The sequence below is a fragment of the Myxocyprinus asiaticus genome, chromosome 40 (genome assembly GCF_019703515.2).
Source record: "Myxocyprinus asiaticus isolate MX2 ecotype Aquarium Trade chromosome 40, UBuf_Myxa_2, whole genome shotgun sequence".
Lineage (NCBI taxonomy): Eukaryota > Metazoa > Chordata > Actinopteri > Cypriniformes > Catostomidae > Myxocyprinus > Myxocyprinus asiaticus.
This window is the reverse complement of record NC_059383.1, coordinates 30,705,241-30,777,329: the sequence shown is the minus strand read 5'-3', so window position 1 is coordinate 30,777,329 and position 72,089 is coordinate 30,705,241. Positions and strand designations below refer to the sequence as shown.

General features: G+C 38.3%; 2 protein-coding genes and 1 long non-coding RNA gene across 14 annotated transcripts in view; all 3 read right to left on the bottom strand.

Annotated features, from left to right (window-relative positions):
• Positions 1-35,039, bottom strand: part of LOC127430599 (arrestin domain-containing protein 1-like) — a 51,476-nt gene extending 16,437 nt beyond the window's left edge. The window contains exons 1-2 of one of the 3 annotated variants that reach the window (XM_051680480.1): positions 34,758-34,880; positions 34,319-34,361 (exon numbers count right to left, since the gene is read on the bottom strand). Coding sequence is in view for 2 of the 3 variants with exons in the window: in XM_051680479.1 (XP_051536439.1) it covers positions 34,758-34,875 (118 nt within the window). In the remaining variant the exon portion in view is untranslated. Of the gene's footprint in view, positions 1-34,318; positions 34,362-34,757 lie in introns of all 3 variants that reach the window. The other 2 variants (XM_051680479.1, XM_051680478.1) reach the window with 2 other exon arrangements.
• Positions 35,040-44,633: 9,594 nt separating this feature from the next.
• Positions 44,634-61,408, bottom strand: LOC127430602 (glutamine synthetase-like). Of its 9 annotated transcripts, XM_051680486.1 has the most exons (11): positions 61,269-61,408; positions 61,074-61,152; positions 54,998-55,071; positions 54,157-54,205; positions 51,585-53,955; positions 50,483-50,680; positions 50,224-50,385; positions 48,917-49,063; positions 48,084-48,211; positions 47,802-48,001; positions 44,634-46,764 (listed from the first exon to the last, which is right to left on the bottom strand). In XM_051680486.1, the coding sequence occupies exons 6-11, from the start codon at positions 50,649-50,651 to the stop codon at positions 46,455-46,457; spliced, it is 1,116 nt and encodes a 371-aa protein (XP_051536446.1). In that variant the 5' UTR covers positions 50,652-50,680; positions 51,585-53,955; positions 54,157-54,205; positions 54,998-55,071; positions 61,074-61,152; positions 61,269-61,408; the 3' UTR covers positions 44,634-46,454. The 9 variants fall into 9 exon arrangements, with proteins under 9 accessions (XP_051536446.1, XP_051536448.1, XP_051536444.1 ...); XM_051680488.1 differs by having other exon boundaries at positions 51,585-53,960; positions 61,074-61,380; XM_051680484.1 differs by having other exon boundaries at positions 61,074-61,380.
• A 496-nt stretch (positions 61,409-61,904) lies between these two features.
• Positions 61,905-67,680, bottom strand: LOC127430617 (uncharacterized). Of its 2 annotated transcripts, XR_007895462.1 has the most exons (9): positions 67,277-67,680; positions 66,755-66,974; positions 66,561-66,652; positions 65,015-65,164; positions 64,742-64,861; positions 63,956-64,079; positions 63,756-63,852; positions 63,012-63,205; positions 61,905-62,803 (listed from the first exon to the last, which is right to left on the bottom strand). It is a non-coding gene; the product is annotated as an uncharacterized LOC127430617 (long non-coding RNA). The 2 variants fall into 2 exon arrangements; XR_007895461.1 differs by having other exon boundaries at positions 66,755-67,679.
• Between the last annotated feature and the right edge of the window lie 4,409 nt (positions 67,681-72,089).

Below are 72,089 nucleotides of genomic sequence, written 5' to 3'. Positions count from 1 at the left end.
GTTAAGCTCAATCAACAGCATTTGTGGCATAATGTTGATTACCACAAAAATTTATTTTGACTTGCAGTCACATTTCTGCCTTTAAAACCTCAAAAAATTGGCTCCATTAACTTTCATTGTAACTACCTCACTGTAACCTCGATTTTTGCTTTTTTTAAGAAAAGGAGGGATGGGCTGAAATTAATTTTTTGTGGTAAACAACATTATTTCCACAAATGCTGTTGACTGAGCTTAACTTGTTTTGAACCCAGAACATTCCTTTAATATGTGAGCAGGCTTTTGAGCAGCCTCAAGTCAAGATTAAAGCTCAGAGTCAGACAAACACGAATAACTTGTGTGACAATTTACATGACCATTTCAAGCTGTTTGCTTAAATCTGAATTTGAGTGAAAAGAGAAAAAAAAACTAACTCAGCCATGTGACCACATGCTGATCTGCTTATGTAATGGACCAGTGGTGGGTAAAGCCCAAAGAACCTCAATTGGATTGACCCAAAACAGCAGGGCAAAGCAAACTCCATCATTACGGTTTCACTCTCTGGATGACATAAAATTCAGTGCTCTCACACAAACATTTAAACAACCTGTACAAAACTATGGCTGGGTGGTATAGCTAAAAAATATTAGCTAGATATTTTAATCCGATATTGATGTATTGACAATATTCAATGTATGTTTTTATATTTATGCATTTGTTCTAAAACCGCTTAAAAGGGTGATCACAAAATTAGTCTTATTAGTCTAGGGATAGCAAAAATTAGTCTATGGTCTTCCTGGAGAACTAAAAACTGTATTAAAATCATTGCAATATTCAAGATGTCACTTAAATTTTATATTGTACTTGTATGATTGTAAACCTGTGGTATATTACCTACACCTACACTCAAAAACACAGGGCCATGACATGCTTTTGCAGTACACCTGCAGTCTATGTGCATCAAATTTCCTTTTTGCATTTAAAAAGCAATAGAATTACACTGGTGAGAGAGACCGAGAGAGAGAGAAGGCAGAACGTGATGCAGGAAATTAAAAAAAAAAAATCAACAGATGTCAGTGACACTTTTTAGTATGCAAGACAAAGAGCTCAGCAACCCAGAATGATAAACTGCTTAGGGGCGAGAAAGGCCCCGGTACACCCATCATGGAAATGGAGGGCCATTTTTGGACATGTTATAAGAATCCTGTCTGTATGAAAACCTTTTAGATGAAAAGCAGAGAGTACAGGGCATCACTTTCACTGAAAAAGACAAGTCAGTTTCAATTTTCAGTTTTTTTGAGCAGGTGTATCACACAAGCAGGGATTTTCAAGCTTGTTATGTGGCCATACACAAAGCTTTGGTGGCAGATGGCAGCATATCGCTGTATCAGGCAAGTGCCCTCCTTGGCACACTGGCATGAGAGCCCTTCCATCTCAAGCACAAGAAAAACAATGAAATCCAAAGTAGGTACATTTCTTAAGGTTTGAGACTATTCACAAACAAATAAATAGGCATTAAACTACTGGTGCCATCTGCTCTGTGTCATGTGCAGGAAATTTATGCTGACCATATTACACCACTATATCTATACTAAAAATGTAGTGGTACCTAAAACTGTTGGTCTGATTCTGATTGGACAATCTCACATTTTGTTGTCAGATATTTGTGTATAATGACCACTAAACTGTACATTTGACTGTACCAATTTCCTACATGTATGTGTGCTAGTTTCATATCTTTTGTACCACTCCACGTTCTCTTTCTTCTCAAATAATAAAATGATGTCAACTCAAATCAATATTTCATGTCCATTTATTTATTTTATAAGTAGCTGTGCAATAATTAAGGGATAATGTACAGTCAGCCGGTTGTTAACGCAAAATAAACCCTGACAGGGTGATCAGGACCACAATGCGAAGCGGAGAGGTCTTGTATCACCCTGCATGGGTTTATTTTGCAAAAGCAATCGGATGACTGTACATTATACCACTTATTACACAGCTACTAACCAAATAAATAAATACATAAACATAAAATATTAATTTGAAATTCATTTGAAATTATTTTATTAGCTTACTTGTAGAGATCGCACAGTGATCTGAGAAGCAGGAAAGATGACTCGTAATACCAGGATGACCGGTCTGATATGTCTAAATCCCCAGATGTGCGGTTGTTACTCGGACATATCAGTCCGCTAGATGGTGCCATTGGTCAATCAGAATCCAGTATTCCAGAGACTAATCACATAATCACATAATTATCCACTTCAGAGTAAAACAAAACCCTGATCCGCGGTTTATTTTGCAATATACTGTAACAGGCTTACTGCACATTATATTGTACATTATTAAAGTGTTAATATATAATGCCTTAGAATAGAGATCTGTCTAGTGAGAATATTTAAGTCTATCTTTACAGTTCATAATGTTTTGCTGTTTTTGTTGTTGTTGTAACAAATGGGATTTTAAGCTCACAGGGACCAAATAAATGGGTCACTAGCCTTAAAAAAACTTGGGGAGGGAGTTATTGACGGTATAGAGCAAGGATTTGCTTGCTTACACAATATGACATGAGATACCATATTAGCCATGATTGAAACACTCAGCTACTGAGGGAAAAAAAAAAAAAAAAATCAAAGAGAGGATGTAGAGACTGGTTGTTGTAGCACTACAGGTAAAAGTCATCACTTCTCTTTCGAAGTGTACGGTAAACAGTCACACTGACAGTAAAATAAAAACAAAGCTTGTGCAATATGGTGAAGCTTGCTGGCTCCATTGTGGGCCTCGCCACTCAATACAGACAAAAGAGCAAAATGGAAATGAAGCTTTCATGAAATTGATTTAAGCCACACAGATAGTGAGTGATTATAAAGTGAAATTGCAGTATGTGTGTGCTGTTAACATCCCTGCTGTATATTTTGTCTTCCATGTCAGGCAGTGATTCTGGACATTCTGGATAGAACTGAGCAGCCCTGTGGTTCAATTGACATTTCACAAGCACTCTGTCAGCGACATAATGCTAATTTTACCATCAGGGAGGACAGTTCTCCACCCTCTCCCAAAGCATCAGTGGTGTGAAAGTTTGTCAAAGAATTGTTGTGGAGAATCTAAGTCAATATGTCTTCCCAAACTTAAGAACTGCTAAGACTAACTGAGTTTTGTTAAAACCGCTTAAAATTACAGTTTTTGTAGTCGTTAGTCCATGTCTATTAGTTTTGAAGCATCTAAATGCTAGTGTATTCCTAGAAATTAAAAAAAATGTACTTTTAGCAGACATACACATTTAAAATTTACTAGAGATTGACCGGTTTTACAGACTTTATTTTGATCTCACTTTACCAATAAATGATCTAGCTGTATTGGTTGTAAAATAGAATCAATATTGGTTGGCTATTATTGGTTTGAAAAAATTAATGAACTCTGATATGTCCCAACTAAACTTCCTGTTGCAATAGAAAACATGTCAACACAGGAAAGAAAACTGCACTTTTCAGGTCTTTAGAGTGCAGGACTGCGAGTGTATGTTTTAAAGCTCTATACTGTGCGCTGGGATCTGATTCCACAGAGGGGACACTGGAATTGGTCCAGGCCTCTTGGCTGCCTACATGGTACATCACATGTGTCAGAGAAACACCGCAGTGGGCGTCCAGAGCGTCTTCTGTGATTATCACAACCCTTCCACATGGGAAGACTGCGTGGGCTGGACCTGCTTCCTAACACATACAGCGTAAGCAACACTGTTGCCAGATAACTGTGAGAAACTGCACTCCCATCTATTATCAATGAGTTGACATCTAAGATTGCATTTACACCTTGCATTTAAATGTGTCTGATCAGGTAGAGATCCAATGACAGTTACCTGTGCAAAATGAAAAATGCTACTTACATATTACATCAGAGACTGCAGTAACTGAAAATTCACAATCTCTCAGCAAATTTCAAAAACATTCATGGATAATGAATTCACTTCGACAGTTCAGGGTTTTTCCTGCATTGAAAAAAATTTGGTGGTCGCCAAGGCGAAGTTTCGGGCCACCGAAGCAAATTTAATGATATTCATCTCACGTTCTGCGATATGTGAGCAGTAAATATGCTTCTCATCTGAAATGGCAATGTAAATGGAAAGTGCTTTTTCAATCGGATAGCAATACAATCAAGAAAAACACTTGAAGTGACCAAGTATAGATACCACCTTCCACCTTCTTTGAATGTGGTCAGAATCCTTCCCTGACAAACTTTGAATGTGGTTTCAGTAATCCAATCACAACGATTCTTGGATGCATTTACACCTGGCATTTAATGTGTTCTAATGCTATCTGATTGCAATCCGATCACCAAAACTGCATTTTTATGCCAGGTGTAAATGGGGCCCAAGAGTACAACATAATAGACTGATTTGTAAATAAAACCAACAGTGGTCCATTACATCCTGTTCTAAACACAAACCTGATACTGTTAAGATTCTATTAAATCTTTAACAAAAGGATTTCTCTTAAAATTCTTAGGTCTAACAGAAAGGTTTATTATCTACTGTATTTGCAATTACAATAGAGGTCTAATAGAGTTTTTAACTGCCCCATCTTTAACAATGCTCATTCAATAACAGTTCCTTTAAAGCTAAAATCATGTATTGACTGGTTCACAAGCAATCCATGCTGATATTAGTCGAAAACACATGCAATCCACACTGAAATGTTCTGAAAATGCAAACGTAATACAATCCATGGTGATGTTGGGTGCTTCAACAGGCCAAAGCAGAGACGTCGGTCTTCACATCTCACATCTTCCGTGTTACACACAGAACAACATGTGTTTCTCCCAGTCAGTGGCAGCAGCAAAATGAGACGTGTTTTAAAAGTTGTGTTTGTACCGCTCTTAAAACATGCCGCACAACGCCGGAAACGCATCAAAACAATTAAAGACTTCCATCTAGTGCATGTTTACAAAAGACTAACAAATAAAAGTACAGATGGGTGCAAAAATGGTCCAGGATGCCTTCAAAACAGCAAGAAACAGTTCAGCTGTTCTAACATGATAAAGAAGTCTTTTAAAAGCTGCACGAGAAGCATGATAACGGTCAAAGCCGTTCTTCTAGTGCATATTTATGTAGAAAAACATTTAAATCCAGATAGGTACATGAAGGTGTCCTTTATAAGTCCCCTTAAAAGTGTAGATTAATCTCCCATGACAGGCCCTCTCTCCTCTTCACCTGTGACTGACTGAGCGCCAGTGGGCGGGGCCAAGGGTGCAATGATGAAAAATAGGCATTGCTGTCTTGCTGAAGAGGCAGTCATTTATTTGGTCCTTGTGACGTCACAAGTTCCACAACTTCAAAACAAGCCGTTTCAACAGCCTGGTTTAAATAAATGCTCTTTTTCTATTAAGGAGGAAGTTTTCAGTTCTGAAACTTCCAGTATGTTTTTATACTACAATAACCTCTTATATGTCAAAAGATCAGGGAAAGTTTGATTCCTCATGTCATGACCCCTTTAAAGAACACCTAAAAGCTGTTGCTACAAGGCAACCTTAGGGGATTCTTTGTTGAACGGTTGCTATGTTTTCCTATTTTAACATAAAACACTGATTAACCATACATTAAAACTGAAAATGTAATCAGAATGCATAAGAAGTTCTGAAGAAAATGTGAGTGGCAATTGCCAATGCAAAACCATGCCAAACACAAAGGTGTCCCCCCCTGGTTTCAATGATATTCTGGGCCCTATGGTTTTGGTAGCTCCATCAACACAAGTCTATGAGGCAAAATTCTAAATGTATATTTAGACAGATGATAATTTCCTAGGAACCCCAAAAATCTTCTCAGTAACTGTCAGCCTTGCAATTAATCAGCTCTGAACTCTGAACCATGGTGATGCAACGAGTCAGCACACATTAAGGGCTGACTGCACTGGCATAGAAATGGACAGCTGAGTTTGGGGAGAGACTGATATTTCCTTGTTTACTGGTATGCTGGATACAGTTCAGCTGGTATGGAGATATACAAAAGAGCTATAGTGTTTGTCAGGTTTTTCTCTTTACAATGCAAACAGAAGACATTCTTGATCCCTAGGTCAAACACATAAAGGAGGACTGTGGTAAAGCTGAGACTGCGGTAAATTTTCCACTTGTGAAGAGTAGCCTATTATTAATGAGATAAAGTAAATTAAAGAATTGGTAGAGAGATGAATATTCCTTTAAAAGACACCATGAAACCACTTGAGGAGTTTTCTGTCCTGTGTTGATACATTAGAAGAATACGTTTGGGCGAGAAATATTGAAGGGATTTTCCCTTTGTTTTAAAATAGCCAATTTACTTTAGTTACATCACAGCCATGAACCATGATTTGCTACTTGCTAGTCGGTCGCAGGTGGTTTTAGGAGGAGGGATATTGTCATTCTAGAGCGCATTGGATTGGACAAAATCTTTGTAGTGCAAGGTGAGTCATCAATATTTTTTGGTCCATTTTCCCTGAAGAGAAGACTGTAAATTTGTAAAAAAAATATATAATATATATATATATATATATATATATATATATATATATATATATATATATATATATATTATTTAAATTTTTTTTTTATTTCACAGGATTGTAGGGGCATATAAGAGAATGACATTTTTTGTCACACAGGACCACTGTTTTACATACTACAAAAACATACAAATAGACAACAGTTTGTATATTTATATATGCAAAACAGTGCAAGAGGTAACAATAAAGTGCAAATATAACATTTAAAATGTGCAAAAAGGATGGATACTCATGAGCATTGAAACTTGTAAATCCAAGTGAACCTGGGTAGCAGCTGCATGATCAATTCTAATTTCAATTTAATGGGGTCTTTAAAGTGCTTTCATTAGCAGAGAGACAGCACAATGTTTCTATGACTTAGATACAATGCAACCTTTCAAAAGACTGTTTGAGTTCAGACTTGGTTATTATTTTGTTTCAACCCAAGTTTAGCAGCAAAGTGTAAACAATGACCTACTTTTTCTCACTCGAGAAATTGTGCCATAGACACTGACTACAACAACTGCATGCCAACACTGTCACGGTCCTGTCACTCTGTCAGTCTGGGTTTTTGCCTGACAGGGCCATGGCATTATCGTCCAATGTCTGTCTTGTGTTTTTCGGTCGGTCTTGTTTCATGTCGGGAGCACGGTGTCTAGATCCTGACTTCCTGTCTGGTTTGGTTTCGGTCTGTATCAGGATCCGGACACTCGTGCTCCATGTCTGTCTGTTATTGACCTGGGTGCATTTCGCTTATGTCATCTTGGCAGCATGCACTCGCATCAATAGTTTGTTTGGCCCGCATCACGAGCTGTCTTCGTGTTGTGCTGAGGTTCTGTCACTTCGGTCTAAGGCGTCGAGTGCGTGTTTTTGGCCGAACTCTCGCACAGTTGTCCTGTCTTGTATTTGTCGCCTGTTGCATGCATCACACAGGGTTGGGGAGTAACGGGATTACGTATTTAAAATACAAAATATGAGTAACTTTATTCCACTACAGTTACAATTTAAATTGTTGGTAATCAGAATAGTTACATTCAAAAAATATTTTGATTATTGAAGAGAATATTTTGCATTTTATTGTCATTTGTTTCATTTAATATTAAGACTATTCAGTTGTAAAACAATTATACATATACATTATGCAATCTAAGGTGCACTTGAACAGCAGTGAAACACTTATGATTTGTTTCATTCATACGTTCAAACTGTTGTGAGTGAAACATGACGTCATTGAGGAACTTTCCCTTGATAGTTTAAAAGAGGAGCTACCTAATGTTTCTACAGCTTAAAAAAAAAAAAAAAACGTTAGAAACGCTTTGACAGATGAAACATAAATCCAGTAAATACACAATTACATGCCTTGTCCACATTTTTTATGCAGATAGGGTATTTTTACAGGAAATGCCAACTAATGTAGCCTTTAACATCACATAGAAAGCAACAAATAATATACTGTATTTTCTGCCTCATTCTAGGAACAGAATCCACATACGATCTGAAAAAGAATCTCGTTGTGTACACTCTGTGAGGTTTTGAAGTTTGAAGCAGCAAAAATAGTTAATCTTGTGTAAATTGTCATGTGAACATTTAACTTTATGCTTAGATAAAATGCTATTTCTTGCCTTTACATGCATCTCTTACCAGACTCGATTATATTTTATAATGTATTCTATGAGACGTAAATTCATGTTGGAGCAAAACGTTTTTTTTTTCTCAAGTAAGAATTTTGATATTATCAGAATCAGAATCAGCTTTACTGCCAAGTATGCTTACACATACAAGGAATTTATCTTGGTGATAGAAGCTTCCAGTGCACAACAATATAAAACAGCAACAAGACAAAGATAATAATAAAAATTAATTAAAAATTGAATTAAAAAAAATAAAATAATTTAATAGAAAATAAAGTATACATAGAATACACAATAAGACAATATATATATTAGAGCAAATATGTACTGCAAAAATTGTATTCTTAATGAGAATTTAAATATTCTTTGGCTGTAAAAATAAACCTAAAAATCCTTAAAACATTATATATTTACTTGAGTAGCAAAACTGCTTAAGATATTTAGGCTTTTTTTTTTTTTTTTTTTTTTTTCAGAGAATGTATTTTCATAGTGAAGTAAATTTTCTTTATTTACTAGTTTAAGTAAAAAATTAAATAAAAAATAAAAAAGTGAAAAAAATAGTAATCCAAAGTATTTAGATTACGTTACTGATTGTAGATCGAGTAATCTAATGGAATATGTTACAAATTATATTTTACAGCATGTATTCTGTAATCTGTAGTGGAATGCTTTTTAAAAGTAACCCTCCCAACCCTGGCATTGCGTGGCGTTTGCCTCACGATGTACTCTCAGGTTTCGTTTAATGTGAGAATGCATGGCATCGCTTTGTTTGGCATTGCTATGCATTCTCTCGTCTTGTTTGTTGGTTGGCTTGAGCACATATTGCCTTATTGTCTTGGTGATATGCACTCATGCCATTCTGGTGTATTGTTGTCTTGTGAGAGCACGTTTGTTTGTGCCAGTGCCAGTTTGTCTTGTGTTTCCAGTCGGTCTGTTTGTTGGTCGGTTCATGTTGGTCCTGTCTTTGATTCTCTCCACTCGGTCCGGTCGGTCCTGTTTCTCTCATCCCTACCTCTGCCCCAGCCTGGATTACCTTTTTCCTCTATGGGGTAGTTTATGTTTGTGTTGGTTTTTGCCTTTGTTTTTTGTATTAATAAATTCCTTTATTTTTAAACTCTGCGCTTGGGTCCTGAGCCTCATCATTCTCTGCATTCCTGACAAACACAATGGACAACTTTGTGAAACTCTGTGTCAATTGAAATGACAAAGTGTCAACACAGATGTGGGTGTTTAATTATTTGGACATAATAATACTATTATCATGATACTATCATGATTTTAAAACCATCATGATTTTAATTACAGAATTTGACATGAAAATCTTCATGGACTTCCACATCCAAGCAACTAAAATCATGACAGTACCTCTTTAAGACATAGTTCACCCAGTTCACTTTCATCTTCAATAAAAAAATTTTCCATGCACTAATTTTCTCCATACTTTCTTCCGTGGAACACAAAAGGAAATGATATCCAAAATGTTAGCCAAACAACAAAAAAGCACTTTAACAAATATGAAATTTAAAATGGCTTGTGTTCCACCGAGGGAAAATCGTATGGTTAGCATGAGGGTTAATAAATAATATTAATGACAGAACTTTCATTTTTGGGTGAACTACACCTTTAAAAGGAACAATCCCTTCAAGTATAACTTTAATAATACTACACAGTTTACCTTTGCAAAAATCAATTCAACATACTGAATATTGAAGCGTCTCTCTAAAGTAAAAAAGTCAACATAAGAGACTCCTCATCCTTGATGTTCCAGACTCTGAAGTAACTCAACTCCCATGTCCTCATTAAAACTTCAAGACCAGTTAGAACCACTTGCTCTCACTCTTCACTCTCACCTCACTCCTGGCTCTATCACGACTTCTTATATGAGCTTATTACACCATGTAGTATAATGGCACCATAGATCAACAGAGCTCATTTCGTGGCCCACGAGCCTATAATACTGCCATTCACAGTACTGATCAATAAAGGTCAGACATACAGCTGCAATGTGAAGAAATAAGACTGAAAGCAGTATTGTTTACCCACAGTTTTCCCGACCAACCACTGGGCAGCGCTATTATGATTATGATTGCCCCAGGACTTTTTTCTGACTCCGGTCTCCATAAGAGCCAATGTAAAAACTACTGAAACAAGCAATCCAGACAGTCAGCACCAAGCATTTAAAATTAGTTTAGTCTCAACTTGTGCAGTTGTTGGCTATCAACTTGAAGTTAATGATATCAACATAACTAAACTTGGGCCATCGCTTCATGACATTTTTTTTCCTTAAACATCTCCGTATTCAGGAAAAAGGTGGATAGCACGAGTTCTCAACCCTGCTCCTGAAAGGCCACTTTTCTGCAGAGTTTTCCTCTCCTAGCTAAAAAATATTAAACGTTCAAGTGTGTAATTTCAGTGCCACTAATGGAACTAAGCAGAATCCCAGAAATAATTTTAGTTCTTCTGAACAGGTTTATATATATATATATATATATATATATATATATATATATATATATATATATATATATATATATATATATCACACACACACACACACACACACACACACACACACACATATACAGGTACATATATACTATGTGTATATAACAAAGATTTACATTCCAAACAATTAATTTAAATTATATTTGAATGTACATCATAAAAAAATAGATAAAAGACTGGATTGAAATTATTTATCTATCTATCCAGTGTGTTTATGTATAAGGAGCTTATCCAAGCCACATTACGCAACATGCTGTGGACATTCAGCCCATGTTATGCTCACACACTACCTCATCTCACTGTCCCCAAACGTTCCCACCAATTACTGCACAGGATCAGTCTGTCCCATGATCCTCTGCTCAATCATGTGCCGTACATCTCAGTGAGCTTTACTTACCTTACCAAAACAAAAGCCAACTGTCAGCCAGTGTAAAAATTCACTTTGAGTTGGTTCTCTCAGAATCAGACAAAAAAAGTCTTCATTAGTTTCTTAGTTTACTCTCAATGAAGCATCACCACACATTCAGTGAGAGGTTCCATCTCTGTTAGGATGTTGCCTTAGAAGGAAGTTGCCTGTGTAGGCAGTAGGCAGCTCACTAGGGATGGGACGATATGGTTATCTCACGATTCGGTTTGATATACGATATGAGGTTCACGATTCGATATTATCTTGATTCAATATGATAACACTTAAATGACAAAGTGTGGCAGAAATACTTTTATTTTTTTTTAAATACTTGCGCAAAATACACATTATATTTTCTCATCAAAATAAAGTTCTTTATACACAATTTAAATGCTCAAAGTTTAAATAATATTTTCTCATATACCTTTCACTATAAGAAAAATTCACAAACTAATAAGCCTTCAAAAATAGTGGACTGCACTGTTTTTAATCAAAATACCCCTCTTTAGGCTATATTAACGTAAACACAGCTGTTAATGAATTAAGAGAGTGTAAACAGACGGGATTAAATCTGAGCTGTCTTGACGAGATATTAAAGCAAACACAGCCATTAATGTATAAGCAGATGGGCACGTGGTGAGTTGTGCGTGGATTAGGGATGTGCGCTACAACTAATTTGACTGTCGTTTAAACTGAAGTTTTGTAACTGACTAGTCTAAAGAGAAACCAACCTTCAGAAAACAGTCAAAAAAATAATTTATGCGACCCATTTAAAATAATCTATTCCAAATACGAAGCTAAATTCCACTGAAAAGGGGCATTTATATGCGACATGCTCGCCTTGAATTATGATCATTGTACATTAAATATAGAACATGACACACATTCACTGAATCAACATTAGCGAATATTTAACAGACATATTTATTAAACAATTGAATGAATAATGCAGGATCAATGGAACACACCTAAAAGCCTGTTCTAAACGGAAATCACCAAGTAAAAGTTGCTTAACATATTAAAATATTTTTTTTATTATTATCTATGTCTTGTTGCTGTTATTGTATTGTTGTACACTGGAAGCTCCTGTCACCAAGACAAATTCCTTGTATGTGTAAGCATACTTGGCAATAAAGCTCATTCTGATTCTTAAAACAGTCAGGACATTGTTGAAAATAATTAACAGGCAAGCCAAATCTACAAGAGAAAAAAAATGCGCTGAAAAGTCACAGGTATTTCACACCGTGCAGTCGTGCATTAACCACTGATCTAATATGACAGCTGTTTGGTAAAGAACGTCAACCAATAACAGTTACGATTAAAAAAAGAAAAAAAAAAAAAAAAAAAGTAGCTATAGGATAGAAGGCCTGTGATGTAGCCTACAATAAAATAACCCTAATGTACTCTAAACATGACGTGCACACAGAATCAAAGATAGTTTAACCCGCTAAGCAGTCGGCGCCTCGTTGAAAATAGCCTTCTTTATCAGCAGATGAAAAAAAAAATGTGCATACCTAGTCTAAAACAGTTATTTTCTAGGCTACTTACTCAAAAGCATAAAAAAAAATTTTATGAGTAAAATTAACATTTCGACATGGTCTGGTGAAAGACGGGACTTGACTCACCTGAGGCGTCTATCCAGCACTTGAAAAAGCCTGCACAGCGGAAAAATAACATACACGCATGCAAAGATGTAAAGAAGACTCAAATGTGAAAACATCCATAGGGACTTTCAAACATTTGGAAAGCCGATTCCCGCACCACCAAATTGATTTCATTACTACTTGGCTGAGTTTGCTTGTGTAGCGAGAGGACATTTTCCTGCGCGCGCCGCGAGTGCTTGAGGTGAAATTAAACTTTTTTTAAATAATATTTGCATTATTAATTCTATTTAAAATATGTAACATTAATATGACAGTAATTTAAGTGCAGCCTCTGTAAAAATATAAAGCCAAACATAAATGTGTAAAAATTATTATCAGTTTAATGGGGGGAAATATTAACCGACTAGTAATTCCAGTGTCGACTAGCAGCATCAGAGCCGTTTAGTCAACTAGTCGACTAGTCTCGCACATCCCTAGCGTGGATGCCGCGGAGAACAGCATGAAGCCTCAACACGTGCTACTTCTCTGTAGTAATGCGCTCAACAAGTAATGTGATGAGCGGAATGATGGTCTCAGACACGGAGGCAACTGAGATTCGTTCTCCGCCACCCCGATTGAAGCGAGTCACTAGGCCACCATGAGGACTTAGAGCGCATTGGGAATTGGGCATTCCAAATTGGGGAGAAAAAAGGAGAACTTTTTTTTTTTTTTAAATCTGTGAGATGTCTAAATATATATAAGCTGCATGCTGTCTGTTATAGGCATTTAGGCATTCTTAATCAAATCAGTATTAATGTATATCTAATAATCACACATTCAATGCATTCAATTATTTTTTATGTTTTTATATTATATATTTTTAAATGTTTAATTGTTACTGTTGCTGAAAAACTTAAAGCAATGTTTACTCTGTTCGCTGTTTAATTACTGGCTCTTGAATAATTCATTTAAAAGCTTGAAGCAATTTTTTTTTTTTTACAAGAGACACTGAAGGCCTCATTGTTTTAATTTGTAAAATAACAGTGTTTTATTGCGATTTTGCCTACCAGTGTAAAACTAAGTTAACACAGAACTGTTAATGAAGCTTTTTCTGCTCGTTTTGCTTTTACTTAGTATGTAAGAAGCAGGTTAAATAGTTTCATTTATTTTTTTATGCACTTTAACGGAATTATTATTTAATTAATTATTTTAAATATATATATATATATATATATATATATATATATATTTCTCAATAATAATTATGTGCTGTTTGTTTTATAATGTATTCATTGCTCCCTCTTGTGAACTTATGACATTTTAAATGTACATATTTGATTTAAAACTTTATTGCAATTTTGCATAGACTGAAGCAGAGAATTTTTTTTCAGAACCTCTAGTAAGTTACATGTTACTTTGTTTAGTAACCCTTTAGGGCTGTCAAATTAAAATTCGAATTTCGAATATTCATAGAATTTAAGAAATAAATGCACATTCGAATGCTAAAACTGTGTATTAGAATTTTGGATTTGTGCCAAGCACTGACGATGACTTCAGATCGATCAAATTCTTGCGCTAAAAAAGCCTAGACACAGCACAAAAAATACAGTTTAACAGAAACCAGGTGTCTCAAGATGCTTTTTACATTTCTTTTTATATAGACACAGCATCTAAAAAAACAGCGCTCCTGCACGAGACACTGAATAAACAAAAACAAAAGACGTTCGTCTAGTGCGTGTTTACATAGAAAAACAATTGGATGGTTGCAAAAATGTTTGGTGTGAACAGCCCCTTACAGTTGGTGGAGGTACTTGGCCGTTGCGTCTTGCTCTCTTAATAAGCATTTCTCAGATTAAGCAATTCGTTTTTTTAAACGCTTTGTCAGGAAAGGAGTTCAACTTGGAAACATGTGTCTGTCTCGAGTTCCTCGCGTTCTGTTCCATTCTGTTGTGTTCCGTCTGTTTGAACAGCCCCTTACCTGGGCTCATATTCTGAGCCGCTTCACCACCGAGTTCAGCCAAATACCCCTGCTATCTGGGAATATTGCTAACCTACATACACTGTAATGAATAAAAAACAATGTGGTATTTAGCTGTTATTATGAAGTTTGAGTTGAGGGTAGTATACTGTGGTATCAGTAAGTGTAACTCCATGTGAACTGTCTATTGACAGTTTTTCATTTTTCTTTTGACTTAACATTTGAAAATATGGACCGGCTGAAATTTTTTATTTAAATTTTTTTTTAATGCACATTAGTTGAAAATTTGACAGCCCTAGTACCCTTATTTCCAGGTTTTGTAAATCACTAAATAAGCATCTTTTTTTTTCAGAATCATGAGAGAATCATGATTTGAAAAATCTTGATTTTCAATATATCCAGAATCGTGCAGCTCTAATATATAATAATGATATGAGCTGTCAATGTTTGAAAAAATTTGTACAATTTACAAGTAATAACATTAAAGGTGCACTCAGTAACTTTTGTGTCTGTGTCGTCTTGGACTTACACTGATACTTAGTGGCTTGGATGTAATCAGTAGTTTTCAGATTCAGATGCCATTGTAGAAATTTAATATTTACAGTCAGCCATGATAACTTTAATAAGTTAAATAGTCCAATAACAGGACGGTTACTGAGATTAAGCGAGTAGTATTTGGCTGGTCATGTGATTCTAACATGGCAGCCCCCATGTGCGGACCCTCTCCATGTAGAATAAAACAGCTTTTATAAGGTTACTGATAGGACTGGAGTCTTCATTGTAATGTGAGTGGTCATGATTTCCAACATATATTGCAAAATTACAATTCATGTCCTTTGGAGTTAAACTTTTTTTAATGAGGAAAAAATTACCGAGTGCACTTTTAAGTTTACATTAATTTGTATAACCAGCATGGTACTGTCACTTTAAGAGATTAATGCGCATCTCACAAACTCGCACAGGTGTTGCAGTTCATTAACAAGAGAGAAGCCTCTAGTTTTTTAAGTGCATCCATGCTATTTGTTGTTAAAATTAATATTTCTTTTTACTTTTTTATCTGACAGTAAAGAACAGAAAGGATACTGTAATACACATTATTCAATGAAAGTGGAGTGCGGGATCTCATCTTTGATGGATGCATATTACATCGAAGAAATGGTCCGTTTTATTCTCAAGCACTTTTCAACAAAAGGCGATTCCAGTACATACATTTTTAAAAGCTAAATTCAGGCACTTTAAGCACTTCAAGAACCTTGTGTGAACTGTGAACTCAATAAACAGTGTAGAAAAACAGTGCAGTGGGGTAAAATCAAGCGATGAGAGATTATGATGTTTGACGGGTCATTTCATTTAAGATCACATGGACAGAAAAACAATGTTTCAAATCGAGAAATATTGAGTTTTGCCTCGATATGGTTCGTCATTTTTTTGGTTCGCGATATATCGAATTTCGATATATTGTCCAATCCCTACAGCTCACTAGGTTTCGGAACAAAGAGCTACTGAACAAAAGAGGGAGGGACAGATAAATGGCAAAGCAATCAGTAATCCAGATTTTTATTACTTGGCATGAAGCATAACGTGAAGTTCAGGACACGTGAATCAGTATCTGCTAGCTGTGTTTCTGTGAAAATGAAACTATGCAGAGAAGGGAGGCATTTTCAAACATAGCCTCCCTTTTCTGCAATGTTTCTTTTTAACAGAAATACACCTATCAATGTATTTCTGCCAGTTTAAGCGAACCCAAGGCTTTGAGTCCTCTAGGCCAAAGACATCATCAGCCACTCATTCAATGACAGAGATGTTTAGTTCAGTGATATGATTCCACCTAATTTTATGCATCATTTCCCATAATTTAGGCTGTCAAAAAAGAAAAGTGTTATATATAAAAATGAAATTTCAATATTTTTGAAATATTCAACAATTATAAAGCAAGAACAAAAATGTAAGGCAACAGCAATATACCTATCCATTACAAAACAGTACTGTGGCTGTAGGATGGCATCATATGGTAATACCATGGTGCTTTGATATACACCATAGTATTGAATGATTACTCTATACTGTCTGTTTTGATAGAAATAAATAGGCTTATCAATTTTTAAAAGGGAGGAGAAAACACTTCTCATATCTTTCGTAGTAAAAGACAAGGCATACAATCAAATTCTACAGTATTTTGGTGTCACTAGGTATAAGTTAGCAAACTGAGGCAGATGCCAACATGGATAGTTTGCATGACACACTTTCATTCTCCAAAAGCATAATATTAATACATTTCAATATCTGACCAAGGACATTTTTGTTGATGATTTTTGGTTGGTATCCAATATAAAATCTGCATCCTGACACACAACTGATTTAAAGGAATAGATCACCCAAAAATGAAAATTCTTATCATTTACTCACCCTCATGCCATCTCAGATGTGTATTACTTTCTTCTGCAAAACACAAAGATTTTTAAAAGAACATTTCAGCTCTGTTGATCTCACAATGCAATTGAATGGTGACCAGAACTTTGAAGGCCCAAAAGGCAGTATAAAAGCAAATCCAGAAGATCCAGTGGTTAAATCCATATCCTCTGAACTGATATGATAGTTGTGGGTGAGAAACAGATCAGTATTTAAGTCCTTTTTTAACTGTAAATCTATAGTTTCAATTTCACATCCACAATCTGGTGTGGAAGTTACTTTAACATTCAGCCACCTACTGGTTGGGGCTGGTCAAAGGTGGACATTGATAATAAAAAAGGATTTAAATATTGATTTATTTCTTGCCCACACCTATCATATTGCTTCAGAAGATATGGATTTAACCACTGGAGTCATATGGATTACTTTTAAGCCTCCTTAATGTCATTTTTGGACCTTCTGAGCTCTGGTCACCATTCACTTGCATTGTATGGACCAACAGAGCTGAGATATACTTCTAAAATCTTCATTTGTGTTCTGCAGAAGAAAGTAAGTCATACACATCTGGGATGAAATGAGGGTGAGTAAATGATGAGAGAATTTTAATTTTTGAGTGAACTAACCCTTTAAAGGGTCAATTCTGCCTAGGAGCCAGTCTTGCGTGATAACTGAATCATCTCACCCACGCTTGTTCCAAGTAGACATACAGTACAAAGAGAGGAAGTACACCTCTTCCTTTGAGGTTTTAATGAACTGGAGCTACAATGACTAATAGGTATTGTGTCAGCAACCTGCCTGACAATGTCTGTAACATGCATTAAACATCTGTCAATTATATTTGTGGTATATTATACAGTCACTGGAACCTTGTTTTGTCTAAGGAACACATGATTTCATCAGGAAAGGGCATTTCAGTATTCTCCAGTATTTGGCCATGGAGTGCTCTTCAATTTTTCTCACAGATAACTGAAAAACTTGTGTTCTGTGTTTGCAGAAAGAGGAGACAATGGGCAGCATGATGGAATATCTGTAATTAAATTCTCACTGACAATGACAAATAACTTCAAGGCTGGGAGGACAGGTAACATTCCTTAATAATACCTGTTTGCACATGGTGAGTTGAGATGTTCAAGATAGGCTGGAACTATAGCAGGTGTTCAGAGCTACTACAAGGTTGTGCATATAAATGAGGAGAGTTAGTAGTAACTGTAGCTCTAGACTATTATTATTGATATCCATCTCCCAGCAGCAGACAATCAGATTTTAGAAGCTTTATCCTCACTTTAATTTCAATAATCTTTTCACCTTATAAAAGTGTCCTATGACTACTTAACATGAAATCAAATAAACAGACAATTTTGCAGTGTGACAAAACGACTTGGGGCCAAAGAGATTAGCACACAGTTCTGGTAGTTTTCACAGAGACAGCATGTCTCAGCATGTTAAAATAAAGTAAAGCAGATGTTTCGAATACGGATGTATTACTGAAATGACATCAGACAAACCACAGTTCTCTAACTTCAGTGTCATCTCAACTAAAATTTCCTTGTCCTTGACAAAAAACTTTCACTAGTTATCAATCATTCATTACAAACCCGTAAGACAGAAAAACAATGGAAAAATCCTCAAAGAAATATTCTGGGTAAATTATAAATTAAGCTCTATTGACAGCACACAGACAATTATCACAAAAAATATTTTTACTCGTTCATCTTAGTTTAAAAAAATAAAAAAATAAAAAAAGGGTGGACTGAAATGTACTTACAATGGAAGTCTATGGAGCAAGTGTTTTATGGTTGTCCCATAGATACTGTAAATGCATTTTTTTTGTCTGTAATTAACTTTAATATTGTCAGAATATTTAACCTGAAATATTCCTTTACTTAAAACCTGAATGTTATTTTTATTTTTTTTACAAAGTGATTGAACTGTATTATATTTACTCTGGGTTATGTGAAAAGGATTTAATTAACTGATCACTTAAAACCCACAAACACATGATAAACTTCACAGTTTACTTTTTGCACTTTTTTCATTTGCTCTCACCTGATTCAGACATACTGCTCTATGTATTCACAGAAATAATTAAACTGCGTCCATGCACCGCCCTCTCAAGACTATCTCAAGCTCCTGCAAAATCAATCTAGCTGGCTCTGGTTCGGAGGGTAAAAGCGTCTTTGTCCTCTGAGGGAGTGTGAATGGGAGAGGGCACCAACACACAAAGGACATTGGGGTAAGGAAACCCAATACTTCTCCTGGGACCAGAACTTCTGAATGCAGGTGGCATAGCAACCGCATTCCGACCAGATAGTCTTGTAACAGCCATAAACCTGCTGCCAGGGAAATGCTAACCTCTCCTCCTCTAAATTTAGCACACTTATTACAATACACACTCAAATGACAATAAACAAATCAATGACGAAATTCCAAAATTCCAAAGCCCACCACATAGGTATTTGATTACCATGTAGACGAGGGCTCTGGAGGTCACGCCTGATTGGACCGCTGGATCCAGATCAAGAATATTTGAGGACACTCTTAACACTGTCTGTGAGGAATGAGTTACATTGCAGCCTCAAAGCCCTCTTTCAACCAAGGCCATTAATCAGGCCCTCATCCGACACGCACAGTGAATCATGATCTGGTCTCTCTTTTACAGTCATCTGAGTCAAGGACTTTAAGATGAACAGAGCAGAACAAAGAAAGGCCATCCAGGTTAAGCATGACATTTCCGCAAGGCTTTACTGTAAAAGGATCGGACAACATTGTTTTCACTGTCCTGGGGGCAGGGGCGTAGGTTTGGATTTAACATGCATATGGATGTTTTATAGTCAAAGCAACACTAAAAACATATTGTAGAAGCACACCTTTTTTTCACCTACAGCGTGAGATTGATTCCTCAAGGCCAAAAACTGATCAGTTGTTCTTGTTTAGAAAGACGGTTTAATTATTTAAAAAGATTCCCAGGACCAGATTCACAAACATCTTTACAAAAATTACAAGAGTTCAATAAATTGTAAGAAGTTCATGAGAAGGTACCTAGCTACAAACTTAAAGTTTTTTTTTTTTTTGGGGAATACATAATATTTATAACTTTTTTTCTTAAGTTAGCTAATAAAAAGATAATATTAGTAGGAAGAATTTTATTTTTAAGAACATTTTGTGAATCTGGCTCCAAGTTCTTTTAAGGTGCACGAGTCATTTGCGGTGGTTTGTGCCAGAGTGAAAGCATCAAACATGAAGACATAACTCACGCAGCACAGTCGAATATTAAACAGTAATTGTTAATTTACTTTATATTTAGGGAAATAAAATGCTTTCATTTTTACAAACGAATACATGACATGGAAACATACAATACTTATATAACATTCAGCCTCAACTGCAATCGCTAGAAATATTGAATCATTCAGTAGTCTCTTAACTTTGGTAGGGACTTTACCTTCCATACCCAAACCTACGACATGCTCATCTCTGGGACCTCTTCTGAGCTTTGATATCCATTATATGAAGAGGAACACGGAAAATTTAACTGTGAGATACGAAATCTGAGATGGTGAAATATAAACAGTAGGAACTTGGACAAAAAAGGGGACGTTGACATATCTGTAGCTTTTGTTCTCACATGTGATCATTTACTCAAAATATTCCCGTTATGGAAAATGAGGATTCGTCGGTTCCCTTTGAGACTAATAAGACAATGCAGACGCTCTAAAATTTCAGATTTATTCAGCGACTTTGAGGCCAGATGTACTGCATGCCCTACATTAGTCATTACTGCTTCCGAGTGATCTGAAAGAGTACACTTAAAAACAATCATTAGAGGAGTTGAGAGTGTCATTAGCTGCAAACATAAAAGAGTGTACATTTTTTCCAACATCTTCTGTCCTTAGCTGTGCTTCAAACACTACAGCTGCATTCCTCATTCAGCGAGACAGTGTGGACAAATGTGTCTTATCTCAAGCCAGAAATAGGCATCTTCACTCTTCCTTGCCCTGGAAGCCTTTAGAGAGAGAGAAAGAGACGGGAAGAGATAAAGATGGATATAAAGAGGAGAGAGAGCATTTCTTTGTGCCTGGGGAGCTGTGATAAAATGCCCCACCAAGTGTAGCTGGCATGGTAGGACTGCAGGGAGGCATCAAGAAGTCAAAGCAAGGTTAAAGGTACCAACATGGGTGCCGTTGGCATCAGTGGGACAACAATCCAGACATCTTACTATAACAAACACTGAAAGGTCTTTATTAGAAGCATATCTCTAGGGTCCAGTTTACAGACAATAGACAAGCTTTGACTCATATACCCATTTTCCATCCAAATGTTCTGGTGTAAAGTAATTTAATTCAGCATCTTTGTCTTTAAAAAAAATTTACCAAACAACGTTCAGGGGACTTTCTTTATGAAGGCCAAAACAAGATACTTTCAAAAAGACACCACATTCCTGTCCATGATTACATCAAGATTGCAGTGTACAAAGTGTTAATCAAAAGGTAGTTCTATTTTAAAAACCATGCCCCAACTCTAGACACATTAGGGGTTGGAAGCCCTACAAGGAACTAGTTTCACTGTGACTCAGTGCATTTGCTATTTACAGCTGGAAGAAGCGGGTGTGGAGCTCTAGGCAGCTTGTTAACTGCAAGGGTTCTCTATATCTGCAGGGACATGCTGTAACGTCAGTTTATGGCCTTGACTGAACACAGTTTCCGATCACTAAAGTGCAAACAAGTGGGATTCAAAGGATCAAAATCTAAATGAGTCAACAAAGGGCTTGGTTGAACAACAGTCAAAAAACAAATTTTGAAAGTTAAATTGAAGCTGGCTGTATAGCCAGGATGAATTACAAGATTGTATATTCAATCAAATATTCATAAATATTGTGACTTTGGCAAGCATGGCATGTTCCTGTGTCAGCATATTTTGATAGGTCTGGAAGAACATTCTTGTTAAAGAACCATTGTCATTACCTTACCCCTAACACTTACCTTTACCCTAACCATGAGCTACCCCTAAAAAAAAAAAAATTTTTTTATTTTTTTTAATTAATGGTTTACAAGTCCAAACTCCAACCCTAACCTTAAACTGAATAACGACTATTTCATACAAAAAGCTATCGAATAGCTCAGGGGCTGTTCTCGGGTCAGAGGATATTCAGGGCTTAGCCCAGACCTCTGTGGATGCGTATGGGACCATCCTTTGATGAAATATCGGAATATATTACACTTTATAATAAAAGTTTTAATGTTACATCTGTATGGTGTCATATATATAGCAAATCTTTAAATATTACTGAAACTAAAACTAAAAGGTCTAAACTATCATTGTACATGTACTTTAAAACGTGATTTAAACTAACCCTATTTTGTCCCCTTCAACTTTCCGTAGTTCAACGCACAGTGTGTACAATCAGACTGATCTTACAGTGAATTCAGAAACATTAGGTTGAATTTTCTTTGGATAAAAATCAGTCCGTGCATACCGAAATTCGAAACTCTGCCCCCAGTGTTCAAAGCAGTAAGTGTTGTTGTGCATATGGGCACATGCGAGTAATGACTAACTCTAACCCCTTGCACCACCCATTCTTATGCACTACATTCATGGTGCTTTTTTGTCCTTTTTGGACCTTGACAGCCTTTATACAAATTTTCCTTTAACTTTAGCTGAACTTCAGGCAAAATTTGTGCACTTGCCCATCAACATAATTTCATGTGGGGCTAAATAGGCCACAGGTTATACAAGATACTGGTGTGGAGCTTTCTAGCATTTGTTACTTTTGTTTGTTTGTCATGTTTTTTTGTCACTCTTTCCCAATCAATTTCACCAGGGATGAACTGCTGAATATTCGGCAGAGCATACCTGATCATTTTTTGCCGGTGTTTGATTATTTGGACGTTTTTATTAGACATCTTAGTTGGAGGTGCAGCGGTGCTCTATAAGCGATCCAAAAGATGCACGTGAGGGAAATGAGCCAGCGCGCTTGTGAAGCTTTATCAACACGGTTTTAGGACTCCGCTGCTGAGTATTCATCTGCTGAATGTCTGCAGATGCCTAAAAAGCAACACCATGTACAAGACACCTCCCCCTCGCTCTGTAGAGAGTTAACTAATGGCTGATGAACTGAATGTTTTACTACAGGTTTGAAAAGCCCAGTCTCACACCCCTCCCCTGATCTGATCTGATCTTCACTTCACACGCACACCAACACCTCCTGGAACCTCCCTCCTGCTACTCAATCTGCACTTATGATCTGTGAGGAGGATGTGTGCCGGATCTTTTGGAAACAAAAGACTTAGAAAGCTTCAGGCCCAGATGTTGTTTCACCTGCCTGTCAGAAAGTCTGCGCTGACCAACTGGCCCCCATCTTCACACAGATCTTCAATAGATCACTGGAGCAGTGTGAAGTTCCCTTCTGCTTCAAAAACTCCACCTTCATTCTGGTTCCCAAAAAACCCAAAATCACAGGACTTAATGACTACAGACCTGTTGCTCTCATGTCTGTGGTCTTGAAGTCATTTGAGATACTGGTTTTGGCCTAACTGAAGGACATCACTGGACCCCTGCTGGACCCACTTCAGTTTGCTTACCGAGCAAACAGGTCTGTGGATGATGCTGTCAATATGGGACTGCATTATTTCCTGCAACACCTCGACAGACCTCAGACTTTTGCAAGGATCTGGACATCACTTCAGCCTTCAATACCATCATGCCTGATCTTCTCTCAACCAAACTGACCCAGTTCTCCGTGTCCATCCCAATCTGTCGATGGATCACCAGCTTTCTGACAGATAGGCAGCAGCTAGTGAGACTGGGGAAACTCACATCCGTGACCCTCACTATTAGCACTGGTGCTCCTCAGGGATGTGTTCTCTCCCCACTGCTCTTCTCCCTGTACACAAATGACTGCACTGCAAAAGACCCCACTGTCAAGCTCCTGAAGTTCGCAGATGACACCACGGTCATCTGTTTCATCTGCGACAGTGATGAGTCTGCATACAGACGTGAAATTGATCAGCTGGCTGTCTAGTGCGGTCACGACAACCTTGAGATGAACACGCCCAAAACAGTGGGGATGATAGTGGACTTCAGGAGAAATCCCCCCACCATCCTGAACAGCACTGTAGCAGCAGTGGAGTCATTCAGGTTTCTGGGCTCTACCATCTCTCAGAAACTGAAGTGGGACACCCACATAGACTCCATTGTGAAGAAGGCTCAGCAGAGGTTGTACTTCCTTCGCCAGCTGAGGAAGTTCAACCTGCCACAGGAGCTGCTGACACAGTTCTACTCGGCAGTCATTGAGTCTGTCCTGTGTACATCTATAACTGTCTGGTTTGGTTCAGCCACCAAATCAGACAGAAGGAAACTACAATGGACAGTCAGGACTGCTGAGAGGATTACTGGTGCCCCCCTGCCCACCCTCCAAAGACCTGTACGTCTCCAGAGTGAGGAAATGTGCAGGTAGAATCACTCCAGACCCCACACACCCTGCCCACTCCCTCTTTGAACTGTTGCCCTCTGGCCGGCACTACAGAGCACTGAGCGCCAGGACATCCAAGCACAAGAACAGTTTTTACCCTCAGGCCATCTTCCTCAACAACTAAACTGCCTCAGGACAACCCTATAGTATAATAATGTAAATATTTCATGTACATATGTAAATTCACATATTTAATTCAATAATTGTACACACCCCTACCTTGCACATACGCCATTCTGTTATATGTCCTATTATTTGTACGTCTATTTATACTCTTATCTTGTTTTATATTCTTTCTCTCACTGTAATGTTCTGTGTGCACTTGTTTCTCCTATCACCAAAAAAAAATTCCTTGTGTACGTGAGAACACTTGGCAATAAAGCTCATTCTGATTCTGATTATGCCGTTTGTCTGTGGAAGGTTCTATGGTGCTTTTATGCTCAATAACTGACCTGTGAATGCTCTAAACTCATCCTTGAAACTGTGGAACACTATTAAGGTGTTATATTGACTGAATACTCATCTACCTTCCTCCAAAATAAACTCTGCTCCATTAATATTTCATTACATTTGAGGTCTGCGATTCCTGTTATGAGAGGGACAAACAGCCTCAGGTTAACCTTATGTTAGTCTTTATTGGTGTGCCAGATATTTTTACACAAACAAGGGCGTAGATGCCACATTGCAAGTAAAAGTGGTGGATGTATCTTTATGATGAGGGGATAAAGAGCGAGTCTATTCCAAAAGAGTAAGCCAGTGTGGCACTTTGAATGGCATCATGTTGATATCGGCTTCAGTAACAGTGGTGTTGCCTTACACAACCCATGTCCAGTGCTAATGAATAGAGGGGCTTGACAATGTGAGTGTCTCTTGAGATGCAGACAGTCGAAATGCCACAGAGCATTACAAACAAGCTTATCACAGTCAAATTCATTTGATACAGAGCTGGATGTATCAAAGCACATGAAATGAACATGCTATCATACTCCTATAACAATATTTGTGTTATTCTTACAAGGAAACATTTCTTTGCAGGTTTAGGAATACATTATTAAATAGATTATGAATTTCATCTGGAGAGGTTGTTCAAGATCCCAGGAAATAGTTTGACAAACAATTATTATTTTTTTTTTTGGATTGATGCATTTCCTACTGAAACAGGAAGTTGGGGCAGGACATATTTAAGGGCTTACAACCAACAGCTTTGAGTTTACGTCACCATGATATGCTACTTGTCACTGCAAGTCAGTGGCTTTTGATAACAGAAGTAAAGGACATTCTAATTCTAGAGAGCATTTTATTAGATAATTTATACGCACCTGTGGGCAATAAACTAATCACATTGGAATAAGTGTGCAAATGTAGGTGTAATACAAGCGTTACAATGCGTTTTTCAATGATGCATTAGAGTAAAAGTTTCAATATCATAACATTGAAGTGTGTGAGTAACAGTGCGAAAAAAACATGTTTATAAAGTCATATTCAGCTATTGTACTCATGATTTGTGTGCAAGTGAATAAAATGCACAGTAGTTGTAGTCAATTTCAACAGGAAACTGTGGCAAAACATAGAACGTGGCACGTAAAAGTCAGTTTGCAAAAATGTTGTAATAGTAACATTCATTCTATGAGACTAGGTTGAGTTTTTTTGTGTGTGTCCAGTTTGAAGTGTGCAAGTGAACTATTATATCTGAAACACAACACAAGATTTTCTTTCCAAAATGCTCCATGGTGCAAAATGATCTACAGATATTAATATACACTGCAACACTAGACTGTTTAGTTTTACACTACACTATTACTGTAGAGAGTTTCTAACCATTTGAGATAAAAGTAATCATGTCTTCTTTGGAATTTCTGTAACTGACTGATTAAAAACAAACTAAAGCCCCTTTTTAAAGTTAAGAGGGATTAAACATGTCTTCTGCCAAAGCTGAGACTGTCTGGACATCTTCATTCAGTAGACCGACATAGCTGGGTAACTCTACACTGAATAACGGGTGTGATGTAAATAAGAGACTTTCTTTCAACAAAACCGTGTCACTGCACTGAAAGGGACAATGACTGTGGAGAAACACACACTTTAATATTCATGTCACGCTTTTCATTGCCGTCTAATAAATTCTGTAATCCGGAGTGAAAAAAAAAAAAATGTAATTGTCTCTCACGCCCATCCGCTCCATGACAGGACTCTTTATCAAAGCGCCCAGACTTAGAAAAAGACTGATAAGATAGTCAAAGCATGAGTCAGCATGTTGCTTCTGAGGGTTCCAGTAGGATCACCCACATTATGCCGACACACTGACAAGCGCCATCTCCAGTCAGACATTTTTGCATCGGCTCCAACACGTTTACCTTCCCTTGTGGCATGACTGGAAGTGCGTTGCATCAGCAATGTGGGAGACCTCATTGAAACCAGGAAGTAATTGCATTTCCATAGTCAGGGTCACAAGCGTGATTCGGACGTTGCATTTTTCCCTCTAACATTAAATTTTTACTCCACTAATAGTAAGGTTTAGGTTTGAGGTTTGGGTTGGGGGGTACAATTATTAAAATACGCATTCTTCACTATATTACAGCTTTACAGCGGAAAACAACTCGCTTCACAACTCATTTTTGGTGCCCCTCAATGGACATTACACCCGGTAAATGGACGCTTACCACTTTGACCACAGGGGGCAGTGTTTCAAATTTCAGTAAGCACAGACTGATTTTAGATAAAGAAAAGTCAACCTACTTTTTACAATTTCACTGTGAGATCAGTCAGGAACTGGTGGAAATGTAAGTCATTATTCACTGAAAATCATGTTTGGCAGCCATTGTCACCATTCACTTTCATTTTAAGGAAAGAAATACCTGCTTTTGTGTTCCAAAGGAAGAAAGTCATACGGTTTAGAAAGACTTTAGGGTGAGTAAACGATGGCAGAATTTGTATTTTTAAGTGAACTATTCCTAAGGTATAGCTAAACAAGAGTGAGCTTAATCTAAACTGACAGCAATGTTAACCTAAAATAATGTTAGTAAGCACATCAGGCACAGCACTTACAAGCAGATTAACAACAGGGGAGGAAATTGATTCTGCTTGATTCTTCTTTTTTACACTTTTGTGCTGTCTGGGGCCTGTGGTCAGCCAGTCAAGAATGATTGCTGCTACCATGCACTTATTCACGGTCAAAAGAGAAATGACTCCCTGCCATCTATCACACACCGATGGCAAGTTTTAACAATAGCAGAGAGAACATATTTTGTGATGGATACTTGGACTTGCCACTTCCGAGCATTTCCAGACACTTCAACAGTAAGGCATCTAAATTCAGGCCAATGAACGAAGACATCCTGTTGTCCTACAGTACATGAAGTGTAGGCACTACAAGGTTTGTTGTGGAAGTGGTTGAAATTTTTGTAATGACAGATGAAACAAATATGATAAAAAGTGCCCTACTGGCTGTTCTTATATGTGAATTAAAGACTGTTCTTTTAGGCTGTTTTAATAAGCTCTCCCACAAATGAAAATTATTTTATCATTTACACGCCCTTATGTCATTGCAAACCTGTATGATTTATTTCATTAGAACACAAAAGGAGATATTTTGCAGAATGTCTACTCTAGCACCAAGAACGTCAAGAAAGTGGATATTCTGCAAATATATATGTCCCTCTGTCCCACAAACTAAGTAATTTGCGTTTGAAATGACAAAGACTAGTAAATATTGACAGAATTATATTTTTTGGCTGAACTATCCCTTTAAAAGAGACAATAATGTATAAGCTACCCTGCCAGCAGTTTTGTTTTGCTAATGCACAATGTCTGCTGGAGGGAATGCCACAAAGACGCATTAGAGGAGCTTTTTCCACATTAATTCAAGGTGAATGGCACCCCAAGCCAATCCACAAATACTAACAGGGGAAATGCGGGAAGACTTAATGAATTAAAGTGCCAGCAGAGAATGAATAATCACACCGGCGACATGAACTCATCCTCCCCTAGAACAGTGACATCACCACCGGTCACGCATTCCACTGATAAGCATTACAGCAGGCGAAAGCTGCGTGCCAACCCACGGCACGTTAAGGTCACAAATGTGCTGTCAAATGCAAAGAGACCTTTCTCATTACTGACCGGAACAACAGAGAGGCACAGAAACATGACCACAGAACATCAATCATTTTTCATTAAAGTGTCACAATAAGGGTGGGGTCCTCGTGCTGGGTAGCAGTGCCTCACCATCGTTAGTCTAATTTGTAAATGCAAACCATAAGACAATAGAAATGCAATGAGGCTTTTAGAATAGTCTCTTTCTTTCTCAAGTTTGTCAGTATGTCTCACTCAACCACACACCAAAAACAGATAGTTCAGTCAAAACACTTACAATGCATTTTTTGTGTCCATTCACACAGTCTGAAAAGTACATTGTCTAACCTACTTTCTTATCTCTTTCCCCAATGACGTGTGTTTAGGCCACTTTATTAAAACCTGATTGGATTTCTTTCACACACAGCGACAGTGTCTTGTTTTGCGATGTACATCAGTATGGACAAAGCATTGGCCTAAACTAGTTTAACTTTTTTCAGCACATTCTAAAAACTGTAAAGGGGTCGTTCACACAGGACGCGTATTTGCATTCGGTCTCTGCTGTTTTAATTAATAAGAACTATAAATTCTCCTCCCTGCTCAGGTGATGATATGCACGAAGAATGCGATTCACCAAAAACAAAAAAAGAACTCTTAATAGAGAAGAGCGCTTAGAGTGCTGATTGGAGAAAAAAAAAAAAAAAAGATATTGATTTGTTTCTCACCCACACCTATTATATCACTTCTGAAGACATAGATTAAACCACTGGAGTCGTATGGATTACTTTTATGCTGCCTTTATATGCTTTTTGAGCTTCAAAGTTTTGGACCCTGTTGACTTGCATTGAATGAACCAACAGAGCAGGGATATTGTTCTAAATATCTTGGGATATCTTACATACACATCTGGGATGGCATGAAGGTGACTAAATTATGTGAGAATTTTAATATTTGGGTGAACTATTCTTTTAATTGTTTGTTTTGGGCCGCTGTGTAACGCCTAGCATCATACTGAGCATAGCGTTTTAAAGGAATGATTCAGGTTCTACAAGTTAAGCTCAATTGATACTAAAATCATGTTAACATGTATAGCTTAATATTTAAAAACAGTGGTCATTTTATTTGATTGGAAATTCTGTTTGGAACGACCCTACAGCTTGGCTACCATTATTATTACTCCCAACAAAGTGCCCTGCGAAGGCATAGTTTTTGCTTTCAAAGTGGCCACAAATCCCCAAGACTACATTACTCTGTTCAAATGAGCGGAGTTTCTTTTGGAATGCTCATGCTATTTTTCTGACTGTAAGACCTGTACAAATTTCTAACTTAAAAGTGTTTAAAACTATTTTAAACTTTCAGACAAGGTTTTGTCAAACCATGATTATAGTTTGTCTCGACAAACATTACGTATTTAGTTTAATCAATACTTTTCTCTATTTCTCTCAATTATTTCTCTGTAATGTAGAACAGTGTTAGCAATGTTACTTATAACATTCTTTCTCAGCCCTGGAACTCAAACCATTTTCTGATGCCCCCCAAAAAATATATACTTAAGTAATTAAATTAATATCATAAGCGTGCAACAACTAGTCGACTAATGGCTTAAACTAACGACAACTAGTCGACTAGGAAGATCTTTGGTCGGGGGCAGCCCTAGTTGTATCACATTTTAAACACACATTTTCGACACGATTTTTCTATTAAATAATATACAAAAAAAGCTAGCACATGTTGCTTCATTTCAGTAAACACTCAATTCGAAATATCAGTAGCAATATAAACTTTATTGTTACTTTTACCAAAATCAGAAAAGATTTCACATCAAAAACGATAAGTGTATCACAACACGAAGGCAGAAATTTTGGAAATGAAATTACAAGGTCTTCTACTTCCAGAAGAGCAAAGGAACTTTCACCAGTAGGCAGCAGACATCTAGTGCATTGATTTTAGTGTATATGTTAATTAGAAACAGGCCCTATAAGACGTCTTGGGGTGCTCACAGTCACAGGGCCCTAGTGAAGAGGCCTTGTCTAGGCTTTGGGGCCCACATATTTAAGCATATATAAACATTTGTTTTTTTGTTTTTTTTAAGTTGATGGGCCGTGAGACCTTGCAGCATAATGTGTTTATGGACTGGCCCTCTTCACTTCCACTGGAAATGCCCCACTGGAAAAAAATCTGCCCTACTTTATATATATATATATATATAGGCCTATTTATTAGGTATGTACATCTAATATATAAATATACTGTGTAAGTAGTTCAACTTTGAAAAACATTTCTCAAAACCGTTCCATTGCATCTTTCTAGATGTTTTGGACACAAGAAGGCATGCTGATTCTTGGAGGATGTTTTAAGTTAGTTGGTAATCATGACAAACATCAGAATGCTTGACGGACACTACAACTTTTTAAAAGCACACAATAGACCTTATTCACGCTAGCACCATGTTTGATTTATTTATTTATTTTCTCCCCAATCTGGAATGCCCAATTTTCAATGTGCTCTAAGTCCTCCTGGTGGTGTAGTGATTCAATCCTGGTGGAGGAGGACGAATCTCAGTTGCCTCCGCGTCTGAGACCGTCAACACGCGCATCTTATCACGTGGCATGTTGAGCGCTACCACGGAGACCTAACGCTTGTGGTGGCTTCACACTATTCTCCGCGGCATCAATGCACAACTCACCACGCGCCCCACCGAGAGCGAGAACCACATTATAGCGACCACGAGGAGGTTAACCCAACGTGACTCTACCCACCCTAGATGGCGCTAGCATGAATAAGGTCTAAATACAACGTTCTTTGACGAACCAGGGTAGGGTTGCACCAGCTGTGCGTAAGGTCTCATGTAAGTTGGGAGTAAAGTTCACACTAAGGGCTTAGTAACTACTAGTTAGTTTGTAACTAAGTCGGTGCCTAAATTGGTTGCACCATCCGTTCTTTTTTTTTTCTCCCAATTTGGAATGCCCAATTCCCAATGTGCTTTTAAGACCTCGTGGTCGCGTAGTGATTCGCCTCAGTCCGGGTGACGGAGGACGAATCCCAGTTGCCTTCGCATCTGAGACCGTCAACCCGCGCATCTTATCACGTGGCTTGTTGAGCGCGTTGCCACGGAGACATAGCTCACCACGCGCCCCACCAAGAACGAACCACATTATAGCGACCTTGAGGCGTTTACCCCATGTGACTCTACCCTCCCTAGCAACCGGGCCAATTTGGTTGCTTGTGAGACCTGGCTGGAGTCACTCAGCATGCCCTGGGTTTCGAACTAGCGAACTCCAGGGGTGGTAGACAGCGTATTTTACCACTGAGCTACCCAGGCCCCGCTCCACCCGTTCTTAATGCAAGACTTAACTAGTAGGTCGTAAGCTCTCTGTGAAGTATTGCATAGTCGCATAATATGATGTTTACTTGTATTGATCCAATAAACAACCTTCAAAGTGTCGAAAATCAGTTTGATCTTGTTACGGTTGATGTTCAAACCTTGTTTGCTCACATAACTGTCAGCTGTAGTAAAGTATATCCCCATTAAAATACGATACATAATAAAAGTAGATTTGATAAATAGTATATTTGCCCTGTGTAAATAATATATAGGAACTGTATCTAAAATAAATAAAGGGTGATAAATAAATACTAATACAACAGGCTGGAAAAATGGACATTTATTAATTTTAATATCCTATATATATTTTGAATGTGTTGAAACTTGAACCCGGCCTATGCACCCTGAAAACTGCACCGTTAGATCGGTTTCATGCTGAAGAGCCACTTAAAAGTACGTTTTTTTCTCTCACGTAAATGTAAACGAGTGTAAATGTCAACATCACACTGCATGTCAAAATGATTGATGCCTGTCACGCAAAATAACTTATACCAGTTACGAATTATAAATACCTCGGTATAGTGCTTGACCACAAGCTTAAAATGGGACATGTGGACCGATTATATAAGAAGACACAACAGAGAATGTATTTCCTAAAGAAATTACTCTCCTTTAATGTCCACAACAGAATGCTTTTGATGTTTTATGGTGCTTTTATTGAAAGTGTTATGACATTCTGTATTATTTGTTGGTATGGTAATGCTACCGAGGTACAGAAGAAATCAGTAAGGAAAGTGGTAACAATGGCAAGTAAATTGTTAGGGATTATGTTACCGAGTATAGAAAGTATTTATAAAGAGAGAGTGTTAAATAAGGCAGATAATATTGTGAGTGACAAGAGGCATCCTTTGGCCTCGGCTTTTGAATTGTTGCCATCTGACCGACAGTATTGTGTTCCCCGTTGTATGAAAAACATATCAAAATTATCTTTTATTCCTCAAGCAATTACATTTTAATAGTTGTTAACTGACGACCAGTTGGTCTGGTCATTCATTCATTCATTCTTCCTTTTTATATTTTTTTATATACTGTGTATGTTGTTTATATATGCCAATCGTGATTTCTGATGTCTGTGTGATTATGCTGCAAACCCATTTTCCCTATGGGGACAAATAAACTAACTAACTAACTAACTAAATTGTGACTTTGTGCCCATTTACACCACAACTAGGCTAAGGGGCCGTTTACATGACTTTTTATGCATTTTGGCTGTTCATTTACACGACAACAGTGTTTTGGGGCCTGAAAATGCAAACTTTTTAAAACGGGTTTCAGGGTACGTTTACACGACAACGATGTACTAAAAACTTTTTAAAAAAAGTTTTTGAAAAGTTTTGCGTACAGACGACAACGTTGTCAAAACGATCCCCGTTCACACGGATCCGCGAAAATGACTAAAAAGGCTGTATTATGCATGCCAGGCCAGTAGTTGGCGATGTCACTTTGTAAAGAAACACTATGCGCCTGCGCACATAAGCATTCTTCCACAGAGCGGTGAATACAAACAATGAAGATGGCGATCACTGGTCGTAGTAGTGATGCAGTAAATCTAAACTTTGCTGGAGAAGCGTCAATAAACTCAAAATCTTGAGCAGCACAAACACAGTCCTGTAGTCCGCCATTGTAGTTTTGAATATCTCGAGCGTTGTTTTGAAGTACTCGCGCGCATGCCTATAGATTGAACATGTAACACACGTGCGCATGACGGAATCGTTTTCAAAAACTTGCACTTTGAAACCCGTTTTCAAAAGTTTGTGTTTTCAGGCCCCAAAACTCCGTTGTCGTGTAAACGAACAGCCAAATGCATAAAAAGTTTTCCGTTTTTAGTTGAAAACGTTGTCGTGTAAACGGCCCCAAAGTGCAAGTTTTTGAAAACGATGCCGTTATCGTCTCCGTGTAAACGTACAAAAATTATGAGGTCATGTGCACGCGTATTACATGTTCAGTCTATTGGCATGAACTTTGAGAACTTCGTCCTTACCTCCAGGGCGAACAGACCAACATGAGATTACCAATTGGAGTCCTTAAAAAGGTGGCGTGCTTTATAGTCCAGGGTCACTTTTAATAATAAAGCAACCTCATCGTCCGTCCACACAAAATTGCTCGATGCTTTCGCCATCTTCATTGTTTGTATTCACCGCTCTGTGGAAGAATGCTTATGTGCGCAGGCGCGGAGTGTTTCTTTACAAAGTGACATCGCCAACTACTGGCCTGGCATGCATAATACAGCTTTTTTAGTCGTTTTCGCGGATCGTTGTCGTCTAAAACTTTCCCGTTTTTAGTACATCGTTGTCGTGTAAACGTACCCTTAGGATACAGCCAAAACGCATAAAAAGTTTTCCGTTTTTAGTAGAAAACGTTGTCGTGTAAACGGCCCCTTAAGATGTAACTTACGTATAGCGGGTGCAAACAGAAGCGGCTTGGATTGATTGGGCAACTGGAACAGAAACAAGAAGCACATGAGGAACAGGATGTTTATTGACATTCATGCCCAGACGTCGAAGTATTGTGGTTTACAACGTAACACTGACCTGTTATAATGCGTCTTTTTTTTTTTTTTTTTTTTTTTTTTGGTAATTGAAGCAATAGTGCCTTCAATTTAAAAAACCGCGGCGTTGAATGCTGAATGTCAACATTCAACGCAGTCATGTGGGGACGTATCCATCGTGCGCAAAACACGTTGATATCCATTGCACTAAGATCACCATTTGACATTAACGGGGAGAAACCCTGCGGCTTAAACAGCCGTGCTACACTCCATGCAAATATTTCCCCCTATTGTAGCCTAACCTTATGTAACAGTCGATATAAAAGACTATAGAGAGCAGCTTACCTTTAAACTGTAAGGAGTGGCTTGTTTTAATTCTCACAGTTCCTGATACGGATTCGCCTGGATTGTAGACCACTTTGTTATTGGTGAAAGTAATCTCGAATTCCTGAAGCTTCCCCATGTCTGTCAAAAGCACCACTCACGCGCTCCACGGTGGATGAGGTCGTCGCTACGAAGTAACGGGCAGAATCCAGCCAGTTTCATGTGCCACCTGCGGCTCGCATCTCTCCACCCATCCACGAGCGCTGACGTCATCCGGGTAGGCGCTTCTAGGTCGTTTTAAATTATCATATTAATATGAAATAATGTACTACTGAATGTTGGCATTGGATTTTAATTTTAAACTATCAAGAATAAATGCAAAAAAAAAAAAAAAAAAAAAAAACATTTTTAAAACAAATCTTAGAGTCTTAGAATTGCAGGAGTTCGTGAAAGTTTGTAATTACAGTTTTTCTGAATTGCTAAAACACTGAACCCCATGCTCTGAACCATATGCTCAGTGGCCTAAACCCATTTGTCGAATCAATCACCCTTTTTTGCAAAACTCTAAACACATTCGCTCTCACTAACACATTTCACACTGTGAGCACTGGTGTTGCAAAACGGTAAACACGGGCAGCAAAAGTTAAACACAACTACAACACAGTTGTCATCGTTTACACACAACAACTCAAAATTGTGCACACTTGTTTCTAATGATGTGAAAACGTGATGCTGAGGCAGAATGAATATCTCATTGACTTACAATGTGTTTTTCATTTAGAGTGTTAGTGGACTACTGCATTTTTACAGTATGCAAGTGCTGAATATACAGACATTCAATACTGTATTAATTGCAGTACTTGCAGTATACAATATATTCACTATAGCACTGTAAATTGTGATTACTGTACTTTTTTTGACAGTAATTGCAAAATGCACTTACTATATACAATAAAAAAAATGTAAAAACAATTCTGTAACTATGCCCTGGATGCTGTGTTCTCCATTTTCTGATGTAGTGTCTAATGAATGCGCTGTAGTGTTTATATATTGACTTGCTGTGTGTATGATCTGAAAGTATTGTTTGATTTTGAGCACAGATTAAATGGTTTTGAGGTGATTGTTTGATTTTGCCAGAAGAGTGAGGGGTTTTGTGAATGTTGTTTGAAGATTTCCATTTACCATTTGGTTTTGTGTTTAAAGTTGTGAGAAAATGGGTGAAGGTTTTAAGAAATGTGTTTTAGCAATTCAGAAAAACTGTAACACTTACCATGTCTTAAACCGCTATTGAAAATGCTTCTGTGTTGCATTATTCAAATGTTTAATTTATTTGATTTTTCTTCTAAATATTATTATCAGAATTACATTTCTAGATAAAAGTTGAACTGGAAAAAAATAAATAAAATATAACAATTTCTTTTGGATATTTGTGATGTCTTCTGCCTTACTGAGAGCAAACACTGATCAGGCTTGGACTCCATAGTTTGTGCAAAACCTGATGATCCATGTTATCCCAGCATAATCTGAGAAAGTCCGAAGATCATCTTGTGTGCTTTAATGGAAGAATGGAAATCCTGCCTTTTGTAAAAAAAAAATTGGTAACATGGTCAGTCACAAATTTGCATTTGTCTGTGACCACGAAATAGAACAGAATCTTAGATATTTCTTCAGTTATGGGGCCTCGTTTTACATCATAAGCATTTCTGTGTTTTAGAATGTTCAAAATTCCAAACATTTCTGTTTATTTCCCATATTTTCAACATGGTTTTACTCTTTTGGACCTCACTGTACATTATTTCATGCAATTATAGCAAAACATATTTTGTCAAATATATGAGCAAACTGCAGAAATGAAAGTCCATATCTTTCTGGAGCAGTGTCAGAAATATATATATATACGTATATTTATGTTGCAAAATTTGCCCTCTAATTGATTTTTTTTTTTTTTTTTTTTACATTTATTAGGACATATGTTTATAATAGCCATATAAAATATGGTCCCCAGGAGGACCACGGAGATCCCATGAGGGGAACAGGCGTGGCCTAGGAGGATTCAGCCTCCGGGCGCCTCTCAGGAACCTGATGATCAGATCGTGCTTCCCTAAGGACTTCCACTGTATGCTATGGTGGCCATATACACCTTCAAGGTTGAGGGGGACAACCGTTCCTCCAGCCTCTCCTGCAGGAAGGAATGCACTGACCCGACTGCGCATCTCTGAGGGTCTTCAGCTCGGGAAGAACACTAATTCGCAAACCGACGCCACTTCAGGGTATAAAGTTGCCTCGTGGAGGGAGCTCTGGCCTGAGTGATCATGTCTACCACTGCTGGTGGTAGGCCACTTAGGTCTTCCGCGTCCTGTCCAAGGGCCAGACATGGAGGTTCCAGAGGTCTGGGCGCAGGTGCCAGATGGTGCCCCGTCACTGAGAAAGAAGGTCATTCCTCAGGGGAATTCGCCAGGGAGGGGCTGTCGCGAGGAGCGTGAGGTCTGAGAACCAAGTCTGGGTGGGCCAATACGGGGCCACGAGGGTGACCTGCTCCTCGTCCTCCCTGACCTTGCACAAGGTCTGTGCAAGTAGGCTCACTGGGGGGAATGCATACTTGTGCACCCCCCGGGGCCAGCTGTGTGCCAGCATGTCTGGGCCGAGGGGGGCCCCTGTCGGAGAATACCAGAGCGGGCAGTGGGAGTTTTCTCGGGAGGCAAATAGGTCTACTTGTGCTTTGCTGAACCGACTCCAAATCAGCTGCACCACCGGGGGTGGAGTCTCCACTCTCCCCTGAGCATCACCTGCCACGACAGCGCATCCGCTGTGGCGTTGAGGTTGCCCGGGATGTGAGTGGCCCGCAGCGACCTCAGTCGCATTGGCTTATAGAGATCAGTAAATTCTTGGAGCAATAAAGCATCTACTAGCCCATAGTTGTCATTTTATGTTATTGTTATTTTTATTCCAGCAGATATCACCAGGTACCCCCAATGCATGACACATTTTGATGTTTTGACAATCTTTCAATTTACTGATTTTTAAAAAAAAAAACATTTATACAAATGAAGATAACATAAAATGTGCTTAGTTTATATGAACATGAATGGAGTAATTGAATAATTTAGATATAAATAATGACCATAAAATCCCAAAGGAAATGCATCACTTTAGTGTTTTTACTTTAGTGAAGATAATTTATTATATTTCTTTAAAAAACAAATTGGGGTTTCACATTACGGAACAGGGTTTCTCTGTTGAAAAGTATACATGGTTTAAAGGCAGAATTGTGAAGCTTATAATTTTATAAAAGCACTTACATTAATTCTTCTGTAAAAACTTTTGTATTATTTGAACTGTAAAGTTGCTCAAATCATTGTTTTTGCAGGATTACAGGGTTTACGGCTTTAGTTCCTCATGACAATGAAGTCAAAATATTTTTATTTTTTTTGTTAATCAACATTATGCCACCAATGCTGTCAATCGAGCTTAACTTGTATTAAAGCCAGAATATTCCTTTAAAAATGTGTTCTAATCACTCTGACTTTTAAATGCTACAAATGATAGCACCGCTTAGGATTGTGCGTTTGATTATTCCCTTGACTCGCTTGGCTGTAAAACTGTGTGTAATTCAATGTAACATAAAACTATATGTAGCGTTTTGTAAAGCTACACTGCTACTTGTTGGAAATTGTAGCTTGTGTGTGTGCATGACTCATTGCATACTCAATTCTTCCTTCCTCTCTCTGGTGTGCACAGTGCTCACACTGGTGTGGCAACCGGCTCCATTCCAATCTCCTTTCATGGGTTTTGAATCCAGAGTGGCCACCACCCTACAATCTTCACACACCCTGTTTAGCAGGAAACAGGCCATCCACAGGTGATCTCCCATCTCACATGGCCCCACCTGGAACTCCCACTGCAGAGAAGGCAAACTATCCAGACTGGGGATCCAAAACATGGAGATACCAACAAGATAACTACAACTTAATGGCAGTTACCTGAGAGGACATGACCTCTGCATTAGTGCCAAGGATTCTGATGCCAGCATACAGACAGGCTTTATAATGGCACTCCACAATGTCTCTGCCAAAGGCCCTGTCAGCACCAACACTGCAGTAATATGGACAGGACCAAAGAGAGACACAGAAATCCATCTGTGATTCAGAAAAAAGAACAATCTTTCATAAATATTTTTCATAGAGTTGCAAAGGTCTAAAAAATAATAAATAAAAAAAAAAAAGCCATGAAAAAGCTTTTAATACATCAGCTAAAAAAGACCCTACTAATACCTAGACTGAGGACCTAACGCCGGGTTCACACATCCTCCGGGAGCAGGGCGTGAGCAGCGCATTTTCATTTTGGTGCCCATATTAACAGATGACACAGTTTACACTGCAAGCATGAGTCGTGAGGTGACGCGTCCCAGACAATATTTTTGCCGCGCAGCTCACGCTGAGCTCAGCGACTTTGGGTGCAGTGCAACACTAAAATAATCAGGAGATTACTGAAAAGACACAAAAGCACATCTAAATTATTCAAACCAAACCTATAGTACACTACAATTTATACGTCTGCATGCAAGTAAACTCAATAAAATAACTTAATAAAGGAAAAATTTAATAAACTGCCAGACCATTTGCCATTCTGTGTATACAGGTGAACAGTATAGACAACATTAACCAATCACAACCAAGTGTGCTGATAATGATGAAGTGCACGTGACTGTCCCCTGTTGTCCTTGAACCAGCAAAAACCTCAGCTTATGACCTTTATTAAAGAAAAAAATTGGCATAGGACCCCATAGACAACATTATTTTCTGTACAGAGGCACTGCTGTTTCTCGTGGAAGAGACGCGGCCAATGTGAACGTCCTACGCGACCGCCTCATTCACACCCTGCTCATGGAAGAGGTGTGAACTCGGCGTTAAAATCGCACAGTACCAGTTTATTAGGGTCCAAAAGGAAGGGGTCCCTAAACATGCAGACAGGAGCCAGTAGGATCTTAATGATGATTCTGGTATATCTACCCTCAAAACAATAAAAATTAAAAAAATATCAGGGAACCATAATAACAACTACCAACTCCAAATTCAAAGCATAATAAAATCTCTGTTTAGAGAATCTACATAATATTGTCCTACAGTACATTAAAGATGCTCAATACACTAGAAAACTGAGGTATTGCTGGCGCAGGACCTTGCTAAGACTTGAGCTGTCAGATAAATAGGACATACTGGACCAGATCATAACTCTGAAGAAACAAAACAACAATAAAGCTAAGTTAATATGATGTTATGTCTAGTGACTTTGTTTGAAAGACTGTGCTTCTCCATATCCTCAGCTACAACTGGTGTGACAACAAAATAGAACATCTTCAGTACTGTTTGTTGCCACCTGTAGGAGGCCTCATTCTATTTGCCACCACTGGGTTGCTATTGTCATCAGAACTGTGTGGTTGTTCCAGCTGCTGCTGCTGCTGTTATTGGTGTTACTGTTGTTGTTTGTTTTTTGCTTGTTTGATGGTTGTGTGTTTTTTATGTTAACCACTCCTCCTGTGTACGAAGAAGACCAATGAATGCTGAAATTGATCAATAGATGCTTAAAACAATCTATTTCTACATTGAATGCCATGAATGGTGACTGAGACAACATAAATTTTTGTGGCAACCATCTTGGATGTAAACTCAGCAAAAAAAACAAAAAAACAAACATCCCTTTTTCAGGACACTGTATTTTAAAGAAAATTTTGTAACAATCCAAATAACTTTACAGATCTTTATTGTAAAGGGTTTAAACAATGTTTTCCATGCTTGTTCAATGAACTATAAACAATTAATGAACTTGCACCTGTGGAACGGTTGTTAAGACACAAACAGCTTACAGATGGTAGGCAATTAAGGTCACAGTTATAAAAACTTAGGACACTAAAGAGACCTTTCTACTGACTCTGAAAAACATCAAAAGAAAAATGCCCAGGGTCCCTGCTCATCTGCATGAACGTGCCTTAGGCTTGCTGCATGGAGGCATGAGGATTGCAGATGTGGCCAGGGCAATAAATTGCAATGTCCGTACTGTGAGACGCCTAAGACAGCGCTACAGGGAGGCAGGCAGGACAGCTGATCATCCTCGCAGTGGCAGACCACGTGTAACAACACCTGCACAGGATCGGTACATCCAAATATCACACCTACGGGACAAGTACAGGATGGCAACAACAATTACCCGAGTTACGCCAGGAATGCACAATCCCTCCATCAGTGCTCAGACTGTCCGCAGTAAGCTGAGAGAGGCTGGACTGAGGGCTTGTAGGCCTGTTGTAAGGCAGGTCCTTACCAGACATCACCGGCAACAACGTCGCCTATGGGCACAAACCTACCTTCGCTGGACCAGACAGGACTGGCAAAAAATGCTCTTCATTGACGAGTCACGGTTTTGTCTCACCAGGGGTGATGGTCGGACTCACGTTTATCATTGAAGGAATGAGCGTTACACCGAGGCCTGTACTCTGGTGCGGGATTAATTTGGAGGTGGAGGGTCCGTCATGGTCTGGGGCGGTGTGTCACAGCATCATCGGACTGAGCTTGTTGTCATTGCAGGCAGTCTGAACGCTGTGCATTACAGGGAAGACATCCTCCTCCCTCATGTGGTACTCTTCCTGCAGGCTCATCCTGACATGACCCTCCAGCATGACAATGCCACCAGCCATACTGCTCATTCTGTGCATGATTTCCTGCAAAACAGGAATGTCAGTGTTCTGCCATGGCCAGCAAAGAGCCCGGATCTCAATCCCATTGAGCACGTCTGGGACCTGTTGGATTGGAGGGTGAGGGCTAGGGCCATTCCCCCCAGAAATGTCTGGGAACTTGCAAGTGCCTTGGTGGAAGAGTGGGGTAACATCTCACAGCAAGAACTGGCAAATCTGGTGCAGTCCATGAGGAGGAGATGCAATGCAGTACTTAATGCAGCTGGTGGCCACACCAGATACTGACTGTTACTTTTGACCCCCCCTTTGTTCAGGGACACATTATTCCATTTATGTTAGTCACATGTCTGTGAAACTTGTTCAGTTTATGTCTTAGTTGTTGAATCTTGTTATGTTCATACAAATATTTACACGTTTCATAAAGTCACCCAACAGCAATGTGAAAGACTGGTAGAGAGCATGCCAAGATGCATGAAAGCTGTGATTGGAAATCAGGGTTATTCCACCAAATAATGATTTCTGAACTCATCCGAAGTTACAACATTAGTTTTGTGTTGTTTAAAAATTTATTTGAACTTGTTTTCTTTGCATTATTCGAGGTCTGAAAACACAGCATCATTTTTTATTTTGACCAGTTGTCATTTTCTGCAAATAAATGCTCTAAATGACAATATTTTTATTTGGAATTTGGGAGAAATGTTGTCAGTACTTTATAGGATAAAATAAAAATCACTCAATACTCAAACACACACATATAAATAGTGATAACTGATAATTTTGCAGTTGTCTCTCAATTTTTTCCAGAGTTGTATGTATGTATGTGTGTGTATATATATATATATATATATATATATATATATATATATATATATACACATACATACATACAGTGGCAGCCAAAAGTTTGGAATAATGTACAGATTTAGCTGTTTCAGAAGGAAATTGGTGCTTTAATTCACCAAAGTGTCATTCAACTGATCACAAAGTATAGTCAGGACATTACTGATGTAAAAAAAAACAGCACCATCACTAACTGAAAAAAGTCATTTTTGATCAAATCTAGACAGGCCCACTTCCACCAGCCATCCCTCCAACACCTTATCCTTGAGTAATCATGCTAAATTGCTAATTTGAAATTCACTTGCCATTATATCAAACACAGCTGAAAGCTATTTGGTTCATTAAATGAAGCTTAACATTGTGTTTGTGTTTGTTTTTGAGTTGCCACAGTATGTAATAGACTGGCATGTCTTAAGGTCAATATTAGGTCAAAAATGGCAAAAAAAGAAACAGATTTCTCTAGAAACTCTTCAGTCAATCACTGTTTTGAAGAATGAAGGCTATACAATGCTTGAAATGGCCTAAAAACGGAAGATTTCATACAAAGGTGTACACTACAGTCTTCAAAGACAAAGGACAACTGGCTCTAACAAGGACAGAAAGAGATGTGGAAGGCCAGATGTACAACTAAACAAGAGGATAAGTACATCAGATTCTCTAGTTTGAGAAATAGACGCCTCACATGTCCTCAGCTGACAGCTTCATTGAATTCTACCCGCTCAACACCAGTTTCATGTACAACAGTAAAGAGAAGACTCAGGGGTGCAGGCCTTATGGGAAGAATTGCAAAGAAAAAGCCACTTTTGAAACAGAAAAACAAAAAGAAAAGTTAGAGTGGGCAAAGAAACACAGACATTGGACAACAGATAATTGGAAAAGAGTGTTATGGATCTTAACCCCATTGAGCTTTTGTGGGATCAGCTAGACTGTAAGGTGCGTGAGAAGTGCCCAACAAGACAGGAAGCATGGGGTGAAATGTCACCTGAGTATCTGGACAAACTGACAGCTAGAATGTCAAGGATCTGCAAAGCTGTCATTGCTGCACGTGGAGGATTGTTTTGATAAGAACACTTTGAAGTAGTTTAAGAAGTTCTGAACCTTTTTTTCAAATTGTAATAGTAATTTTTTACGTTATTAATGTCCTGACTAAACATTGTGATCAGTTGAATGCCACTTTGGTGAATAAAAGTAGCAATTTCTGTCCATAAGAGCAAAATCTGTACATTATTCCAAGCCTTTGGCCGCCAGTGTATATACATATTGTTAGAAAAAGTGTGCCAAAAGAGTATAGGGTCTTTAGTGACCCTATGTAACATATGTAATAGTGTTGCCATATATATTTCCACTTCTATAAATCGTATTTTTATGATTATTTCATATCTAAGTTTACTATCATAGAATATCTATTTCTTTGTTAATTACAAGACAAATGAGTGCCATATTTGTACAAAATACTACTATATCATGTCGATTTTCTGCGCAATGATGGTAAATTTTCAGTATCTCATTTGCGAGTACACATTATACATGTTGTTTGTTACTCAAGGTGGCATTTTTGTCTCATTGATTTACTTGATTTACATTTGATGTTGCTATATGATGAAGAAGCAACATGGAAGTAAACTACAGCAAGTACATCACATGAACAGTATGATATGGCTATTGGCATTTGGGTGTACTATTGAAATTCTGTAAGTTGTGCATCTATTTAGAGTCAATTAATGCTCGAGAAAATACATATGGGTAACTTTTGCGTTGGCTTCTGTGTTAAGTGCAGCTTAATAAGCATTTGACAGTCAGCTGAGTCTCATAAAATTTTAGCATCAAAGTAATGAATCCCATTCTATCATTTGTTGCATCATGTCTTTGATATATGAAAAATAAAACTTTTTTTTTTAATTGTCTGAACCATTTGTGATATACTGTACGCACCGGGTCTCTAAAGACCCGAAGTCTGTAATAATGTTTGGCAAACCGCCCATGCATTTTAGGGTTAACAGAGTAACAAGGTTTATTCAACTTTAGACAGGATCCACAAAGTCAGGTAGATATCTGTTATAAAAAGTTTGAAGTATTTGATACTAAAAACCCTTGTACTGTTTAAATCTGCATGAAATAAGAGTCAAAAAGCTAAATCTCATCAGTGTAATGAACCAGTAAAAAAACGTTCCTGTTCAACCTATGTTTTTACTGCTTAAAGACATGGAAAATGTATTGTAACTTCTTTTTGTAATTAACATTTTTTATTGATTCAAAGAGAAAACACAACAGAGAAAAACACAACATATACACACCGAATCAACATTTAACTTTTAACACTCATTAACATCCCTCCCCAAACACCAACCCCACCCTACCCCAAAGAACACCCCTGTGGTCACATAAAATACACACACACACAAACAATACAATATTATTGTTAAATAAAAAATTATATATATATATATATATACATAATTAAACTAAACATCTCCCTCCTCATCCCTTCCCCTAGAGTCCTCCAAAACTGCCAAATACCTACCCCACTTCCTGAAAAATAAGTCCTCCAGCCCCAGCCTTCCATCTATAATCTTCTCATAAGCCGCCACCCTCCCCATCTCCGCACACCACTCCGGAAATGGTGGCACTCCGTCTGACTTCCATCCCCTTAAAATAATTTGTCTACCGATCATCACGCCAGTAAGAATCCAATTTTTTATCCAATATATTTGTCGCCCGAATTTATAACTTCCCCATCGCCCAAAATGCAAAGTCTGGGGCAAAGTAAAATTTGAGTGCCCAGAATGTCATGCAAATTATTCTGAATCTTTAACCAAAAATCTTGGATCTTAACACATCCCCAAAAAACATGGGCTGTGTCTCCAACTTCTGATTGGCATCGCCAGCAGGTGGGTGTGTCTTTAAGACCAAGCCTATATAATCTAGAGGGGGTCCAACAAAATCTTTGTAAAATCTTAAATTGCATAAGGCGAACCCTTGCATCTCTAGATGCAGACTTGACATTTTTCAGAATCTTAGTCCACACTCCATCCTCCAATACCAAATTCAAATCTTTCTCCCATAATTTCTTAATAGAAGTTAAAGCTCCATCCCCCATACTCCGAATTAACAGGGAGCAGTACACTGATGCCTCATGACCTTTTCCAAAAGCCGCAATCACCTCTCCCAAAGTATCTGCCTCCTTAGGGGGGTGTGTGCTACGCCCAAAAATAGTACAAAGCAGGTGGCGCAATTGTAAATACCTATAAAACTGAGGTCTGGGGATCCCAAAATGTTGGACCAAGTTTTCAAACGATCTCAACACTCCACTTATAGGTAACCGAGTGTAGCAACCCCCCTCACAATCCACTCTGGCCAGCAGAAAGGGGACTTGCCAATACATAATCTTGGGTTCTGCCATATGCTTGAGGCAACATTTAAATAAGTGTCCAATTTAAACAATCTGGACACTTTAGTCCATACCGAGTGTAAATGCGAAATAACGGGGTGTAATTTAACTCTTCCAATTAGTTTGATAGAGATGCTTTGTAATGGCGAAATAGGGGCAAGAACTGCCTGTTCAATAACAAACCAGGGAGGGGCTCTCTCAGGTGGAAGTGACCAATGAGCCAAATGTCTGAGACTGAACGCATAGTAATAAAACAAAATCTTGGGTGGGCCTAGCCCACCTTTGTCAATCGGCCTATGTAACTTATTAAAATGCAATCTGGGACGTTTACCATTCCAAATGAAGGACTTCGCTATGCTATCGAATTGCTTGAAATAAGAGAGGGGGACATCTACAGGTAGGGACTGTAGCAGGTAGATACATTTTGGAATACAATTCATTTTAATAACATTAACCTTTCCAATCATCGATACGTATTGTAACTTCAACACAAACATGGAAAAACACATGGTGATTCTTTATTTTTATACTATTTAGGATTGCCAAAGGCTGTCAACCAAACCATTCATTTTTCAAGTGTAGATAACTGAGATTCTAATGGTTGAAAGAACATGTAATTATGAATTGCTAATATCTATATAATATAGATATATTATATAGGTTTTCAAATTAAGATTGTAATATTATGTGTAGTGTATGTTTTACAGAGAATGCAAACCTCAAAAAATGGGGTAATGTAATAAATATAATTCTATGCCCTCAACCTGGCATACTAAAACCATTGCTATTTATAATTTAGAAATTATTATTCCAATTCATGGACATCTTCCTCTTCCAGCATGCAGGTGCGAGCGATTGCGCAGGTCACGGAATATGGGTCACAGTTGGCAGCAGGACGGCGATCCTCAAAGTAACCGCATTTGTCCTGACCCACCTGGAGGGGAATACGGATGCTGGCCCCCCGGTTGGCAACACCTGCGGAGAAATCATGGATGCTGGAGGTCTCATGAAGACCTGTGAGGCGGCGCTTGTTATCCTCACCACCTTGTGGGTCGTAAACACGAATATGCTCTGCATGCCGCTTTCTCAGTTTCTCGATGGCTTTCTCGATATGTCTAATGTAGAGGGAAGGATTATGGGGGTCAGATGGGCACAAAGCACAATAATAATCTCTCTCTCACTTCTGTGTTGCTCTTTAACATTTTAATTAGGGCTGTCAATCGATTAAAATGTTTAACCAAATTAATTACATGATAGGCAGATTACTTTATCAAATTAATCGTTATTAATTGCATATAGGCTATCAATATTTGTCGAGAAATTCCCCAAATAAAAATTATTCAAAAATATAATGAATAAATAATTATAAAAAATATTTCAATAATTATAAATATAATAATTAATACAAATAAAATACATTACATTATTGTGGCAGATGAATACAGCATTGATTAGGCAATACAAAAAACTTGCTTTAGAAGGCAATATATTGTTTTTTTTTTTCCATATCATTGAACATAATCCGATCATTGGCCTACAGTTCACAGCAATCCATTTTGCAATTAAATTTGTCAATCAGTCCAGGTAGACTTATTATAAGGGCGTTTCTAAGGACGCATCTATATACACATGCGTCCTACGCATGCTTTTGGAATGTCGTCTGACTTTGGTTACGTTGCGTCATAAACACAGAGTTTTAGGACGATGTGTCAAGTTAAATTTAGTTTGAAATTTAGAACAGGTACCTCAAGACACCTGGATTTTGAGTTGCACTCTGTCCAGCAGTATTTGAACACAAGAACGCATTTTAATCTTGTACTGTCTGCTGTCAGTAGGTGTGGTTTTTTGCCTGCACAGCTTATTTGCGCTTACTGCCCCCTGCTGAAAACATGAATGTGGTACTTCAAGCTTGAATTGCTCCAATGGTAGGAAAATTCCTTATTACGGTCTGGGGGAATAATTAATTGTGTTTTTAATGTGTCTATTTTATACTGTATATACAGTATAATTAATCACACTGAATAACCGTGTTAAATCAACAGCCCTAATTTTGATGCTTAATACATACTTCTGTCCATGTAGTGTAGCTAAAATGTCTTAAGTTTCTCTAATCTCACTGATTTATGTGTGTGCATGGCTCATCAGTACATACTCAATTCCTCCTTTCGCTCTGGTGTGCACAGTGCTCACATTGGTGTGGCAACCAGTTCCATTCCAATCTCCTTTCATGGGTTTTGGATCCAGACTGGCCACCACCCCAAAATCTTCACACACCCTGTTTAGCAGGAAACGGGCCATCCACAGGTGATCTCCCATCTCAATACCTTCACATGGCCCCACCTGGAACTCCCACTGCAGAGAGGGCAAACTATCCATACTGGGCATACAGAACATGGAGATACCAACAAGATAACTACAACTTAATGGCAGTTACCTGAGAGGGCATGACCTCTGCGTTAGTGCCACAGATTTTGATGCCAGCGTACAGACAGGCTTTATAATGGCACTCCACAATGTCTCTGCCAAAAGCCCTGTCAGCACCAACACTGCAGTAATATGGACCTGACAGAAGAGAGACATAGAATTCAGAAAGGAATTGAACAGTTCCAGATGTCAGGAAAATAAAATAAAAATACAGCTGGTTTAATTCTGGTTTAAGAGTTAGAAAGAGAGTGGAAAATCATTATGAACTGTTTTTGTTGAATAAAAAACACATTGACAAACATTATAAATGGACAAAAAAAAGTGGTAAATAAAGATTAAAAAAAAATGATGAGGTAACACTTTACAATAAGGTTCCATTTGTTAACATTAGTTAACAACATTAGTTAACATTGAACAATACTTATTAAGCATTTATTAATCTTAGTTAATGTTACTTTCAGCATATACTAATACATATTTAAAATCAAAGATTGTATTAGTTAACATTAGTTAATGCACTATTAACTAACAATGAACAATTGTATTTTTATTTACTAACATTAACAAAGATTAATAAATGACGTAACAAATATATTGTTAATTGTTTGTTCATGTTACCTAATGCATTTACTAATGTTAACAAATTGAACCTTATTGTAAAGTGTTACCATGTATGATATGACCAATTTAAACCCTAAAGCAACACATTTTTGTTCCACACAGTAGGATCAAGTAGGAACTTTCTGTTAATGTACCAAAACACTGATTTAAAATCAATGTATTTCTCTCTGCATGTAGCCTACCAATAAGTCCACTCATGATAACATTGACATTCTCTTTAACCTTGTGGCTTGGGGTAGCCAAGTCTGGGCCAGCCGAAAGGGTGTCCATCCACTCCAAAAAGAGTATACTCTTGTTCCATGCCAAACCAAGGGTGGAGCTCTTTGACCTTCTCCATGATCTTGTTACAGCAGTTACGATGGTTTGATTCTAGGAGGACAAAATACAAGGCTTGAGATCATCAGTAGTTTTGCTGCTATAAAATCATTACAGCCACTTTCTCTGTTTGGTTTTGTTCAGCATCATGGCACTCAAAGTTCAACCTACACAATGTTTTCAATGCGCTAAATAAATGTGATCACCATAAAACCACACTGGCATACATTAAAGCAAAGGTCAACTATATCATGAAGGTAGATTTTAACCGAAAGATAATTTGTGTCATCGAACGGTCTGATAATTCTGAATAATGACCGCACATCCGGGGATAAAGTCAAATTTAATTTTTTACTTTTCGGATCACTCTGCAAATCCTTACAAGTAAGCTAATAAAATAATTTAAACCCAAATCAATATTTTATGTCCATTCATTTATTTATTTGGGAAATAGTCTTGTAATAAATGGGATAATGAGCAGTCAAACGGTCTCCTCACATAATAACCTTCAACTCCAATCATTATTCCATGTTAATTTAATAAATTATTTCCTAAGAAGCTGTGTAATAAGTGCTGTCGGCGTCCTGATCACCCTGTCTGGGTTTATTTTGTGATAATGACTGGCTGACTGAGGATTGACCCTTACTTATAGTATTTCATCTTATAGTATTTCATTTATAAAAAAAAAAGGTATTCTTCTTAGATCAGTGCAAATAAAATTAAAGCTCCAATTGGCATAACTTATTCCATACAGTATGACAACATGCTTCGCTGTAGGTCAACATTTGTTCAATTAACCATATCTTTTTTTCCCATAAAAATAATGGTAGAAATGTTCTGTAACTTTTTTGTAATAGAGACTTTTAGGTGTGTGTCTATACTGAAAATTACTTTAAAAAACAAATCTACTCTGATGAATGGATTAAAAATTTTTTTTTGACAAGCCCCTTCCATTAATATTCTGCACCAAGAGTAATATGTTGTATTTTCCTTTCTTTAATAGCTTCTTAAACCATTTCCATTCATGTTCACATTTACATTACATACATACATTTATGCATTTGGCAAAGGCTTTTATCCAAAGTGACTTACAATGCGTTTAAGGTACATTTTATCTTTATGTGTGTTCCCTGTGTTTTAAACCCATGACCAGCTATTGTTAGTGCAATGCTCTACCAGTTGAACTACAGAATCAAATATCTGTTATACAGTACCTGCAGGTTCTCGGGTGTGCTTGAGCACCTCACACAGGACTAGTTTGTTAGGGTCCAAAAGGAAGGGGTCCCTGAACATGCTGACTGGAATCAGAAGCATGTCGCTGTTGGATCCTATAGCCTGCCCTGTGCTGGAACCATCGAAGTTCCATTCTGGCAGATCTGCCAAAGAACAGGCAAAACCAGCATAAGCAACATGTTGGAGATACTGTATTTCAGCTAAAGGAAATGAAATGGTCAACTCAAGCTTAAACTATACCAGCGATACTCTTTGGTTCAGAATCCATGGTTCGAGTCTTATTACGCAGACCCTCTCCTGAGCCATCAATCCAGATATAAGTGATCTGACAGAAGCCTCCCTGAGGCAGATTGAGGTATTGCTGGCGCAGGGCCTTGTTGAGACCAGAACTGTCAGATACGCAAGACATACTGGACCAGTTTACGGTAAACAATGAATCTGGGAAGAAAAAACAAAAAAGATTAAAACAAAACTATGATGTGTTCTTCTGATAGCTTATCTTTGAAAAAATCATTGGATGGTTTTTACTCCTTGATTATGGTCTTTAATAAATAAACATTTCAAAAATATGCATGAAATTTGAGCATGCTGTTTTACAAAACAATTAAATAAAAGTCAAATTATAGTGGTGCCAAAGTTACAACCTGTGGTTAAGTTCACTGACTTTTTCAACCACTTTTAAATTTACAGAAATTACTAAATTTTTATTATCAATATTTTATAAATCTCTGAAACCTCTTAAAATTGAGATGAGATTATTATCGTAAGTTAAATGGATTGTTATGACATAATGATAAAACACTTTTTGCAGTGTAATTTTACAAGGAATTACAAGCTTAGATCTGATATTCAAAGATTTAATGCTGTTGGTCAACCAATTTTTTATTTATATGCAAATTTGCATTTCTGAATGAGAGGTACAGTATTGTTGTGCATTCCTGAAACAGAAAGTGAAAATAATGTTCTAGTCTAAAGTGACAAGACAACCGCCAGAGAAAACACTGTTTAGAAAACTCATTGTTAGAGAAAACACTGAGTGCACACAATAAAAACAAAAAATGGACATGTACTGATAACAGGAAGACAAACCAGTTTATAAACTGGTTTGTCTTCCTGTTATCAGTACATGTCCATTTTTTATTGTTAATATATATATATATATATATATATATATATATATATATATATATATATATATATATATATATTAAACTATTCTAAGAATTATAGTGTATTGATATAGTGATAGCATTAAAGTATTAATTGTCATGCTGTAATTAATATATGTGTGTTCAGTAATGTGCCATAAAAGTATAAATCAATTAATACAAGGAATACTTACTCAGAGAAGTTTATATGATGTTGTAATTGGCTCCACTTCATATGAAGGCTGAAATCTGTTTGCTGAATCAGTCAAGATAAAGGCAGCCTGTAATCAAGCTTATATGGCATGCATGTGACGTAAGATATACCTGATGAATGATGTCCAACCCTAAATGCACCCTTGGATGACAAAGCAGTCATTACATCCACATACAAGTCATATACAGTTGAATTCAGAAGTTTACATACACTTAGGTTTAAGTCATTAAAACTAATTTTTTAACCACTCCACAGATTTCATATTAGCAAAATATATTTTGGCATGACAAAAGTAATTTTTCCAACAATTGTTTACAGACAGATTGTTTCACTTTTCATTGACTTTAACACAATTCCAGTGGGTCAGATGTTTACACTCACTAAGTTAACTGTGCCTTTAAGCAGCTTGGAAAATTACAGAAAATGATGTCAAAGCCTTTAGGCAATTAGCCAATTAGCTTCTGATAGGCTGATTAGAGTCAATTGGAGGAGTACCTGTGGATGTATTTTAAGGCCTACCTTCAAACTCAGTGTCCAATGCTTGACATCATGGGAAAATCAAAATAAATCAGCCAAGACCTCAGAAAAAAAAATTGTGGACCTCCACAAGTCTGGTTCATCCTTGGGAGCAATTTCCAAATGCCTGAAGGTACCACGTTTGTCTGTACAAACAACAGTACACAAGTATAAACACCATGGGACCACGCAGCCATCATACCGCTCAGGAAGGAGATGCATTCTGTCTCCTAGAGATGAACGTAGTTTGGTGTGAAAAGTGAAAATCAATCCCAGAACAGCAAAGAACCTTGTGAAGATGCTAGAGGAAACAGGTAGACAAGTATCTATATCCACAGTAAAACGAGTCCTATATCAACATAACCTGAAAGGCTGTTCCGCAAGGAAGAAGCCACTGCTCCAAAATCTCCATAAATAAGCCAGACTAAAGTTTGCAAGTGCACATGGGGACAAAGATCTTACTTTCTGGAGAGATTTCCTCTGGTCTGATGAAACAAAAATGTAACGTTTTGGCCATAATGACCATCGTTATGTTAGGAAAAAGGGTGAGGCTTGCCAGCCGAGGAACACCATCCCAACTGTGAAGCATGGGGGTGGCAGCATCATGTTGTGGGGGTGCTTTGCTGCAGGAGGGACAGGTACATTTCACAAAATAGATGGCATCATGAGGAAGGAAAATTATGTGGATATATAGAAGCAACATCTCAAGACATCATCCATTAGGTTAAAGCTCGGTTGCAAATGGGTCTTCCAAATGGACAATGACCCCAAGCATACCTCCAAAGTTGTGGCAAAATGGCTTAAGGACAACAAAGTGTGGCCATCACAAAGCCCAAACCTCAATCCGATAGAAAATTTGTGGGCAGAACAGAAAAAGCGTGTGCGAGCAAGGAGGCCTACAAACCTTACTCAGTTACACCAGTTCTGTCTGGAGGAATGGGACAAAATTCCAGCAACTTATTGTGAGAAGCTTGTGGAAGGCTACCCAAAATGTTTGACTAAAGTTAAACAATTTAAAGGCAATGCTACCAAATACTAACAAATTGTATGTAAACTTCTGACCCACTGAGAATGTGATGAAAGAAATAAAAGCTGAAATAAATCATTCTCTCTACTATTATTCTGACATTTCACATTCTTAAAATAAAGCAGTGATCCTAACTGACCTAAGACAGGGAATGTTTTCTACAATTTAATGTCAGGAACTGTGAAAAACTGAGTTTAAATGTGTTTGGCTAAGGTGTGTGTAAACATCTGACTTCAACTGCACATCCAATTCGACTGTTCACCTAAACACTCTGCATTGTTGTGGCAATTTTGTACGATTGGTTTGTTTGGCACAACTGTTCTAAGAACAGAAGTGCAATCAGAAAGAAAAATAAAATTAAAGCCATGCAACATACAACAGGAAATGTTTGGCAGAATGCTAGCCTGTCTCCACTCACTTTCATTGCATCTTTTTTTTTTCTCTCCATAAAATGGATGTGAATAGTGTCTGAGGCTAACATTCTGCCCAACATTATTTTCTGTTCTGTGAAAAAAAGTTTGGAACAACATGAAGGAGAGTAAATGATGACAGAATTTTCATTTTTGGGTGAATTATCCATTTATTATGCTGATTTTGAATATGGTCAGTCTTTTCGATGACAAATAAATCCTTCTCACCTCAGTTCCCATACTCACAAGAGTACACACTATGGTTAATGTGAGGATTTTGTTTTCCACTGTAAAGAGAAACATCAGCACAAAGAAGGCGCAGAGGACCAGAATTTTTACAGTCCAATTCACATCTGATGAGCCAAGTCTTCTGTTGAAGGACTTCTGTTGGAGACCTGCTGAACTGGGCATAACAACTCAGTAAATTACCTGATTACTAAAGCTGATTAATATACTGGCCACTGCAAAAATCCAATGAACAAACATGGTCTTAATTCCTTAAATAGAAATTGCATGTTTGCATCTTACTTGACACATCACCACTTACTATAAAGAGAGATAGCAATGATGCAAAGAAAAAACATGCAGTGCCATATAACCTGTTCTTCCAATCTGTCTTCATTGCTGTGGCATTGTTACCAACCTTTCCTGGAACAGAATAAAGGAAAATATGATCAACAAGAAATGCAACATAATTTTTTTAAATGTAATAAGTTCTACTAACCCATCTGCACTGCTGTCAAATCTTGTGTTGACCTTGATACTATGATTATAAGGTATGAGAAATCGTATCTATTTTCTGAGACAAAAAATAAAAGTAAAACAGAACACCCAAAATGGTGTGCTGTATTTTTAGCCTACATGGTATTTACATGTTTTAATGACTACAGATGTCTGCCTAACATATTTAAAGAGCAAATTCAAACCTTTCTGATCAGACAAGCCCAAAAATGAACACGAAACTGCTTGCTGAACTATGAAAATCCAAAATATTGATATCAGTCTTAGATGAGACCAAAAATATCAAACCACACAATAGTAGTCTCTGAAATGCATGTTTAATGAAAATCATACACACTTGTAACATACAAAACAAGAAGTAACTGCAATTATTTAACAAAACCTTAACAAAGGCAGAAATATTAATACAAAACCACGTTGAACAATCACAAAAAACAAAAAAACAAAAAAAAAATCAATCTCGCAAATGTCATTTGTCATTATTTAGATAATGCTTTTCATGCAAAGTGATATGGCATAGATTAAATTCTGGGACAGTCCACTTTAAGCACTCAATAAATTCCATGCACAGGTGCACAGTGATAACTAAGTAACTGTGTGATCACAGTTCCCAGGACACCTTTGCTCGGGCTGAACCTTGTGTTTGGCTACCATAGCAAAATATTGAATTAAGAGGGAGTATACATTCAAATTACTGACCAAAAACTCTGGTTCCACAGACATCCTAAAGTTGAAGTGTGCAATTGCAATGCCACCAGCGTCACTACACGCAACTGTAAAAATGACAAAGTGAAAGAACAAGTGTTTACAATTTGACCCATGACCACCATAGCTGCAATTACATTAAAATCAGTGCCGGTCCTAGCCTTTTGGGGGCCCTAAGGAAAACTTTGTGTGGGGGCCCCCCGTCAGTGTGTCCGTAACCCCCAAAACGATTCCCCCCAACCCTAAAGTCTGTTTCAAATAGCAGTTTCGTAGAAAACAAACAACAACATACAGTGAGTTAATTCTAAAGAACATTAGTATTTAATATTTTTTTATATTGACAATACGTCAACGGTATATAAGGTGCCAATTTTCAATTAATAAAAGGAAAAGGAACATAAGGCCACTCTGCAGGGTCAGTTGGCAGGGCACTTTCTGGCACTACATTACTGGTGCCTGCTTTAGCTAGCTGTACATTACCGGTGTCTACGCTGGTGCTGCTAATCTTACTGATGAACTTGAGAAGGCATAAAACAACAACAACACTTTACACTTAATTTAAAATGGCCTAACACTGTAACAGTGCAAAGTAATGATAAGCTAAGTTTACAGACTAGTAATGTTAAAGTTTTTGCAAACAATGGAACAATAAAACAATGATCAAGAGTAAATGAAGACTAAAAGGCAGATAAAAAAATATTAAAATGGGAGCAAGACAAATGAACAATGAAATACTGTAACTGAAATCAAATTTTGATTGACAGCTAAATGCTCGCCAAAAATAACGCTCTAGCGCCATCTATCTTTCTAAAAATGATCAAAGTTGAATGCTAATAGGGTTCAAAACAGTGTTTCTATGAATGCAAACTTTAATACAGTGCAAAAGACATTCTATTAGCATAACATAAATATATATAAATAAATACAAATTTCCAACATTCTTTTGAATGTCCATGTACTAAAATAAAATATTTGATGCCATGAGTGTATCTTCATTTACATTTACTATTATTTTGAATGGCCATGGAAAGTGAAGCAATGTGATAACAATTTTACCTGGTCACAAAAAGTAGTCCGTTAATTTACCTGATGAACTTTCACCTTTTGCTGACCCTTTATGCTTCGCAGAGCTAATGTGTGCTTCTAAATCACTTGCACCTTTATTAGCAACTGGCACATAAGTGCCAGCTTTACATGTCATATATTCTGCTTCCCATGGATCTCGACCTGGACGAAAGCATGGGATTTTTTTGTGCAAATCTTCTGTAAATTTGAACTTTTGTTTGGGCATTGTTTCCACTCAGCTGTCATTTGCTGCTACTGTCAAGCAACTGTTTGATGCCGAACACAACAGCGCTTCGCGTGTACGCAGAGAGATTGACAGGCAGGAATTTGGCCAATAGTTGCTGCAAGCCTGTTATAATCGACCAATTGGTGTGCGAGAAGGCGGGACTTACAAAGAGGGGTTAAAGCAATTCAAATATGCACGCACACATAATGAAGTATTAGACCAGATAGATGCACATCATAATGCAGCTAAAGCCGAATTTTCGCAAATTTAGAAATCCCGGCCGGACGCTTTTTTAAGGTCCGAAAAAGAGGACATGTCCAGTAAAAAGAGGATGTATGGTCACCCTACACTTAACAACTTAACCGACACAGTTTTTGAATGAATGGAACAGTTTAAGGAAACTGGGCTCGGTACAGTTTAAATGCACCTTACTTTCATCCTACCTCCGTACAGCCTCCTGTTCCTGTTTGCATGCATGGAGCTATAAAATACTTGGAGGGAGCTATCCGTTTGCGTCCCCATTCATCTCTATTGCTGTGCTCAGCTAGCGCAGGGTTCCCAGAAAGCTAGCAAAATGGAGGCTGCCATCTTTGCTCATGGGCGCTCAGTACGGGGATTAGGGGTCACTTGACTGATCCCTCGTTAATTGGAATAGACGGGAAAATATAAATATATTTCATGCTTTTAAAAGCCCTTCAAAAACAATCAGTCACCGGATGAAGATGTGCTGTAATGTAATTAAATAATTTAAATTGAAATGGTTCTTGGAAAAAAAATTATTTAGTCATAAAACACGGCTAATTTTGAATGGCTGTCTATGGAGAAACATGCTTTTTGCCTTCGGGTGGTGTAGTTCCAGCATCTACCAGCAGGGGCAAACAGGGACCTGCTAACCAGCCAATTCCTGACCCCCTGTTTGCATGGCAATAAATACTAGTACTTGGCTGCTTATTATAAGGTCTTCGACAGCGTGGGGGCCCCCTGGCGGATCGGATGCCCTACACGACTTGTGTATAGACCATTTCAAGAATGTAAACAAAAACAAAGTAATTAGAACAGCTTAAATGTATTTCCAGATCCTTTCAACAAAGTCTCTTTTTCAAGGTAAGTCAGTCCACTCAGCGGCCATCTTTGGAATGCTCTTGGGCAGCTATTTTTCTATGTAAACAAGCATCATGAATGTGCAGCTCCTATCTACTTGAATGGGAAAAGACCGAAATCTCCAAAACGGTCGGTCAAGTTTACGATAAAAGAATATATTTCAAATCAGCAGTAAAATCTGACAACACTGTGTGATGGGGTGAGCAAAAGACGGGCACAGTGGGTGTGGCATTAGGCCTAGGAGAGGCATTTATTTAAAATGTCCAAAACAAAAGGAAACCTGGGGCCTTTGCGGTGGAAAGGGCTATGTGAAGGAAGAGTAGTGAAGACAGGGGAAGGTCCAGGTGATAGTGGACGGGGTCCTGGCGGCCGGGACACCTTTGTCTGAGGCGTGTGGAGCGGCAGCTTTGCTCAAGCAACCCAGCTTCCCTGGGCCTCAGCACTTGATGGTAATAGCGGCCCTGCATCCTGGCCTGTCGGCCGCGATGCATGCTCCAATCCCCGGCATCGCATCTAACTCGCGCCGGGGTGCCGGGGTGCCGGTCCGGCAACGCATCCAACTCGCACCAGACACTCGCTTCGTTCTGGGACCTGCGAAGGCGCCAGCAGGTAGAGACCGGTCTCCCGAGGAGAGGAGCACCGTCTTGTACAGCTAATGTGCATGCACGTTCTCGATTGATTGACACATGATGTCTGTATCTAAAAGGTGATTGGCTATTTTACCTGTAAGGCGGGATTTCCTTTCTACATTGGTTGACCATTGGCTGCTGTTGCCGTCGGGCGTTTCAATTTCTCCCATTTATTTTAATAGAAGTGGCCCGTCTCTGCTTAATAGTCTCTGTTCTGACAAGCAGGAAATGTTCATCGAACAAAAATGATGCCACTTGACGTAACCAATGAACAGTCCTTGAAAAGGTCAATAGGAAGGACCGGTACTGATTAAAATGAATGTGTGAGAAGCAGTGGCCCAGCATACAGTAGCTTCAGTGAATTGTCACAGTGCTGGAAGGATGATTGAGAAATCCAAAGTCAATAATTATCTCCGACAGCTGCTTGTCATGCTTTCCTGATGATACATCCACTTTTCTTCGAGTCTCGCCTCTTGGTCCGCACCGGCTGTTTACTGACTCTCCATGTTCCATGACAGACATGGGCACTGGCAGTAAGAGTGAAGTCCACACTGTTATGAAGGCAACCACACATACTACCAAAAGTTTGGACACTTTACTGAATTTGTGTCTCTTGATCTTTAAGGTTTTTAGTTGTATGTGTCCTTATATTTTTTTTCTAATCAACAAGCTACCAGATAGAACCAAAAATGATACCTAAATGACAAGACAACTTTTTGCTTTTAAAAAATATTTAGTTGATATATATATATATATATATATATATATATATATATATATATATATATCAACTAAATATTTTTTAAAAGCAAAAAGTTGCCTTATATATATATATATCACAAATAAGGACATATCTTTGTTTGTCAGACTTAGCAAACTACTGGAAACAAATTTGTCCCTAAAGTATAGCTAGTTCCCTTATGATTCAGTTTACTTGACATTGCGTCAGTAAGCTGATGCTTATGGGAGTGTCCTTCTACACGACCTAGTTGAAACCCTTCGACAATAACAGCAATTCTAAAATTGGCTATGGTGTTTAAGCCCCGCTCTTTTAGGCGCAAATCTATCCAGTATAAAAACAGGCACGCAAACACCACTGCTCAGAATTTTCTTCTTTCAAGACAGTGATTCATCTCTTGTCTTAGAAGCCCTCTACCTTCGTCTGTTTCGAAATACACAAGCCAGCGGATGGAATCTTCGCAAGCTTAGAAGACTCTGCGCTCTCCTGAAGTGTTCTGGCGGACATTCTACATCCCGCCGTTGACACTTTGTTGGTGAACGAGTCCTCGCTTCAGCGACAAACCTACTCCACGCAGCGCTTCGGCCTGAGTATCCTTTATTGCTATTGCTATTGCTAAATTGTGTGTATGTATATATATATATAAAAGTAGTCCCAATGGTGAGCAGCACATTATATCATACAAAGAACAAACAAAATTGCCCTCTGTCCCATTACATGGATGCATGACGAGTCCTTATGGGAATTTCCGACTGGGTGCTAAAAACAATCGAACATGGTCATACGATCCAATATGCTACACACATACGTTGAGCGCACCTGCCAGTTTAGACTGTCTGACTAGCTCTTTGTGTGCTATGGAGGATGCACGAAAGGAATGTCCGTCTCCAAGCAAAGACTTTCTCACTGGATCGTTGATGCAATTGCCCTGGCTTACGAGTCGCAGGGTGCAAATTGCCCAATTGGTGTTAAAGCACACTCAACTAAAGGTATGGCCTCTTCATGGGCATGGATGAATGGTGTGTCCTTACAAGACATATGTTTTGCAGCAGGATGCTCTTCTCAAGACACATTCGCTAGGTTTTACAACTTAGACATAAAATCTCTCTCATCGCTAGTCCTCTCTGTCTTGAGCGCTTGCCATGGGGCCTGGGTAGCTCAGCGAGTATTGATGCTGACTACCTCCCCTGGAGTCGCGAGTTCGAATCCAGGGTGTGCCGAGTGACTCTAGCCAGGTCTTCTAAGCAACCAAATTGGCCCGGTTGCTAGGGAGGGTAGAGTCACATGGGGTAACCTCCTCGTGGTCACGATTAAGTGGTTCTCGCTCTCAATGGGGCGCGTGGTAAGTTGTGTGTGGATCGCGGAGAGTAGCATGATTCTCCACATGTTGTGAGTCTCCGCGGTGTCATGCACAGCAAGCCATGTGATAAGATGCGCAGTTTGAGGGTCTCAGAAGTGGAGGCAACAGAGACTTGTCCTCCGCCACCCAGATAGAGGTGAGTAACCGTGCCACCACAAGGACCTAGTAAGTAGTGGGAATTGGGCATTCCAAATTGGGAGAAAAGGGATAAAAATAAAAAATACATAAATAACTAAAATAGAGCGCTTGCCATTTCATTGGCAAAACATATACTTATGCCCCTCTTTTTAAGTGCAGGCTCCCTGTCATTTTACACAACTGCCTGCATTCAGACTATTGTATTTCCCAAAATTCAAAAGCACTTTCATTATAAATAAAACCCCGAATATATGACTATAGTTCATATATCCATTCTGAGTGTTCCCCTCCTGGCTCACCATGAGGGTCATTCACATGCGGTATACTCATGTCGGGACTGCAGCATCATGTTTCCTCTCTGGGAGGGTTATGTCGTGTAGTGCGGCATGATGGGACTGTTTCCCATAAGCGTCAGCTTACTGACGCAATGTCAAGTGAACTGAATCGTAAGGGAACGTCTCGGTTACATATGTAACCTCGGTTCCCTGAGATGAAAGGAACAAGACATTGCTTATGCTGGCCGCACTACAGGCTCAGACTGAAAATTTTAAGGAATGGTGTTTGCCTGCTGCTTTTATACCTGACAGATTCGCGCCTAAAAGGGTAGGGCTAAAACACCATAGCCAATCTCAGAATTGGCATTATTGTAGAAGGGTTTCAACTAGGACATAGTGTAAAAGGACACTCCCATAAGCTTCAGTTTACTGACGCAATGTCTCGTTCCCTTCATCTCAGGGAACCGAGGTTACATACGTAACCGAGACGTTGTCTACACACAAACACACATCTTACCTGACTAGGCTAAATCTTACCTGGTGCACCGCATCAGGCGTTTATGTGGCTTAGCTGCTTCTCTTCTATACTGCATCAGTCCACAGACCAGCTCGTGCGCTATCATTATGTATAGTAAAAATATAAGCACACCGGGGTCCATACTGCCGGTGACTGTAGAACAACTTATTCGCTGTTTGTCATGTGTTTTTTGCACAGCAATGCATATCACTCACGCGCAAATGTCTGTTTTCCCTCCACGAGCCCCTTCTTCATCAGTCTCGCGATTCGAAAATAATATATTAACGATATTTTTGTCCCGCCATTGATAACGTTATGCATGCTTCAGTTCTGACTCACAAAAATGCAATTCATCCTATACTACTGACGTTGCCGGAGGATTTTGTTGCCCGAATGATCCCTTTGAGCTTGCAGACAAACTTGTCGCGATGCTGTTGCCATGGAGACATCGACGTTAAGAGACCTCTATTTAAACGTTTGAACGTCTGTGTGCACTAAGTTTATTATTATTATTATTATTATTATTATTATTATTGTGTATTAAAAACATTACATATTCACAATACACTGTAAAAATGTTAAATATGCTTTATGTGTTCACATCTAACTTAACTGCTTTTATTCAACTAAAAAATATTTAACCACTGAATCAAACTGAAAACATTTTACACCAACATAACTAATCTGAAGGGTTAGATCAGGTAGAAATAGCTCTTTATGGTAACAATTGCAGGTTATCAAAGTTTACAGCGTTTTTATTAAAATTAAGATTAATGATTTTGACCAAATCATAAGCATGTGTAGTTCTGTTATTTTAAAAATGTTTATATAAATTGCAACCTTTTTTTCTTAATATGTGCTCAATTTTATTTTAAATTTAATATATGCAGAGTAGGAATACAATATATAATTTAATCTCTTGACCAACAGGATTGATTTGTCCATTCTCTCACTGCTTCAAACCTAAAATTAACAACATTATACTGCACACTTAACAATTTAGTGCTGTTGGTTAATTCTGTCTGGAACCCCTGTTATTCTATAAAAGAGCGAATCCATAAAGACAGTCAAAAGATTTGACCAACCATTCACTTGCAATATCCATCTTAATGACTGCCATCATTTACCCACACCATGTTACAGGATTCAAACCACACACTGAGACCACACAAAGAAGATTTAGAACATGTGTAACCTCTAATAATATATGTTAATGACATCTAACATCACAACCCTCTATGGCCTGTTCATTGTATGCTTTCTTAGTACCTGTACTTTGCTGTTCTGTTCATTGTATACAATATATTCAATTACACTGTAATAACACTGCATAAGATTGTACAACTTAAATAGATCTGTGCTTGTCTGGAATGCATTTCTCTTTGAATCATACAGTGACATGAGTTGAGATTCTCAGATTCTTTAATGGTTGTAAGGAATCATCCGGTGGTGACAGAACATCCAGCAACTATACCATCAGTTCAAACAAATGAATGATCTTGAGAGGCAGACTTCAGGATTATTTGACCCCAGTAATTTACAGAAAGTTCTTGTGCTCATAGTAAAGAGTAACTTTTGCTTAGGGTCAGTGTTTTTTTTTTTAGTATGTGGCATTAGTCGTGTCATGGTGGCACAAGCAGTTCTCCTGCTGTGATGCCACCTGTTTTGCCTCGGGAGATCCAGTCGGTGGCACAATCACCATGACATCCTCCTATGCGGCCATATTGTCATTCACGTCCGCCACATGTTCCTACAAACAAACCAAAATAGTGAATAAAATTCAAATTGAAATATGACAGAGTAGCAGAGTATTGACGGGTACTAATTTCCCTTATGTACTTGAGGGAAATGGTAAATTGGGTGTAGTTCATGCATGCAACAGAACATTCAGGTTTTGTAATAAAGCACTCCAAAAGGGAAAGCTCTTACACAAAACAAGAGATGCACAGGTAACTTACAGTACTATCGGATTCATAGAGGTCATTGCCGAAGCCACTGCAGGCTACATTAGATGTGTTCTGTACTAAAGCATTGGACCTCTCTATAGTTTTCAGGTAGAATACCAGCAAGGCAGAAAGAACGATCAAGAGCAGAATGACAACTATGACAGAGGCCACAATTGCTCTTGAGTTGTTAGATGATGATGGTGGTGCTGTGAATATAACGATTATGTTGTTAAAATTAGGTTTTGGTAAGATTTTCATGGTTTGTTGTTACTAACTTCATAAAGTGTTCTCACACCAGTGGGATTCAAAAGTCTGAGACCACACTGAAAATCTGGTATTCATAATTGTAATTTAAACCTGAATATAGACAGAATTTAATAAGACCAAGGCAAGAAACATGGTTTAAAATGAATACTTAAGAGGAAAATGTAAGATTCTGCACTATTTCTAGATTACTAATCAAATAAGTAGATTTAAAAGCATCAGGATTAACACAACCTTGTGGCATCCATGCCAGTTCGTTCATGCTGTTCGAGTGCACTATTTGGGATGTCGAGGGGGACATACCAAATACTAAGACATTGCAATCTTTCACTTTTTATGCTTTGTTATGCTAACAATATAATTTGCAATAAAAAAGTCATAAAATAATTTTCACAATCTGAATTCCACTACACTAAAATATAAAGTTTTTGGATTCTAACAAATTTAACTTTGACACATTCTAACACATTTCTGAATTTAACAATCTCTTACTTGTCTGGTCTGTCCCAGCACAGTTCACTCCAACCGTATATTTTATGTCATCCAGGGCAAGAACACCCTTCTGTCATTTAAATCCCTCCAATACAATCTGCATCTCATTAAATCACACATAATCAGTATAATCACACAACAAACTTCATGCAGAATCTGTAAGAATGTTGAATACAGTAGGTTTTAATATAAGCTGTGACCTGCTATTCCGTTTCTGAGGTGATATTGACACGGAAATATCTCCAACCTTCACCCCTTCATCCAGTGTCAGCAATTCATGTTTGGACCCTCCAGACAGCCTCCATACGATGAGTTTACTGTCATCTTTGAAAGAACATAATATTAAAATCATTATTTTGACATTATAATTATTATGTTAGCTTGACAAAGCCAACATACTGTTTTTCTACAAACTTGGTTTAGGTTTTTTTTTCAAAATCCCTAAACTAAGAGCAAAATTTCAAAAACTAACTTCTAGAGCTTTCAAGTTACATCCACCAAACTTAGCATAGACCATCAGACTGTTCAGGAATACTATGTTATGTCTTTTATCACTGATCAAATTTATGGTTTTCGCACAGTGAACGATCAAATATCAGAAAAATACCACTGACTTACACACACAGAAGTTCAAACAGCATTCAAACATTCAAACGGAATGCTTGTAAATTCAAATTCCAAGTGTCAAAAAATTTATTTGCAAGCAAAACCACAACAGGCTTTAATCTGTTTTAAGTTTTCACTTTATCTATACATCAAGATTGCGATTTGTCTTACTATATATTTTCTGACTGTATAACCATCAACCGTCTACTTTTAAAACTAGTTTAACCTGTTGAAGCATTTGATCTCCGCACTTAGACCTGACGAGTAATACTAATTTGATATACTAAATTGGGACATACAAAGTTGGTCTTAGCGTGACAAAATAACTGATGTGACAGACAACTAAAACCGATTGTTTGATGATATAGATGTGGTCGTACGCAGGGTTGGCTGATAAACACAAAAGATCAGGCAGGTTTCTTTGGTTGGTGCCAGGTGAGGGCTCAGCAGCCAGGCATTCTAGGTAGCAGTGTCACGCTCAGGAAGAAACAGGAAATGACCTATAGTCAAAAAGAGGACAAAATTAAACCCACTTTCTCTGACTATATATTATTATTCAGGTTTAAAGTGAATGAGAATGAAGGTCTAGATTATTTACTAAATGCTTAGTATTACATACAGTATTGGTAAGCCTATTTAAGCACATAAATCACCTTCCTCTGTGTGCAGTGTGTTGTCATTGGGTGGTGCGCCGTAGAACGTCTCAGCTTGTGCACTGGTCAGGTCCTAATCTAACCAGTATAGTGATGGGTTCTGAGTGTTGGACCATCCACACAGACCTCTCTCTAGATCACAGATGCTATCTGAAGCACACATGAAACAGGATTAAAAAAAAGCTGATGAAAAAATTTAGGGCTGGACATTGTAATTGATTGGATGGTAAAAAGCGGTTTCTATGACAGGTTGATAGAAGGGAAGATTTAAAAAAGTAGAGAGCTTGCTGAAAATCGTTTCAGAGGCAGAGCAAGTTGTTACATTCTTATAAGAGATTACAAAGACACAAATTTTGTGCCTTTGGTTTAACACACAAAAATGAATATAGCACAACAAGACCAAGAGCAATTCTTAAGAAAGAAAATAGGGACAATTTTGATTTTATGACCACTTTAACTTAAAGGAATACTTTGGGTTCAATACAAGTTCAGCTCAATCAAAGTCTTTCTAGCAAGTCAGTCCACAGTCGGCCATCTTTGAAACGCTCTTAGGAGGCTATTTCCAGTCAAGCAAGTGCTATCTACTTGAATGGAGAAAGACCAAAATCTCAAAAACAGTTGGCCAAGATTACAATCAAAGAACATACTTCAAATCAGCAATAAAATCTGACAATACTGGTATCATAAATTTTGATCCTTTACCTCAGATTACACTAAAAAAATGAAATTTTCCCGGCTTGTATAGAGTTGATTGACAGGTGATGTCTGTATCTAAAAGGTGATTGGCACTTTTAACTGTAAGGCAGGACTTCCTTTCTACATCAGTTGACCGTTGGAGCTTAGAGCTCCTTGGTTGAGCGTTCCAATTTCTCCCGTTCATTTTAATAGATGTGGCCCATCTCTGTTAAATACTCTGGCTCAATCGACAGCATTTGTGGCATAATATTGATTACCACAAATATTAATTTTGACTTGCCCCTCCTTTTCTTTAAAAAAAGCAAAAATCTAGGTGAAGTGAGGCACTTACAATGGAAGTGAATGGGGGCCAAATTTTTTACAGTAAAATACTCACTTTTTCAAAAGTATAGCTACAATCAAAACTATGCGTGTAAAATGATTTAAGTGTGATAAAATCCCTACTAACCTTTTCTATGTAAAGTTATAGCCAGGTTTACAACTTCGTTGCCATGACGATGTAATGCCAACAAACTCTAAAACCCTAAAATGACTGTGAAATTACTATTTAAACAACATTACAGCTCAAATAATACATGCGTTTTAACAGAAGAATTAATGTAAGTGCTTTTATATAATTATAAGCTTCACATTTCTGCCTTTAAACCCTCCAAAAACTGGCCCCATTCACTTCCAATTGTAAGTGTCTCACTGCAACCTCAATATTTGCTTTTTTTAAAGAAAAGGAGGAACGATTCAAAATAAATTTTTGTGGTAATCAATATTATAACACAAATACTGTCGATTTAGCTTAACTTGTATTGAACTCTGAATATTCCTTTAAAAATAACTTGGCTGTCATAATACAAACCTGTTGTGGGACAGCTGACAGCTTTGAGTAGGTGATGTCATCAATGGTAATAAAACTCTCTTTGCCCCTCCTCCCTCCACCTCAAACTGTAGCTAAAGCATAAACATACTTTTACACACAATAGTTGATTCAATCCTTTAAGCATAATAAGGAAACAGAATATGTTTCATTTCATAAGCATTGCACTTTCTTACTGTGCATAGTAACTGTGCACCGACTGTGGTCGGTCTCAGGGTCAGTTCTGGTTGATGCCCAGTTTTGGTGTAACCACTTGGCTCCTCCAGAACTGGTGTAACCACAAATCTGACTCTCAAATTGACACATAGTGGGCAGAGAACATGACACTGACACATATGCCACATCATCCAAAGCCAGCTGACCATCAAAACCAGAGTGCATGGATTCACACACCAGCTAAATAACAGAAAGAGAAAGGGAGAGAAACAAGGAGAAATGAGGATAAATCTATTAAATGAACAAGGCTTAAGTTTGTCTGATGAATTTGAACAATCTTATTCTGTTATACAATACAGTGGCTCTAAAAAGGTTTGAACACTTCAGCCAGACTTAAATTTTTTTCGAATGTCATTGCATTTAATATACTGTAAGCCTTTATGTACTGTATGGCCATACACAGAGCCATAATGTGCTTTGCTAACAAATCATGCATACGGCAAACATGTAAACAGCTTGAACATTTAATAAATTGTGTACACCTGAAAAGCAGTGAGCTGAGGAGGCACGGGGCAATGGCCGTCATGCCAGATGTTGCCATGGGCACCACTGCGCATCCACAACAGCTCTTCTGTGTCATCAGTAAATAACAACTTTACAATGAGACCACCTGGGAAAGAGCAAATGGAAAATTATGAGCGATGTGAGTATGAGTGTTTGTTTTTTTATTTTACACTTCCATAAATTATATTTTTTTGATTATTTCATATCCATATAAGTTTACTATCACAGGATATCTATTACTTTGTTTATAACAAGAAAAATAATTACTATATTCATACAAATAAATACTATATCACATTGATTTTCTGTGCAACAATGAATTATCAAAAATGGTGAATTATCATTATATGTGTCATGTGTATTTTGCTGATTCTTGTATTTCATGACTTTTATTTGGAAAATTCTAGTTCCTGGTTCAAGTCATGTTTTCCCTCCATGTTCATGTGTCTTGTTTTCATTGGTTTATTGTTTAATTATCTTGTTTAGAGTTCTGTTTGTTCATTGGTTTGTTCTCCCAAGTCCATGTTTTTAAACCCTCATGTTTTCCATTGTCCTTGGTCAAGTATTGTAGATGTGTTGTGTAACGTCGTGTTATTGTTCAAGCCAAGCCAAGCCAAGCCAAGTCAAGTTCATGTTTTGTTTTATTGTCAAGTCATTTATGTTGGTTTTGTTTTGTACTCACGTTTGGATAACTGCACTTTGTAAATAAACTGTACCTGGGTTCTCTTTACTTCATCGTCATCATCATTGCCAGCGCCAGCACAACATTACAGAAATACTTGATCCAACCATGAACCCAGCAGTTCTATTCCTACGCCTACGTCAGGGGAGTCATCCCCTAGAGGATTATGTTGAGGACTTCTGCTCTCTGGCCTGCCAGGTTTTAAGGAGGTTGCCTTAAAAGATATTTTCCGTTTTGGACTAAGTGAGCCAATCTCCACTCTGATGCCTGGTGGTCACAGCTCCCTCAGCCTCACTCAGTATATCGACCTTGCCCTGCAGATCACTGGTTCTACGTTCACTGTGGGGTAGGCGGATGCCGAGCCAGAGTTCCACGCCATGGCCACCGAGCCAGAGTTCCACGCCAATACCACCGAGCCAGAGTTCCTCATCATGGTCGCTAAGCTAGCGCCATCTTTTGTCACAGCAACGCCTCAGCCTGCTCCATGCCACATCACAGCAACGCCTCAGCCTGCTCCATGCCACGTCACAGCCATGCCTGGGCCTGCTCCATGCCACGTCACAGCCACGCCTGAGCCTGCTCCATGCCACGTCACAGCCACACCTGAGCCTGCTCCATGCCACGTCACAGCCACGCCTGAGCCTTCTCCATGCCACGTCACAGCCACGCCTGAGCCTGCTCCATGCCACGTCACAGCCACACCTGAGCCTCCTCCATGCCACGTCACAGCCAAGCCTGAGTCTGTTCCATGCCATGTCATGGCCACATCTGAGCAGTTGGACCTGGAGATTGTTCCCGCCCTTGTACCCACCCTTAGTTCTCCTGAGCAGGCAAGGGGAACTTTCAACCCTCCGACCCCACCTGGAACCTCTGAGCCCTGGACTCCGCCTTGGCCTGTCGGTCCCTCGACATTGCCTCAGCTCTGCTTTCCCTCGGCTCCACTGCGGTCCTTCAGCCTGTCGGCTTTGCTGGGGGTCCCTCATCCCTCCGGCTCCTCCTTGGTCTGTTGGTCACCTGGCTCCACCTTGGCTCTCCGATCCTCTGGCTGCACCTCGTCCCTCCGATCTGTCAGCTCCACCGGGGACCTCCTTCCCTATGGCTCCACCTTGGTCCATAGTCCCACCAGCTCCGCCTCAGTCTTCCGATCCCCCAGCTCCGCCTTGCTCCTCCGAGCCTCCCGCGCCGCCTTGGTCCTCCCTGCCTCCGGCTCCACCCTGGCCCTTCGATTCTTCGGCTACTCTCCAGGTATCCAGTTCTCCATGGCTCTGCCCCTCGAGCCTCTCATGGCTCCGCTTTCCATGGCTCCGCCCCTTGAGCCTCTCATGGCTCAACCCCCCACAGGCTCCGTCCTGATCCCATGCTCCACGCCTTGCCAAGCCATGCCTCAAGACCACCCCCCAGCTCCCTATTGAACTTTGAATATTATGTCATGTTTTATGTGTTTGTTCATGTGTTGGGGCGTCGGGAGCCGGGAGTCATGTGATTCCTGTTTTCCCTCCATGTTCATGTGTCTTGTTTTCATTGGTTTATTGTTTAATTATCTTGTTTAGAGTTCTGTTTGTTCATTGGTTTGTTCTCCCATGACCATGTATTTAAACCCTCATGTTTTCCATTGTCCTTGGTCAAGTATTGTAGATGTGCTGTGTAACGTCGTGTTATTGTTCAAGCCAAGCCAAGCCAAGTCAAGTTCATGTTTTGTTTTATAGTCAAGTCGTTTATGTTGGTTTTGTTTTGCACTCACGTTTGGATAACTGCACTTTGTAAATAAACTGCACCTGGGTTCTCTTTACTTCATCGTCATTGCCAGCGCCAGCGCAACATTACAATATGCATATACACCTACATATAATACATGCTATTTCTTACTCAGGGTGGTGCTGATGTTTCACTGATTGACTCGATTTACATTTGACATTGCTATTTGATGAAGAAACAACATGAAAGTGAACTATTGCAAGTACAATACATGAACAGTATGATATGACTATTGTCATTTGGGTGTACTATTACATTAATGCAATTTGTGCATCTATTTAACTCAATAAGTGCATGAGAAGGGGGCCTGGGTAGCTCAGCGAGTATTGACGCTGACTACCACCCCTGGAGTTGCGAGTTCAAATCCAGGGTGTGCTGAGTGACTCCAGCCAGGTCTCCTAAGCAACCAAATTGGCCCAGTTGCTAGGGAGGGTAGAGTCACATGGGGTAACCTCCCCGTGGTTGCGATTAGTGGTTCGCGCATGGATCGTGGAGAGTAGCATGAGCCTCCACATGCTGAGCGGTGTCATGCACAGCAAGCCACGTGATAAGATGCATGGATTAACTGTCTCAGAAGCGGAGGCAACTGAGACTTGTCCTCTGCCACCCAGATTGATGTGAGTAACCGCGCCACCACAAGGCCAACTAAATAGTGGAAATTGGGCATTCCAAATTGGGGAGAAAAAGGGGATAAAAAAATGTGTGAAAGTCATGAATCCTGTTCTAGATTTGTCCTGATTTGTTGCATTATCTCTTTGATTTATAAAAAAAATAAAACATCAAAATATATTTCATTCTATTATTTTGTAATTGTCTTGAAAATATTTTGAAAATGTTACACTATCTGGGCATTTTGTAGATCCATTTGTTATAGATATAAGTGCCAGGTCTCTAAAAACCTGAATATGTAAGAGTGTTTAAGGCTGAAAGGAATAGTTCACCCAAAAATGTTTATTCTTTCATCATTTACTCACCCTCATGCCATCCCAGATGTGTATGACTTTCTTTTTTCTGCAGAACACAAACAAAGAAGAATATCTCAGCTCTGTAGGTCCATACAATGCAAGTCAACAGGGTCCAAAACTTTGAAGCTCAAAAAGCATATAAAGGCAGCATAAAAGTAATCCATACAAATCCAGTGGTTAAATCCATGTCTTCAGAAGTGATATGATAGGTGTGGGTGAGAAATAGATAAATATTTAAATCCTTTTCTTTACTATAAATCTACATTTTCAAACAGCCCTCCTAAGCGTTCTTCTCTCCTAAGAGTTCTTCTTTTGTTTCGATTTGTTGCTATTCTAATTCTTCCTGCATATCACCACCTACTGGGCAGGGAGGAGAATTTATAGTAAAAAAGGACTTAAATATTGATCTGTTTCTCACCCACAACTATAATATCGCTTCAAAAGACATGGATAAAACCAATGGAGTCATATGGATTACTTTTATGCTGACTTTATATGCTTTTTGGAACTTCAAAGTTCTGGCCACCATTCACTTGCTTTGTATGAATCTACAGAGCTGAGATATTCTACTACAAATCTTTGTTTTAAAACACATTTTTCTCATTTATTGGAGCAGTGCTTAACCGTGCTAAACTTGCCGCCATAAGCTAAGTTTTTCTGGGTGGTTGCTAAATGAGGTCGATCGATGGTGGATTTTGCTGATATCGATAACTAAGGTGGTGGAGACAGATGATAACCGGAATAATGATTTTATTAAATATTAAAAGATTTAGTGCATAACGCTGGACTTTTAATTATAAACAAGCCCGAAATACATTGTTCATGTCTGCATTTCCAGCTCACACAAACATTGTCATACTGGCTAATAAATACTGTTTGAGCAGTAATTAATCAACAGTAGATCATCATTCATCAATAGTAGATCATCAGTGATCACTTGTCAATTGTCTTGTATGACTTATTTTATAACATTTCAGATTAATAATTGTAAATGAGTCCATAACCAGTGAAGGTGACAAAGTCTTGTCTTCGTTACAATGCTTTATACAGTGGTGGCCAAAAATATTGGCACTCTTAGTAAATATGAGCAAAGGCGGCCATGAAAAAAAAATCTGCATTGTTTATCCTTTAGATCTTTCATTCAAAAAAATCACAAAAATCTAACCTTTAATTGAAGTAAAACAATTGAAAGAGGGGAAATATCTCATTATTAAATAATATATTTTTCTCCAAAACACTTTTGCCACAATTATTGGCACCCCTGGAAATTCTTATGAGTAAAATATATCTGAAGTATATTCCCATTCATATTTTAAACTTTTTAGTTCACCTGGGTGACTAGGAACATGAAATTGTTCAGCCATGACTTCCTGTTTCACAGGGGTATAA

Excerpts from the sequence above, each read along its gene's own strand:
- LOC127430602 (XM_051680486.1), bottom strand. The coding sequence starts at position 50,651 with ATGTCTTGCGTATCTGACAGTTCTGGTCTCAACAAGGCCCTGCGCCAG. Across the intron at positions 48,212-48,916 it reads TGGCTACCCCAAGCCACAAG|GTCCATATTACTGCAGTGTT; the intron begins GTTAAAGAGAAT and ends CTCTTCTGTCAG. Across the intron at positions 46,765-47,801 it reads AGAGCGAAAGGAGGAATTGA|ACATATCGAGAAAGCCATCG; the intron begins GTATGTACTGAT and ends CCTCTACATTAG.